Source organism: Lepus europaeus, chromosome 9 (assembly GCF_033115175.1).
Source record: "Lepus europaeus isolate LE1 chromosome 9, mLepTim1.pri, whole genome shotgun sequence".
Lineage (NCBI taxonomy): Eukaryota > Metazoa > Chordata > Mammalia > Lagomorpha > Leporidae > Lepus > Lepus europaeus.
The window spans coordinates 4,881,876-4,953,964 of record NC_084835.1 but is presented as its reverse complement, the minus strand read 5'-3'; positions in this window follow the sequence as shown (position 1 = coordinate 4,953,964).

The window sequence follows — 72,089 nt, the reverse complement described above, 5'->3', positions numbered from 1 at the left end:
CTCTGTGCCACGCTTCCTTCATCCATGTACCCATCTTGCACAAAACAATCAAGCTCCTGACCTCGAACTTGGCTGGTGGCTTGCTTTGACCAGAGGCACCTGGGCAGAATGGCCACGCTGAGGGATCTGATAATGACTGCTGCTCAGTCATGATTGTGAGAAGTACATACAATTAATTACTGCACTGCTCCCAGCAGGAGAGGGCGCACAGCCACACCAGCTGATGATGGATGTGCAGGAAGAAGAGAGCTATCAAGATTTGCTGAAGCCCAGCCCGCCTGGAGACACATGAAATGGTAACAAGCTGTTGCTTTAATTAACTGATTATTGAGGAGGTTTTTTTACATAGGATTAAAATTACAAACTCTAACCAACAGAAAGCTCGTGAAATGCACAGAAATTTACAAAGCAATCATATCCATCTACGACGGTGCCTGTACCCGGCCTTTTAATGATAGGCAGATAAAGCTTCACCATTTGAAGATGCTGGGGATGAGAGCTTTATGTCAGATGAGACAGGCATGGGAGAAAAGCATGGGAAACCAAGGATGCAAACTTTGCAAACACAAGGAGCACTCTGGGAGTGACAAGAACCAGCATCAATTTCTAGACCACAGCTACTGCTGTGGCTTCTGTGTTCAAGTCTGAAACAAAGCTGAACAGAAAACCGGGAAGGACCTGGATAACTTGTCTTCCTCCTTCCTCCCAACTTCATGACCTAGAACCATGGCTTTCTCATTCAGTGTCATTTCAAAACGCACACTTCTCAGATTAACTTGTGGACTCACAATAATGATTCTCTCCTACATTGTATATTATGGTGTTAAAATACCAATTACTAATTATATGGTAGCAATATTATATTAACATGGTGACAAAAATAATTTGACAAATAAAAAAGCCATCTGCACATTAATGTTTATTGCAGCTCAATTTATTGAATATTTTAAAGACTTGAAGTTGGATAGAATTTGGCAGGCAACAGATAAAAGCTCACAGGATTCTCCATTGAGGTAAATACAACAGCAATGAAAACTGGTGGAGATGAATACTACCTATATTTAAATTTATTTATTTATCTTGTAAAGAGAGAGAGGGGAGAGGGGTGAGGGGAAAGGGGAAAGGGGAGAGGGGAGAGGGGAGAGGGGAGAGGGGAGAGAGGAGAGAGGAGAGGGGAGAGGGGAGAGAGGAGAGGGGAGAGAGGAGAGGGGAGAGAGGAGAGAGAGAATATACAACAGATAAAATGACTGAGTTCCCCCTCAGCTGGTTTTTATCCCCCACCCAAGAGCTTCAGGCCAAACCAAGGAGTCTGAAACTTCAATGTGACACACGGGGCATCTTGATCAATGATTTAACTGCTAGACCGAATACCCGTCCCACATAAGCATTTTGCAAAAGTAATTCTCAACTAACACTTTATCAGATTTCATTGTCATCAGCCTAATTTTGTTGATAAAACACTTACATGAGGCAACTTTAAATACAGAGAATTTGAATCAAAGCATTAATAGACCATTGTTATCAGCACGATGTAACACCTTCAATGAAAATGCTTATCCTCCTGGATACACACCATGCACTAAAAGTCAGTCAGAAAACTTAAAAGGTGTTGTCCATTCTTCAGGGATACATCAGATTTTGGAGAGAATATGTTAACTTATCTATAATGAAGCATAAATAAAATTTCAAGATATTTCAACTGTCACTTTGGTCACTAGCACCAATTTTCTTCTTTTCCTATGCTTCTTGCAAGTAGGTACTGAATATTTGATACAATTGTGTGAATATTTTAGATACTCATAAACCCAGCCATAAAACACAGAGGAAAAGTGGGTTCTAGCTTATAAAATACTACTTCAAAAAAATTGTAGAAAATGCACATTAAGCAAAAACCATGCATGGATTTCGAAATTTTGTTGTACCACAACAAATTATCACTCAGTTCAATTTTTATACAAACTTTTTGAAAGACCCTTGTATTTTAACTGCGAATTTTACTCAGATACTTATGCAACGACACACAGTCATAAGGAATTATACAGAGAGGTAACACAGGAATACAGAGTGCACATCCAACTTCATGTGTTGCCTTCCTGGTGCTGAGTAGAAGGCAGCCATATGCTGAGAGCTTAAAGCAACAAGGATGTATCCCCTCAAACTCTGGAAGCCAGAAATACAAAATGGGTTTCACTGAGATGTGAGCAAGGCAGGACTATGAGTCCTCCAGAGGATCTAGATCTAGATTTTTCTGGCTTCTGGAGGGGGCTGACACCCCTGGCTTGTGTCCCACGGACAGTGAGTGCAACACTCCACCCACACATCTCCAACACCTATGTCTCCCTCTTTTCTTATAAACACCCCTGTGGTGACGTGTTACATTGAGCCCACCTGGATAATGAACGTAGAATACTCTCCCCATCAACAGATTCCTACCTCAATCACACAGGCAAATCCCTTTGTTATGTAAAGGAACATATACACAGGGATTAGGACAAAGATGCTTTGCAAGACTTTTTATGCTCAATACAGGAATTCTGAAGGACAACACTTTGCAAGACTGTAGGAGAATATCAAAACCAGGTTATTAACTTTGATACAATCCACCAGTCTTATTGTCATTTCTTCAGTTTTAATTTCTTGTGTGTGTACTGAATCCTCTAAGATTTTAGCACACGCACAGGTGTGTCCAGCCAGCATCAAAGTCAAGATACTGACAGCTTTGCCACCAAGAAGATCCATCATGTCACTCATCGACAGTCACACCACCCTGCTTCCCGAACTCCCATTTCAAACCCTTGAGAACCAATAATTTCTTACATATTTTAAATTTTTGTCATTTCAAAAATGTAATATATAAAGAGCATCAGGTACTAAAGAACTTTATAACCTCTTGGGACCAGCTGTGTCCACTCATCTGTTTCATAGAGTATTATCCAAGTTTTTTATTCTTCTTTGCTTTTGACTGCTGAGTAGTCTACACAATGTGTGAGTCTGTAGCCACTCCCTGTTGAAGGACACCTGGGCTGTTTTCAGTCCGGGGTTGTTAGACATTAAATTGCTATGAATATCTGTACACAGGACTTTATATCTCTGGGATAAATGCCAAGACTACAATTGTTAGATTTCATGCTTACACGCTCAGCTTTATAAGAAACTGACAATCTCTTTTCTAAAATGGCTGTGCCAACTTACATTTGTGCCAGCAACACATGATTGATCCAGCTTTCCTGGGCACTTGCCAACATTTTGATAGTCATCATTTTTTATTTCAGCCACGGTGTTAGGTACATAATGATTTCTCACTGTGGTTTTAATTTGCACTCAGTTGATGACCAATGACAGTGGCATCATTTTGTGTTCTTCCAGCGATCTGCACACCCTCTGCAGTGATGTCTTCTTTTTTATTAGGATTGACAGACAGATCTCCCATCCACTGGTGCACTTCCCAAAAGCCCACAATCACCAGTCTGGGTGGGGGAAAGCACAGCGTTGAAAATGAACCCAGGTCTCCCCGTGAGCAGCAGAAACTCCGTTACTTGAGTCATCATCAGTGCTTCCTCCCAGGCTATGCAGTGGCAGGAAGCTGGAATCAGGAGCAAGAGGCAGGAACCAAACTCAGGTACTCAAATGTGGGGTTCAGGCATCTCAAGCACACATCTGAATACCAGTCCCTGGTTTCGATTTTTATTCAAGTGTGTATCCACGGGGTTTTGAGGGTTCTTCACCTATTGTACACTAGTCCTTGGTCAAATGTGTGCTTGCAAATATTTATTCCTGTCTATGCTTATTTTTTTCATTCTCATCATATGAACTTTTTTTCCTTAAGTTTTATTTATCTATTTTGAAAGTCAGAGCTACAAACACAGAGGGAGAGATAGAAAGAAAGAAAGAAAGAAAGAAAGAAAGAAAGAAAGAAAGAAAGAAAGAAAGAGAGAGAGAGAGAGAATGAATAAATCATCCATCTACTGGTTTACTCTCTAGATGGCTACAATGGCCAGCACTGGGCCATGCTAAAGCCAGGAACCAGGAGCGTCATTTGGGCTTCCCACATGGGTGGCAGAGGTACAAACACTTAGGATATCTTCTACTGCATTTCCCGGGCCATCAGCAGGGAGCTGGATTGGAAGTTGAGCAGCCAGAACATGAACCAATTCCTAGACACTGTGCCAGGATTGAGGACAGTGTCTTTACCCACTGACCACAACAGCAGCTGACCACAACACCCACTGACCACAACACCTGCCCCCAAACAGACTTTCATCAAACAGAAGCTTTTTATTTTAGTGAGCCCCACTACATGAAAATTCTCTTTATTATTGTGCTTTATATTGTCATGTCTAAAATCTCCTTGCCAGCACTTAGTTTCTCAATATTTTATAAAATGTTTTGTGTTTCACCTTGAACAATATAATTCCCTTTTCATTAACCTTTGTACAAAGTATGACACTTAGTTCAAGGTGCACTACTTTGTCTATGGATGCGTGACTATCCCAAATTCATTTGTTTAAAGGGTGTCCATCCTCTACTGATTCACACCAGATGGGCAGACACTTCTGGGACTATTCCTATGTCTTCAGTTCCACTGACCTCTGCATCAGACCTTCTGCCAGTATGGTACCATCCTGAATACTACAGTTGTGCAGTCAGCCAAATACAAAACAGAATGATCCTTCTCACTTCATTATCCATGGTTAAGATGCTTTTAGCTATTCTAGAACATGTTTATCAGTAAGAGTGTTGACATATTTGGGGATACTGGTCATGTTTACAATGTTGAGTCTTCCTATCCATAAACATGGTATGCCTCTCCATTTATTTAGGTTTCTGTTATTTCTTTCATCAACATTTCATAATATTCAGCATACAGAGTTGTAAATGTTTTGTTAAGTTACATTACAGCGTATCCTTACTCTTGGAGTGTTTATACATGATACTATGTTTTTAATTGCAGTCTCTATATGTTCATGGTTAATATACAGAAATGTAATTAATTTTATGGACTGATTTCATAGCCTTAAAACTTGATTAACTCATTTAACTCTAGGAGACTTTTGTAGATTATTTCTAGACAATCATGTAATCTACAAAAAAAGGGAGAAACAGTTGTTTCTCCCTACTTGCTGTGCCTCACTGCAGTGGCTAGAAACCGCAGTACTGCATTGAAGAAGAAAGGTGAGACTGAATTTACTGGCCCAATGTTAGAGGAATAGCATCTAGTCTGTCACCACGAAGTGTGAGGTGAGCTGGCAGTGTTACAGAGTTGTTGTCAATGGGGGCCATTCCTTTTCATCCTAACCTGCTGAGCATCCTTCACAAGTAAATTTCATCAAATACTCTTGGTACATCAACAAAGAGGACTATGTTTTCATTCTTTACCTTGTTATATGGTATACTATACTGACTGCTTTATTTTTTTTTTTAATTAGGAGTGGAAGTTATAATATAAATATCAGAGTCAAGAGTTAATAAAGGAACTTCCTGTTGTCTCAAGGACACATGATCCCCATAACACGGGACAGAGATGCCATCTTCAATACATCACTCTCAGTCCAGACAAATCACACTTTTTTAGTTCAGTCTACTTGTGGATTTCTATAAAAATGGAAGCATCAAGTGTTTGAGAAGGTACCTTATTGAGGGAAACCCTGGAGCAGGGAAGTGGAAATTAAGAAACCATCAGGGTCAGCCTGGTGGTGTAGCAGCTAAACCGCCCCCTGCAATGCCAGCATCCCATATGAACACTGGTTCCTGTCCCAGCTATTCCACTTAGGATCCAGCTCCCTGATTATGTTCCTGGGAAAGCAGAAGATGGCCCAACTGTTTGGGCCCCTGCACAAATGTGAGAGACCTGGATGAAGCTCCTGGCTCCTGGCTTTGCCCTGGCCCAGCCTTGGATATTGAGGCCATCTGGGATATGAAGCAGCAGATGGAAGATTTCTCTCTGTGTGTAGCTCTGATTCTCAAACAAATAATTTTTTTTTTAAAAAAGAGACTCTCTAATTTTAACGAATCATATTTTCTTATCTTCGCATAAACACAAAACACAGAAGTGTTTCAGATTGTTTAAACAGCAAATATGGTTTAGGGCTCTACATACATATTTGGAACTATTTTTATTTATATGAAATCAAACTAAGAACACTTTTCTACAGCAGCAACTGCCTACCAGCAAGACCCAAGCAAACACAAATGAAGCAATGGATTTTTTTCCAAGAAGTACAGGCTGAAAAGTCCATCAATGTGACCAGTGTTGCTGTACAGCAGGTTAGAGGGTTAGGTCAACATCTGGGATATGGGCATCCCATAAGAACACCAGTTGGAGTTCTGTCTGGCCCAGTTCCAATTCAGTTCCTTGCAAATGTGCCAAAGAAAGAAAAAGATGGCCCTAGTACTTAGGCTCCTGCCATCCACATGGAAGGCTCAGGTGGAGTTTTAGGCTCCTGCCTTTGACCTAGCCCAGCCTTGGCCACTGTGGCTATTTGGGGAGTGAACCAGCAAACAGAAGATTTCTCTCTCCCTAATTCTTCTCTCTCCTCCCTCCCCCATTCCTATCCCCCTGCCCCCACTCTCTACTCTGCTTTTCAATCCAAAAATAAAAAGTCCATGAACAGTGGACTCCATACAGAATGCATTTCTTTACTTCAGAAAATTCCAGTTGATTGAGCAATGGAGATGTATAACATCATGGTTTATTCAGGGGGAGAGGGATGGTACCTGTGTGCATTTACTGCTTTGTCCCTGCTGGCACAGCACACTCCTCCTTGCCCTGCCTGGTATCTACAATATTAGGCTTCTGTAAGCAAGTGCAGGGTGACAATACCCTCTTTGAATGAGACTTTATTCAGGGCTTCAAATTCTGTTATGGTCTCATTAAAAGTCATTTTAGCCAATGAACAGGTAAGCACAGGGTTATTAAGAATTTCATAATAACACAGAAAAGTGAGAGTCAGCCCCAGGCAGAGTGGGCGTGGATTTCATCTCTTTCTTGTTTGTATCAAATGACTCTTGATCTCTTCCCTAGGAAGTGTCTGTCATTGGTTCCCAGACATCACCACATGCATGTTTAACAAGGCACCCACAGCCACCTGCCTTCAGCTTCAGCCTGGCCTTAGCTCCCTGGAGTTGCATTGGCTGCTAAATAGTTATTCAGTGATAGGAATTACAATGTTCAACTCCCATAACGTGACATGTGAGTCCCTTGTACCCTAGAATTTCAGCAGGTGTCTGTCACAGACCTTTGCCCGATGCCGCTAGCTCTCTACACATCCACGGATTCTGAATGGTGAGCCCGCCTTGCACTCCTAGAGCAAATCTAGGGCACACAACTCCTTTTGCACCTCATACACCCAGATGGCTAATATTTTGCTATGGATTTTTGCTTCCAATTTTATAACCCACGGATTCTAGTTCTCCTTTGTTTCTGTTCTCATTCCTCATTTCTTTCAGTATCAGGATAATAACAACTTTATAAAACGAGTTAGATATGTACCCTTCTATTTTTCTATAGTATTTCATAGGCCAAGTGTTACTTCTGCATTAAATCCTTTGGCTTAAGATTAAATCCTAGGCTTGAAGAATCCTTCTTCAGTAGAACTCTAGTTACAAATTCGTTCTCTTTATTGATCACAGGATGACTGAAACAATCTACTTCACCTTATTTGAGTTTGGGAAATTTTGGATTTTTTCAATCTTTCATCCATTTCTTATGATGCATCCAATTTTTAATGCAAAGTAGTTGGTAGAATCCGTTATTACCTTTGGAATTGCTGCAGGATCTGTAGTGATATCTTCTTCCTAACTCTTGATCTTAACAATTCACTGTATCTCTCTTTTCCATTACATCAATCTTAAAACTGGTTTGTAACTCTTACTGATTTTTCTGGGGATGAATTTCTTATTGCATTGATTCTCTCTATTGTGTTAATTGTAAATTTTTAAAAATTGCTTTATAATTATTTCTTACTTGCTTTTTTGATTTTGCTATTCATTTATTAATTTCTTTAAGTACAGGCTTATAAATCAGATTTCAGATACTACTCATTTCTAATATAAGCATTTACTCCTAAGATATTACTCTCAAGTATTTTAGGCATGGAAAGCCAAGACACTCTGGAAACAAAACAAAACAAAACAGAACAAAAAAAAAAAAAAACACAAAACCACACCTAAATGAAAGATCTCTGAGAGTGAGATCCCAGTAGAAAGAACGGGCCATCAAAGAAGGAGGTACCTTTCTCTGAAGGGAGGAGAGAACTTCCACTTTGACTATGACCTTGTCTAAATAAGATCGAAGTCAGCGAACTCAAAAGGCTTCCATAGCCTTGGAAACTCATGACAAGAGCCTAGGGAGATTACTGATGCCATAAACAATAGTGTCAAATTGTTAAGTCAACAACAGGAGTCACTGTGTACTTACTCCTCATGTGAGATCTCTGTCCTTAATATGTTGTCCAATGTGAATTAATGCTATAACTAGTACTCAAACAGTATTTTACACTTATGTTCTGTGTGGGTGCAAACTGATGAAATCGTTACTTAATATAAACTAAATCGATCTTCTGTATATAAAGAGAATTGAAAATGAATCTTGATGTGAATGGAATGGGAGAGGGAGCCGGAGATGGGAGGGAGGTTATGGGGGGGAAGCCATTGTAATCCATAAGCTGTACTTTGGAAATTTATATTTACTAAATAAAAGTTTTTTAAAAAAGACATTACTCTCATTACTGCTTGAGCTGCATTCTGTGTATTTTGAAATGTCTTATTTTCAGTTAATTTTTAAAATTTAATTTTATTTATTTGAAAGAGTTGGAGGGGAGGGAGGATCCATGCACTGGTTCACTCTCCATATGGCCAGGGCTGGACCAAGCTAAAGCCAGGAGCCTCTTCCAGGTCTCCCATGTGAATGCAGGGGCCTAAGCACTTAAGTCATCTTCCACCGTTTTCCCCTGTGCATCAGCAGGGCACTGGATCAGAAGTAGAGCAGCCGGGTCTTGAACAGCGTCCACATGGGATGCCAGCATCACAGGCACTTTTACCTACTATGTTACCATGCCGACCCCATGTGTTTATGTTTCAAAACTTTTATCTAAACTTTCTCTTTGGTTATAAATTATTTAAATAAAATTGATATCTCTTTAGAGATTTTCCTATTCTCTTTTTGTTACTCATTTCCAGTTTCATATTATTATGTCAGAGAGCACACTGTGACCTTGTTCCTTTTTTTGAAAGCAGATTTATTTATTTATTTGAAATTCAGAGTTACAGAGAGAAAGAGATTGAGATCTTCTATACACTGGTTCATTTCCCAGATGGCCACAATCTCCAAAATTTGGCCCAGCCAAAGCCAGGAGCCAGGAGCTTCATCCTGTTCTCCCGTGTGGGTATCAGGAGCCAAACACTTGGCCAAACTCTGCTGCTTTTGCTAGACTATCAGCAGGGAGCTGGAACAGAAGTGGAGCAGCTGGGACAAGAACCGATGCCCATTTGAGATACCAACATCACAGGCAGTGGCCTTACCCTCTATGCCACAACCTCGGCCCCACTTTCCTCAGGCGTGTTGTTATGGAGCCCTGTATGTCCTACACTGACAACTGTTTCACTTGGCATTTGAAAAAAAAGCAGGCACTGTTCTGTTCTCTTAAGGGGATTGATTATTTACATATGAATTACGCTCTGCGTTTAATCATTCCTGCTAGATGAGCATGTTGTTCAGGTCTTCAATATCACTGTTCAATCTTCTATCCGAAGTTCTGTCAGTTTCCAACCTCCGAGAGGGGATGATAAAGCAATTATGTAACTAGGACTTGGGTTGTCGCTCCTTCCAGCTCTACTGGCTTCTGCTTCATGCAACATGAGGTTCCATTGTTGGGCACCCACACATTCCAGAGTGTTACACAGACAATGCAATGTCTCTCTTTGTCTCCAGAAATCTAGAAATCTGCTTTGCTATGAAATACATGATCATATCTGATATTAATATAGACATGTCTGCTTTTCTTTCTTTCTTCTTCTGTCGTGAGCAGCGGATGCTGAGCCAGCACTGATGTCCCCACAGGCCCCAGATCCTCTGTTCCTCCCTCTTCCGCTCCTCCCCTACCTGGCTGCTGCTTCATTCACGCATTTTCGATTTTTCAAACTAAACAAACCGTATTGATTTCTTCTCTTCTTTCCTTACTCTAACCTCTGTCATCTCTACCCTACTATTGAGCCCACATATGAGGGTTTTAGGGGATTTTAGCTTCCTTTGATCATTTCCATGTGGTTCTTTTATTATGCAATCCTAGGGTTTTGATAATGTTTATGATTTTCTTTCATTTGTTTCTTGCAAGGCTGTAACAGATTACTGGGGATTTTCCCATCAGAAACCTCAGCAGAGAATCGCAGGGCCGCTCATCTCAGCGATGATGGCCGTCACGAGCGTCCTCATTCAAGCTGGAGTTTCCAGGCGTGGTGGAGTAATGGCTGACTCTCTGCTGGGTCCTGGACAAGCTGCCTCTCCATCTGGGAGACCTGGGGTCCTGTTTCTCCTGCTCCCTTTAGAAGGGCAGCCTCCCTGTTTATACACAACGCCCTGGCTCTGGCCTACTCTGCGGGCTGGGCTTTCTCTGCAGTTCGGTTTTCTGACCTGGTGGTGCTGTTTCGGTCTGAGGACTCTGGGCTCCCACGGGTCCCCGCTGGGGCATCCTGAGCAGGAACAGGCTGCTCACTGCGCTCTGTCTCCAAGCCCCATCCAGAGATCCTGGATCTCTGTCGGGGAAGAGCTGTGTCCTGGGCACCAGAGCGAGGGCTCCCTGGGGGGGCTCTGGCTCTGGGGGAGGAGACAGCGTGCACAGACTGTTTGCTGCTCCACTGGGGCCAGGAAACACTGCCTCCACGTTCCCTTCCTCTGTAGGATGCAGGCCCTCAGAGCCCCTCAACAGTGCACTTCCTGCAGCCCGGGGTCCCTGCCAGGCCCTGTTATGATCACCTCTTGGAGCCTTCTCTGGCCGCCTCGCCCTGCTCTGAGAGTTTCTGCCTTCCCCCACCCCATTCATACACACAACCAAAACCCCTAAGGAGTTGGCATTAAGGGGTGGGACCTCCTGCTGGGTGAGCCTTTGGGAATGGGAAATGGGATTGGCACCCAATAAAGGGGCCCAGGAGAGCTGGCTCAGCCCTCCATCCTGAAGTTCACAAAGAAAGAGACAGCTGTCTGTGGCCAAGTTCACAGGAACAGACAGCAGCGACACAGAACCCACCAGGGGATCTCTGACCTGGGGGAGCCATGAGAAACAACGCCCCCATTCAGTGGGATTCTGATGGCAGCTCAAATGGACAATGCACGTCTGATGTGAGTTCCCAGGTTTACAGGGAACTGTTTTCCCTAGGGAATAACAGACCGCAGCAGGTACATACCACCTCGTTCATCCCTGAATTTCATGGTAAGTTTGTCAAAAATCTTTTCCCAGTCTGACAACTGTTCTCTGTTTAAAACCAAGTGACGGCCGGCACCACGGCTCAACAGGCTAATCCTCCGCCTTGCGGCGCCGGCACACCGGGTTCTAGTCCCGGTCGGAGCACCAATCCTGTCCCGGTTGCCCCTCTTCCAGGCCAGCTCTCTGCTGTGGCCAGGGAGTGCAGTGGAGGATGGCCCAAGTGCTTGGGCCCTGCACCCCATGGGAGACCAGGAGAAGCACCTGGCTCCTGCCATCGGATCAGTGCGGTGCGCCGGCCGCAGCTGTTTGAGCCATTGGAGGGTGAACCAACGGCAAAAGGAAGACCTTTCTCTCTGTCTCTCTCTCACTGTCCACTCTGCCTGTCAAAAAAAAAATAAAAATAAAATAAAATAAAATAAAATAAAATAAAACCAAGTGACAGTAGCAGTGATGTGTGGCTGGGTAGGGAATGCAATGCAGAGAGCATGTGTTTATCACACTCATTTCCGTCATATTTCAGGTTTGTCTAAAAGGCATACATTAATTAAATCCCAAATGTAGAACCTTAAAATTCTTGGGAAAAAAAGGCAGTTTAAGTTTATCACTGGGCAACTCTGTAGGCATTTTATTTCCCTAGGCACATAATGCAATAAGTTCAGACTAAAGGAAACAGCACATAAACCTATGTAACAAGTCACTGGGATTCACACTACGACTGACTCTCACATCCCAGCAGCAAGGCTCACATCGAAACAGCCTCTCACATTTCAGTTGAAATTGCAACCTGAAACTTGGAGGGAAGTTCATTTATTTATTTTTTTTCCGGGTTTATTTACTTATTGAAAGGCAGAGTGAGAGAGGGAAGGAGAGAGAGAAAGAAACAAAGAGGAAGAGGGGGAGGGGAGGAGGGGGAGGAGGAGGGGGAGAGGGAGGGGGGAGAGGGGGAGGAGGGGGAGGGGGAGGGAGAGGGAGAATCTTTCACCCAATGGTTCTCTTCCAAAATGGTCACAAAGGCCAGGGTTGAATCGAGACAAAACCAAGACCCTGGAACTCCATCTGGGTCTCCCTCGTGGGTGATGGGGTCCCAAGCACGTGTGCCAGCTCCTGGTGCTTTTCCATGAGATTCTCAGGGAGCTACATTGGAAATGGAGCAGTTGATACTTGAATCAGCACTCATTTGGGATGCCTGCCCCACAGGCAGCAGCGTAACCAGTGGTGCCACGAGGCCAGCCCCAAAAAGATGTTTAAGAAACATAAAATTATATGTGTGGGGGGGGTGGGGTGGGGGGGTGTCTTTAAACGGAGACAAGATGCCCCCTAGCAAACAGGACCGCCTTGCCTCTGCAGCAGCTGATCTTAGCTGGAGAACACTGTGGCCTTGTTGCCTGCACAGCAGCCATGAGTTGGGGGTGGTCTGGAGGAGGTGTGACAGCACCTCTGGAACTCAACACTTCAGAGGTGGTATGTGCAGCCCCAACAAGCTCACAACACTACCAACAAGCAAAGGACGAAGGCAGAGCCCGAGATTCCCGGGATGCGTGAATCTCTGTGCCAGGCTGAATGAGAAGTCTGACACCCAGGACCCCTGTGCGTGGGACCCGATCTTACACAGCACAGGGGACTTTGCAGATGGGATTAAGACTGTGAGACAGGATTCTCTGGCTTGTCTGACTGGACCTGTCAACAGGGAAGGAGATGGCTGGCGCCGCGGCTCATGAGGCTAATCCTCCACCTGCGGCGCCGGCACCCCGGGTTCTAGTCCCGGTCAGGGTGCCAGTTCTGTCCCGGTTGCCCCTCTTCCAGTCCAGCTCTCTGCTGCGGTCCGGGAGGGCAGTGGAGGATGGCCCAGGTCCTTGGGCCCTGTACCCCATGGGAGACCAGGAGGAAGCACCTGGCTCCTGCCTTCGGATCGGCACAGCGCCGGCCGTAGTGGCCATTTGGGGGGTGAACCTACGGAAGGAAGACCTTTCTCTCTGTCTCTCTCTCACTGTCTAACTCTGCCTGTCAAAAAAAAAAAAGAGGCAAGGGGAGGGTCAGAGAGCAGATGTGAGCCCACAGGAAGAGCCTGGCCAGAGGAGGAAGGGGCTGCAGGCTGAGGGATGCTGCCACTCGTAGGAAGCAGACACTGCCCCTGGGAGCCCTAGGAAAGACTGCAGCCCACTGAGGAGCATGGTGGTCTAATGTCTGGCCTCCAGAACCTAAGAAAAAAAGCCTCCTAAGTGCAGCCACTGCATGGAGGTCATGTTGACAGCAACTGTAAGAACCTAATGAAGCCTCCGAGAAGATTTTCTTGAATTCTGTTCCCTTGCACAGTTTCATCAAACCCTCCTTTCCATCGCCTCCCATTAGCCGCCTGCTCTTTCGTCTAAATGACAAAGAAGAGAAAGGAAAACTGTTTCCTGGAGTTAGTTTTGGTTAGTAAAACCAGACTTCAAAAACTGTCTGAAGGCACAAAGAGAAGTTCAGATGAAAGGGATTTTGGGGGCCGGTGCTGTGGTGGATAAAGCTGCCGCCTGCAATGCCAGCATCCCATATGTGCACCGGTTCCAGTCCCGGCTGCTCCACGTCCGATCCAGCTCTCTGGTTTGGCCTAGGAAAGCAGTAGGAGATGGCCCAAGTGTTTGGACCCCTATACCCACGTGGGAGACTCAGAGGAACTCCTGGTTCTTGGAGAGTGAACCAGTGGATGGAAGACCTTTCTCTCTCTCTGCGCCTCTCCTCTCTCTGTGTAACTCTTTCAAATAAATAAATAAATCTTAAAAAAATAGGAGTTTTGGGGTGTGCACACGAGCACAAGCAAAAATGTTTCTACTAATCACTGCCCACTCCCCCAGAAAACCAATATGCACATACTCATATTATAAAATAAATATAAATCATTGTATATAAGTAAAATAGTATATAGACATATTATAAAATGACAGTTATGAAGGCAAGGCTGTCAGTGGGGCTGTGATCACATAGATAATAAGTATAAACACATAAATAAAATATCCTCCATGTCCAGATGAAGCCTTCCAAGATACTGGATCCTACTGGTGGGAATTGGAAGCAGACATGAGGATTTGCACCTGTTCCCTGCTGGATTCCTACCACTCAGAGCAGTGAGGATCTGCCACATAATGGAGAATCATGGGAAGATGAAGCAGAACAGGAACAGAGACCACTCCTCTCTGTCCTCAGTATCAGAGTGAGATGTGTTCTCAGCTCACACTCAGCAGCTAAACCTGGCCCTTCATATCTTCATATCGGATTAATGCAAGCTGATTCTTTGTGTAGACAGTAATTGAAAAACCTAACTCAGAATTTACTCAAAACCATCTAGCTTCAAGGGGCTTCTGAGTCGTTCAGTGTAGCTTTGTCTTTTTCGTGACAATATTTTTTGGTTGCAGCGATGAGAAAATAAGGCCAAGATCATGTTAATGAAAGCACAATGATAATGAAACACGATGTTAATGAAAACGCAGGTATGTGGTACAGTGGTTAACACACCACTTCAGACACCCACTCCAGTATCAGAGAGCTGGTTCACATCCCAGCTGCTCCACTTCTGATCCCACTTCCTGCTAAAGCTCCTGAGAAGCAGACGATGGCCCAAGTTCTTAGGCTCCTGCCACCCCATGTGGGAGACCCAGAAGGAGCTCCAAGGTCTTGACTTTGGCCTGGCCCAGCCCTGGCTGTTGCAGCCATTTTAGGAGTGAACCAGCAGATGAAAGACCTCTGTCTCTGTTGTCTCTCTCTGTGAATATCTCTCCCCACCACCATCTTTCATATAGGTAAAAAAAAAAAAAAAAAAAAACACAAACATGATGACTACTTACTCCCATAGCTGTCAAAACAGTGGCTCCAATGTTTTTGGGGAGGGAGATGAAAAATTCAATAGGAACAAATCATGAAAAATTGATACATACCAAATGCCACTACTTTTAAACCTTCAGGGCATCTGAATGTGATGAACGTCTGTGGTGGAACTTGGGCTCCCAGGTGGAAGCAGCCCCGGGAACATCGCCCCCCCCTCGTGGTTTGCAAATGTGAGGGGTGGAATGTTACACGGTGAAGAAGGGAAGGGCTCCCCACCGTGTTCACCCTCATCCCCCCGCCACCCCCACACCCCTGGCTCACTCCACACAGACTCACAGCCCTGGGCTGGCACTGCTGCTGAAGCGAGCCCTTGTTCCTAGACAGGATTCTGGAATACCAGAGTTAAGGAGGAAGAGGTACAGCGAGGTGAGAAGAAATTCAACAAGGAAGTACAATCTGCGCTGGGCTGGAGCGTACTGGACGGCATTTTCTTCTGTGTCTTTTACACTGACACAGGAGAGAACTGCAAGAGAGAAAGAGACACCCAAGCAGAGAGAGAAAGCGAGTAAGAGAGCAAAGAAAGAAAACTGGAAAAGCAAATGGAAGAATTGATTGCACACAATCATGACTATAGTACAATAGCAAACATGCTGTAACTATGCTTTGTAAAATAACTGTTTAGTTATTATCTGAATTATATTTTTAAACACGCATTATATAGTAAGGATATAAACTCATTTATCTACTGCTTTGAGAATCAATCAAAACGTTGTATGTTCTGAAATAAGTTTCCAACTCAGATGACAGGTTTCAAATAAATATTTCATAGGATACAACTGTGAATTCAATATTGCAAGACATTGTAGGCCCAGTATTTCCTCATTTTTCACAAACACTGTCATTATCATGTCCTCTTTCTGTCTCCTTCTAAGGGCTTTCTGGGAGAGTGGGATCAAAGGTGAGAATTCCACAAGCCATTCAAGGCTTCTCCATGTTTCTCACTTGCCCCTCCCCTTCTTTCCAGCTTCTCCTCTGTCACTGCTTCTCTCCCCAGGAAGAGATGAAGCCCTGTCCTCCAGGAACCAGGACGCACAGGCCTTCTGCTCCCAGGAGGAAGGCTGTACACAGAGCGAGAGCCACCAGGACACAGCTGACAACACACAGGAAGTGAGTGCAGGGATTCGGAAGCACAGTTCCTTACTGGCTTGGTACCTGCCCCGCCCAGGCTGTGAGCTCTCCAGCTACGGGGAAAGAAGCACAAGGAGGCAGAGGAGGGGGAGGAGGAAGAGAAGTGACTCCAGAGGACGAATTCACAAAGCATAAATGCACAACTAGATACTGTGGAGTCGCAGGAAATGTCAGCGTCCAAGCCCGTGATGGCTGGTCTCCCTAACAGACACTTGACACGTGGTCAGCTGTACTGGGAGCTACCGATCACCTGCCTATAACTTGTCAAGGAAATGTTTTTAGTGACAACAGCTGAACTACTCTGGAATGTAGCTGACTTGGGATAAGTCACCAGGACACTTGAAAATGGCCAACAGCACGTTTCTCCTCCCAGGACTCCCCCAAGATTAGGAGAGAGAGAGATTTCAATACAAGCTGGCAGGTAACAATGAGCACTGGCCCCATCCACCTAGGAAGGGAGAATTAAGTGCTAAGATCACAGCTCACCTGGGCGCTAGCCCACAGCACCTGCACATCCTGGCCCCTGATTGGCAGCGCATCCCTCCCGCCTCTTTCCTGCCTTTCAACGGTTGATAAAGGATCCCAGAAAACAGAGAGCAATGCTGTGGGGAGTGACAAGGACCCCAAGATGGTGAGGATCCTGAGTCATTTTTCAGACTGCCCAATAAAGCACAGAACACTCATCCCAGCAGACACGTTTATTTTCAGTGTTGATTGTTATGACTGGAACACACGCAGGAGAGAACATGTGAACTTTGCTCATCAGACCCAGAGATGAGAAATCCAGGAAGTCAAAGATGCCCCTGGAACACGTCACTGCTCGGTCCTGCGGCGCTACTGCCGCACGGTGCTCTGTCCAGGTCCCTTCCTGCTCGTTACTGATGTTATAGCGAGAGATAAAAGCAGGATGCCCACATCAAGAGCGTCAGGATCACGATGGATGTTGTTTACAGCAAGAGGGTTTGCAGAGATGTGACAACTCCATGAACACAAATAGGGGGAAAGCAAAGGCTGGAGGATGAGAGTAAGTGATTTGGTTCAAGGAGTAGGACCATTAGTATCAACAGTCCTGGTCAGAAATATGGTAGGATGCCCCATGCTATGCACGAGTAAGTCCTTCAACTTCAGCGTTTCCATCTATCTGGTGCTAAGAGCCTTTAAAACCATCTACGGGGCTGACGTTGTGGCATAAAGGGTAAAGCCATCACTTGCAACACCAGTATCACATATGGGCACTGGTTCAAGTCCCAGCTGCTCCACTTCCAACCCAGGTCCCTATTAACACATATGGGACAGCAGAAGAGGATGGCCCAAGTGCTTGGACCCCTGCACCCAGGCAGGAGATGTAGATGAAGCTCCTGGCTTCAGCCTGGCTCAGCCCTGGCCATTACAGCCATGAAGGGAGTGAACCAGAAGATGGACGCTTTCTCTAACTCTTTGAAAAAACTAAAAATAAATAAAATAAAACCTTCCTCCTAGGTCTCGACAGCAGCTGCACTCATCAGAGATGAGCTAGCCAGGAGTCTCCCCTTAATCTGTAACAACAAAGTGTTATGAAGGCACTTGTCATTCACTTACCGAAGTCCAACGGATGCCGCTGTTCGGACGTATGCTTTTATCAAAATTTGTTTTTTAATCTATAGGTCTTGGCTTTTACTTGGTTTGTAAATGTTATATATATATGAAGGGTCCCCACTTCTCTTCCTGTCCTCATCATCTGTTCGTACTACGGACATATACATTGAATACTACCCTGCCTACTGTTAGGGCACAAAGTCTGGGCTGGGGACAGCCTGTACTGGCATCTCCCAAGGGGCTGTTAACTGCTGATTCTCAGGCTTTTCCCAGCCCCTGCACTGTAGCCAAGTGTGCTAGGTGATGCCCATTGCACAGTACCTACAAGGAGCACACACTCAAACCCGCCGAACTGAACTCTTGCCTTTTCATAAAAATCTCAGAATGGAATAATCATTTGTTTCACATCCCAGAGAACAGATCCAGATCAAAGCACACCAGCCCTCCTAGCTGGGAGGGGCCCTGTGGCTCTCCAGCTGAGACCTCTCATTTTAAATGGAGGAGAATAGTATGGCCAGGGCAGTGATATGCCTACAAAGCCAGATGCAGAACTCAATCTGGTGTTTGGAGTCAGGACGGCTCTTTAATAACACATTAGTGAAATTTTACATTGCTATTGGACTTTCCTCTCTGGTCACAGAAACAATGAACACAGGTTCCCTGGCTGCCCTTGGCCTTCGGACTCTGGCTCCGGCGTGTGTGCTGATTTATGGTGGCAGGCAGCCACAGACCGCCCATTGTAGACCAAGGCCATCTGGGCTGCTGTCGGGGTGGTTCTGCTAATTTACCAGCTTTTGCCTCTGGCTCCTCAATTAAGGGGCCAGGGATGATTCATCCTCGCAGAGACTTTGACAGTCTCGACGGAACGGCCTCTGAGCTGTGCGAAGCGTGGCTGTGAGGGAGAGCAGCGCCGTTCTCTGAATGCTCTTCTTCTATATCTGGAGCTGCAGCTAAAATTAGCAGCTGCCACTGGTCTGGCCAAACATGACCCAGCAGCTTTGCACAGACACGGCCAGAACTGCTTTGCGAATTATCAACCCTCAGCGCTTGGCTCTCCATGCAAATTACAGAATGAGGGGATTTCAAGATGTTCTTGGCACATGGAAATGAAAGATACATTTATTTGGGTGCAAAAAAATGTAGAAATCCATGTATACAAGGGGTGTTCAAAAAGTAGAAAATGCACTGCATGAAAAAAATGCCTATTTTTGCCTCAAAGCAAATTCTTCTTTTAATCCCACTTGCAAATAACCACTTCAAGTACCCTAGAATAGGGCAGAAAGGGTGATGGACGTGGGCTTGGAAGTTCCAGGTCTAAGCCAAGTTCTGCCACTGATTTCTGGGGAGCCAGTCTTCTGACTCCAGTTGACTTCAATCATTTCAGTATTTGTGCATTCCCCAAGGTCATTTTCACCTGGTCTCGGCCTCAGAGTAATGATCACCTTCCCACTTGCCCAGCATTAGTAATTTCCCTCTCTTCTTTTTTTTTTTTAATTAAAAAAAATTTTTTTTGACAGGCAGAGTGGACAGTGAGAGAGAGACACACACACACAGAGAAAGGTCTTCCTTTTGCCGTTGGTTCACTTCCCAATGGCCGCTGTGGCCGGCGCACCGCGCTGATCCGAAGGCAGGAGCCAGGTGCTTCTCCTGGTCTCCCATGGGGTGCAGGGCCCAAGCACTTGGGCCATCCTCCACTGCACTCCCGGGCCACAGTAAAGAGCTGGCCTGGAAGAGGAGCAACCAGGACAGAATCCAGCATCCCAACCAGGACTAGAACCCAGGGTGCTGGTGTCACAGGCGGAGGATTAGCCAATTGAGTTGCGGTGCCAGCCTTCCCTCCCTTCTAACACATCTAGTTTTCCACTTTGGTGCCCACATGGCCCCAGGAAAGGGGACGGCACTCTTAGCTGTTTGAGAAGAACAGGCAACCCAGCTGGAATCCACTGGCATGCGTACAACTGAGGCAGCCCAGGGAGAACCTCAGCGCTCAACAGGAGCCATGGCATGCAAGATGCTCTCTCCCTCGCCACTGGGCTGGCATGTCTTGTCTTGTGGACGGGCTGGCGGCCTCAGAGATGCCAGGCTGAGAAAGATACCGCATCTGAGGGCGATCAAGCCACACCCCTCTGCAACTTCATTGCTGTACTTTTCAGGTATCGAAGCCCATTCTTTCTTGCTCAGACTAGCTTGAGTCTGTTTTCTCCATCTCAGGAAACTCAATCTTGTGAATTAATAACAACACCTGTGGTCTCAAGCAAAACCTTCTCTAAGCAGCCATGTTGTCACCTGGTGCCCCATAGCATTGATAATATGGGGTACTCCAGAAAAGAGTTCTCTGAATATGGACATAAAATGGATGTCAGTGTTTTGTCAACAGTGAGGTGCTACACAAGTCCAAAACAGGATTTTTGGTAAGCCGACTCCATAAGGAAGCAAACAGACCCATAGGACTGAATCTATCTGAAATCAAGACACCAATGGATCCTGGGTCATAGGCCGAAAGCATTGTATGTGCAATTTTCACATACTTTCAGAGACATCATACATAAACTGAACATGACATTTATGAGTGCTCCCAGATTAATTTCCAATGTGTGGTCTATCAGCCCATCACATACCAATGGCATTGAAAGCATCTCAAAGACCAGAATTCTTACACTGAAGATACCCCATTTGGAAGCCTCCATGTCTAGCTCCATAAAAAGTTAGTCGAAGCCAGGAGAAAACTGAAGCCATGATTAGGAACATTTAACTGAGTTCACACACACCTGTGCCTTCTTTCCAAACTGCCTGACATCTCTCTTTGAACTGTTTTATAAAAATAGGGATAAAAATAAAGACATACCTAAGACTGGTTTTTTCTCACTGGAAACAAAAAAATCTTTGGTTTGGCTCCACAAGGTCAAATGCACTGATACAAAGGCCAGTACTTGAATATAAAAATGTAATTACACAGGGGGAAGCAGGAATATTTGCTGGGCAGTGGGGACTCAGGATGAAGTAGAAAACACCAAGGTGGTAGAAGCCAAGGTCTTATTTGTAGGTATTTTTTTAATCATTTAAAGATGTCAAAGGATTAAAATTCAGAAAGTGTTAGGAACTCAAAAAACTTGACAACAAAACAACCAATCCTGTTAAGCAATGGAAAAGTGACCTGAATAGACAATTCTCAAAAGAAGAAATACAAATGGCCAACAAATATACGCTCAATATCACCTACCATGAGGGAAATGCAAATCAGAACTACAATGAAATCCCACCCAACTCCTGTCAGAATGCCTATTATCAAAAACAAAGGAGCAAACGTTGGCAAGAATATGGAGAAACGTGAACTGTTATACACAGTTGGTGGGAATGTAAATTAGCAAAGCCACTGTGGAAAATAGTATGGGGATTGCTTAGAAAGCTAGAAATAGAACAGCCATGTGAACCAGCAATTCCAATACTGACTATATACCCCAAAGTTGTGAAATCATTCCATCAAAGAGACACCTGCTCCACCAAGTTTATCGCAGCACTGATGACAAAAGCCCGTATATAGAATCAACCACGGTGTCCTCCACCAGCAGATGGAATGATAAAAAATATGTGAAAGTTATACACACAGACACAATGGACTATTATTCACCAATAAGAGAGAATGAAATTCTGTCAGTTGCAGGAGAACATAAGGAATTGGAGGGTATCATGTTAAGTGAAGTAAGACAGACACAGAGATACCAATACTGTATATTCTCCCTGCTATGTGAGAGCTACACAAAACTCTCAAGCTGAACACAGAAAGTTGATTACTAGAGCCTGGAAAGGGTGAGAGCGATAGAGGAGTTTGGATAAAAAAAAAAAAAAGCAGAAGAAGTTGTGTGTGGTTTATTAATTATGATAAGTACATTACGCTCACATGAGATGTTAATAAGAGGCCAAGCTGGGTGTGGTTTACGGACTGTGATAAATATTTCATACTGATAGGTTAACAGTAGGGGAAATTGGCTGTCAAGCATACTGGGACTCTGTACTGCTACATAATTTTTGTTTTATGAACATAAAACTGCGAAATGAAAAGCAAAACAAATAAATAAAAGGAGCTTCACAGACTTCTACAGCCCAGAATCCACATCACGTGAGACCAAGGCAGGCGGCAGAACCACAGCGCCTAGCACGGTTGTGTGCAGAGATGTTCCCACTCTCCCCGCCTCAGTCACTGCAATTCCTGCCTTTGGAAAACACCCCGCATGGAAGCGCAGCCCCGAATCCACGACCTGGCCTTTTACAAAGAGCTTGGCAGAGCCACCGAGACCTTGCCTGGATTTCAGCTTGGCTCCTTCTCGCCGGGTGCTGGGGACATCTTTCTTCACTGATTTCTAATGTATTTCCCCACTCTGACTCCCGCCCTCACTCCTGACCACCTCACTCCCCCACTCTGTCCCTTGGCCGTGCACCCCAGCCCTGTCAGGATGTGCCTGCATGTTCTCCCCTCCAGCACTCTGCCTGGAGCAATTGTACCTCCCCCTCCTCCACCCATCTACTTTACCATCACAGTAACCCGGAGGGTACCCTGGGCACAGTGGTTAAAGCTGCAACCTGACCTCACACCACTCCCACATGCTGTTCCGAATTCCCTGTTCTTCCTCCTCAGCCGGCCCACCTTGGACATCCGTCTTGGTACTGACAAACAGGTGTGCCCTGGCTTATGGCAGGCTTACATCCTAATAACCCCCACTGCATGCTGAAAATGTACAGAATACTCCAATCTCATGTACATCTAAGCTCAGCAGCACTCATCACTACAGTGTCGGGGTTCCCCTATAGACCCTGATGGGGTGTGGGGCTGCCCTTGCTGCTACTGCCTGGCATTATGAAGAATGTGGACTGGGGAGGCACTGTAGCGCAATGGGTTAAAACCCCAGCCTGCAGTGTTGGCATCCCATATGGGTGCCAGCTAGAGTCCCAGCTGTTCCCCTTCCAACCCAGCTCTCTGCTATGGCCTGGGAAAAGCACTAGAAGATAGCCCAGGTCCTTGGGCCCCTGCACGAACGTGGGAGACCCAGAAGAAGCTCCTGGCTTCTGATCGGCTCAGCTCTGGCCAATGCAGCCATTTGGGGAGTGAACCAATGGATGAGAGATCTTTCAAATAAATATAATAAATCATAAAAAAAGAACATGCAGTGAAAATTGGTAGCTGAGGGAAAGACCAAAATTCACATTTCCAAGTCTATTTTCTACTAAATGGGTATTATTTTTGCACAATTGTAAAATCCAAAAACCATAAGAATATCATCACTTGGGGACTGTGTGTGTAGATGCTGTGTTTATCACACGTCCCCTGTCAGATTATAAACCCTAGAATGGTAGGAGAGTTCCATCTGCCTGGTTCTCTAATTATTCCCAACAACTAGAAGACTGACTGGCACACAATAGAAGCCAAATGCGTATGATTTACATAAGAAGTATAAATATATTAAATATGTTCCTTTCTAGGAGTTTTGCCTTAAATAGAGATAATGGACAAAATATTTTGTCACCAAAGCTTCTATATATCAAAATAATTTTTATTGATCTAATAAGATGACCAATAGATAAATTCCTCTACTTCTTCCTACAAGCACTTGGCAAGAGATCTCCTAGGTTCTTATTAATGGCATTTTAGAAACTGGAGTCTTCCTTCTCTGCCGTATTTAGTGTCTGCTCAACAAGCAATCCTCCGTGAGGAGCTGAAGATCATGCATGATATCTTGCAGACACACTAAGCATGCTGGGAAAGGAATATAAACGCAAGTCTCAAGAGAAAGTTCTACTGAAATCCTGGAACACCAGTTGGAGATGGATGCAAGAGCTATTCACTAGCAATGCTCAAACTCCCCTAGCACACGTTACCCCTGAGCCACAAAGAGGACAGATGAGCAACCAAGACGAAGATAATGGCCATGAGAGCCCGACCATGAGCTGTTGAGCGTAGGGTTTTTCATCTGAAGTAATTTTGTTTCTGCAGAGCTGAGGGTGCTTATCACTTCTGGAAGAAGTACTAATGCAATGCTGACCTCATTAGCTCAGTTGGTGCTAACCTTTGAATGATAACAAGTTGAAACGTCCTGTGTGCTCTGTGAGCCTGACTCCCAGGTGGGATGGCTGAGATCCCTGGGCATGGTCACAGGTTGCACTTGCCAGTGAGGTCAAGAAGCCCTGGAAGGGGACGTTGGCACAACGTAAGTGTTTCCTTATTTCTTTGCAACATAGTCTGGATCACAGGAATGACTCACACGCCTGAATAACTATGAGTTCTGATATTGATGATGCAATTCCTGGAGAACTGTAGAGCCACGGGTAAAATAAATGCTATTTGTAAAACATCTCCCAATTAAGGATTATTTTAGCAATGGGGTCAATCTTAGTGATGTTTAGAAAAACAGAGAGGGGGATGGACACAAATCACTGCCAGGAAGAGAGGGGAGCAGGTGCTCAGCCCAGCAATAAGGACGCTTGTGTCTGGCCCTGGAGTGCTTGAATTCCAGCACAGGCTCCGGCTTCCAGCCCCCGCTTCCGGTTAATGCAGACCTTGGAAAGCAGCAAAAGATAGTTCAAGTAACAGGGTCCCTGCTACCCAGGCGCCAGACCTGGACTGCATTCACAGTTCCCGGCTCCAGCCCTAGAGAAGCTCCTGCTGTGTGGTCACTGAGGAAGTAAACCATAAATGGGAACCCTCCCTGTCTGTCATCTGCCTCTCTCTGTCTCTGTGTCTCTCGGAGAAATTTTGAAAAATCATAAAAATAACTCTAAAAAAAACAGAGAGGAGGATGCCATGCACGAGTCTGAGCCCAAAACCAGGCAGAGGGAAGCAAGTGCCCGGTACGAAGGGAGAAGTGCATCGTTACAGGAATCCCTAAATCAAACGACTTTTATTTTAAACTTTGACCATGTTGTTGGTTTTTTTTGTTGTTGTTGTTTGCACCTTAGTTTTTCCCTTTACTGCTTCTGAGTCATAATTGAGCTTTTCCCTCCACACTATAGCAAATTTCACTCATTTTTCCTAATACTACAATGGTTTTATATTTTCCAAAAACAATCACTAGTAATAATTACTTTCTTTGAAGATAATGGTGTTTACTGTGTGATGAGAACTGCACCTGGACTGATCAACTTAGTTCCCTTGACTATACTGAGAGGCAGCTTCTGTGTGTGCTTTGTGTGCCTTTGTAAACCAAAGGGGAATTAAGCTTTGGAGAAATGAAGTGTCGAGTGTCTTCGCAAGGTAGGGCAGCTGATGAGCCAGGAGTTCAGCCCACCTTCTTCTTTTTTTTAAGATTTATTTATTTCTTTGAAAGTCAGAGTTACACAGAGAGAGGAGAGGCAGAGAGAGATAGGTCTTCCATCTGATGGTTTACTCCCTAATTGGTGGCAATGGCCAGAGCTGTGCCAATCCGAAGATAGGAGCCAGGAGCTTCTTCCAGGTCTCCTATGCAGGTACAGAGGCCTATGGACTTGGGCCATCTTCTACTGCTTTCCCAGGCCATAGCAGAGAGCTGGATCAGAAGTGGAGCAGCCTGGACTTGAACCGGCATCCATATGGGATGCCGGCGCTTCAGACCAGGGTGTTAACCTGCCGTGCCACAGTGCGGGCCCCATCAGCCCACCTTCAAACTGGGGTCCCTCAGTGCCATGGGACACTGGTTTTCTGGAGTCACAGTCAAAAGAATCAACAGCTGGGCAACGTGGTGGGGGATGAGAAGCAGCGATGGGTTGTATAATTCTATGGAGAAGAGAGGCACAAGAAAATCCCCCAAATCCAGAAGAACATTTTGTTCTTGGGTTTTGGATACTTCCTCCCACCAATACTGTGCCTTATAAAAGTGACTATTTTTCATTAAGTAGGATAATTTTCTCAGTGATTGGGATTTGTCACTTCGACCCTTATCTTCGACTAATGCCGTCTCTCTCCATACTCTGGGTCAGTACTAGCTAGGTTTACTGTCAAGAGGAAAAGGAGATTATCCACCCCAAAACCTTGGAAATGATTCAAGACTGTGTGAAGGTACAGCTCCAACTGCAGGCTCATACACCATGCTTCAGTTGTGATAAATCATACCTCATGCAATAACAAAGGAGGTAGAGGAAGTTCATCAGAAGCTATTAGGCAAGGATTACAGCTGTCTCTCTCCTCCGTCACACCATTAAGCACCTAATTATCATTAGCTCTTTGTCAGTTTTAGCAATTTTCTTTCCATCTAAACACCAGTTCATTCTCTGACCCAACTAATGCAATGCTGACCCCATTAGTTCGGTTGGTGTTAACCTTTAAATGATAACAAGTTGAAACGTCCCATGAGCTCTGTGAGCCTGACTCCCAGGTGGGATGGCTGAGATCCCTGGGCACGGTCACAGGCTGACTTGCCAGTGAGGTCAAGAAGCCCTGGAAGGGGACGTTGGCACAAAGACATGGAGATGAGCAAATGGACAAGGAGCCCCATTCAGGAATAAAACACGCAGAAGAGCTAAGTGCTCTCCACTGTATTGGGAAAAGCCTTTGGGCCTTGACAGGGTGGCCGTGGGAACACAGAGGGAAGAGATTTGAAGGCTGACAGACTTAGCAAATAGCCCAGAGGATTCCCACCTTCATCCGTATATCTGATAAGCAGACAATATTATTTTAGTGCATACACTAAACTGTTACTCTTATCTGAAATTCCTATTTCACTGGGTGTTTTAACTTTCTAAGGCAGACCTAGTCCTGGGCCATGTTGGTTTTGCGATCCTGGCAGCTATACCTTCACTTACCTGTGTATATGTGGAATAAGCTTTCTATCTTACCTATAATCCCTCAATCCCAACATCTGGCAGACTTTCTAGGGGATAATGAACACCTACCCTTTCTTTAATGGTATCCCACAGTTGGGGTTGTTGCCCACCAAATGGTATTAATGGGAAAACAGGCCACTGGATCATTTCCAATGAGCTCTGAAAAGATCCTGGCATTTCACAGCAGAATGGGATCAGAGCATAGTTTAATGCAACTCCCTCCCCATCAGAACTGCAGACCTCATGCAGAGAGGGACTTGTCAAAGGTTCCTCAGCACATGGCGCTGACTCAGTGACAACCCCGTGCCCAGTCACTCACGCTCAGCGTTTCATCATTTAATCACTTCATCCTCACCGAGGCCCTGAGAGGTAGTGATGCTCTCACAGTTTCACAGATGAAAAGTGTATTCTGCTCGAGTAATCAGGGCAGAAAGCAGCTGTCCTGTCACTGGAGATGAACATTATCTGAATCCTGAACTCCTTCACTCTTAGTCTTTATCTCTGCCCCTCCCTCTCTCTCTCTCTCTCTCTCTCTCTCTCTCTCTCTCTCTCACTCACTCACACACACACACACACACATACCTTGCCAACCTCTTCATGAGCATCAACAGTTCAATGTATAATGTACCTGGGAAAAAGGCCAATTAAGAATGGCAGACTTCTTTTTTTTTTAAACTTTTATTTAATGAATATAAATTTCCAAAGTACAGCTTATGGATTCCAATGGCTTCCCCCACCCATAACTTCTGTCCCATCCGCAACCCTCCCATTTCCCGCTCCCTCTACCCTTCCATTCACATCAAGATTCATTTTCAATTATTGTTATATACAGAAGATCAATTTAGTATATATTAAGTAAAGATTTCAACGGTTTGCACCCACACAGAAACACAAAGTGTAAAGTACTGTTTGAGTACTAGTTATAGCATTAATTCACACTGAACAACACATTAAGGACAGAGATTCCACATGAGGAGTAAGTGCACAGTAACTCCGGTTGTTGACTTAACAAATTGACACTCTTGTTTATGGCATCAGTAGACACCCTAGGCTCTTGTCATGAGTTGCCAAGGCTATGGAAGCCTTTTGAGTTCACTGAGTCCGATCATATTTAGACAAGGTCATAGTCAAAGTGGAAGTTCTCTCCTCCCTTCAGAGAAAGGTACCTCCTTCTTTGATGACCAGTTCCTTCCACTGGGATCTCACTCATGGAGATCTTTCATTTAGGTCATTTTTTTGCCAGAGTGTCTTGGCTTTCCATGCCTGAAATACTCTCATGGGCTTTTCAGCCAGATCTGAATGCCTTAAGGGCTGATTCTGAGGCCAGAGTGCAGTTCAGGACATCCGAAGAATGGCAGACTTCTTAACACACATGTAGTGCCACATGGGAATAGCTGATTCGAGATGGGCTAGGAGGGTGATCCCCACCTAGGCAGAGCATTGTTGCAGAACCAGGAGGTGATGTCAGGGTGAGCTTGTAAGCTCCTGACAGGGACGCATCTGTTCTGTGATGCTTGATGCTTTTTCTAGCCTCTTTTTTTACATCATTAGCAAAGCATTGAAACTTATAATAGTGCCTACACTATTCAATATGCCTAATTTTCAAGTGGTTTTAGGTTCAAAACAAAACTTGGCAGAATAAAGAGTGTCCATGTCTTCTGTCATCCCCCATATATGCACCCCCTCCACTAACACTATCTGAATCACAGGATACATTTGTTATGACTGTTGAGCCTGCACTAACAGGAGGTTATCATTCAGAGACTACACTTTACATTAGGTAGTGTTTGAAGGTACATCAACAAGACTACACAAAACTTAACTAAATAGAAAGTTCATTTTATGTGCAAAAAATTTTGAAATCTATGCAGAGAGATATCTTCTAAAAGTGAATGGGAAATGCATAGTATTAAAAAATTATGCCTGGATGTTAAATATTTTTGGATCAAAATAAACTTATCTTTCAATTCCATTTTACATCAATTTTTAAAAGTATCCTTGTATGTTCTATGGGTTTTGACAAATGAATAATGAGATGTATTGACTATTATATGCACTCTGTGCATTGAAGTCTTTCTGAGTTAGCAGTCGCAAATATAATTGGAATTTGTCTTACAAGACAGAGCATCTTGCCTTGCTGTCAGAAATCGTGGCCCATAATACAGTTAATGAAGTGTTTGGGTAGGAATTAATAAAATTTTGTCAAAGCAATCATTACTAGCCAAGAGCTGTAGCTTTGACAACCTCTACTAAATTTCTAAATATATTAAAATTTGCTTCAGGAAATGTATACGATGTTTCCATATTGAGCAAATATATTTATACACATAAATAATGAATTTTCATGAGAGTCCAGAGTGAAATCTAAATTGTTTCTGGGCTAAATATTAATTAGTGTTTTATTACATACTATCTTGTTCTCAACAGACCTATGAACATTTAATACAGTGGCAAAAAAGATTGAATTTTATGTTTACTACAAATGGGAAGGAATGACCTTTTCACTATGATTTCTTCTCAAAAACAAAATTGTTCAACTAAAGAGGTTAATTTGGAGCAAAGTGACTTCCATTACCTCAAAATCTCTTGTGCTAGATTCCATAAGCTGTAAATGCCAACCATCTCTCATTGGTCAAGTTACTCTGAAAATACTGGAAGCTGGAAGAACAAGTGGTGGTTCCCAGAAGCTTGGGAAGATGAGCAGAAGACACGATATGGGAGAGAATAGTAAATGAACACAAAACTGTACGTAGTTGGATAGGAAAAATAAGTTCTGGTGTCTAACTACTACAATTGACAGTATTTGCTACAGATTGAACAGGTCTTGTCATCCCAAAACTCATGTAGATGCTCAGACTCTGGTGTTGAGGATTTAATGGTTGATGAGTTAAGGGTGAAGTCTTGATATAATTATGGCATGTGAGGAGATTCTGGCTGGAGATCTTGAGGATGTAGGCTGTGTGCCCTCCAAGAGTGGTTCTCACGATAGAGTTGACCAAGTTCAAGTTCTGTCCAGCTGTTCTCTCTGCTTCCTGGCTCACCATGTGACTGTTCTTCCACACCCACCACGAGCAGGCTCCACCAGATACTAAGTGTGGAGCCACCAGATCCTGACTGTAACCTAACCGAAAGCTGAAACAAACCTTTTCTTTGCCATAAAGCTCCTCTCAGGTGTGTTAGTTAAGGGAACAACACATGGACTAACACAGTGTTTAGAAGACTGAACTATGAATGATTTCACCATAATGAAATGAGCAATGTCGTAGAAGACTAGAAGATGGGTGTGCTAAATACTCTGATTTGATCACAGCACATTATATATTCAAACATGTGTGGAAGTATCACAACATACTATATATGTTTGCGTGTTATGTGTCATTTAAAACAAAATAAAAAAAGAAATTGGTTCAGCTTACTTTGAATATAGGAAAATATATGTCTTTCTAGGCACAAGATTTAAAAATCAGCTTTGAATTTCATCAGAATTATTGCAAGGAATTGTAACTCCTCCGGATTCATTCTTCGTTTATGCTAACACAAGACATTTTTTTATTGACTTAATAACTGACTTGCTGGAGATCTGGGACACTTAAGAACTTTCAATGAACTTGGCCAGGTGATGAAGTATATAACTACCTCTGCTGGCTCTGGAAACTGTGAACAAACTAAAGTGGTATCACTTATCACTGTAGGATGCAAGTATCAAGAGAATTAGAAATGCTTCCTATCAATGCGGTTATTATGCAAGACCTATCCAATCCACTGAAAACTGACACATGATATCACCAAACCATATCTCAAATCTTATGACTGTCTCCATCATCACGTCTACCATCTTTGTTCAAATCTGTCATGCCCCCCCTGGATCTAATCATTGATTTAGTCCTTGATCCCAAGTCCCACTGGTCCACCTCCCATCCCGAAACTGTTCCCTCCTATGGCTGGCTGCCAGAATGAGCCTTCTAAGATATGATAGGAATCTGCCATCAAGTGCTCCCCATGAGCCCTACAGTGAAGTCAAAATTCACTCTGTGCTCCCCCAGGAAGACCCTAAGTGATGGGGTTCCTGTTTGATAGTCATGATTTTTTTTTTAAGATTTATTTATTTATAAGGCAGAGAGCCAGAAGAAGAGGCATAGTGAGAGAATTTCTACCCCCTTGTTAACTCCCCAGGTGACCATAATGGCCAGAGTTGCACTGATTCGAAGACAGGAGCTTCCTCTGGATCTCCCATGCAGATGCATGGGCCAAAGGATTTGGGCCATCTTCCACACTTTCTCAGATCATAGAAGAGAGCTGGATCAGAAGTGGAGCAGCCAGGACTCTAACCGGTGCCATACTTGATGCCAGCAGTGTAGGCAGTGGCTTTACCTGCTACGCCACAGCACCAGCCTTTAGCCACAATTATTAAAATCAGTTCCACATTCGATAAACTCTATGAACTCCAGCCTCACACAAGCATTCCCTATGATCTTAACTCCTCAAGACCATCACAGTCTCAGGGTGTACCACTCAGCCTGCTTCTTCTTTTCCTCTATGATCTGCTTACCTACCTCTCATCCTTGAAGTCTTGTCCTTAATACCCCTTCCCAGGGGATCCTCTGCTGACTGCCCTGATAAGAATACTGGAAAACCATGGGAAACCCTCCTAGCAGCCTCACATTTTTCTTCACAGCTCTTTAAGACAATGCTATTCAAGCAGTTGTTATTGCATTTATACGCGTTTGTTCTTCCACTAAAGCTCCCTGAAACCACAAGTGTCTTGCTCATTGCTGACCTCCCTACAATCTTGGATGAAAATAAAAATAACTTGGGGAGACTGAAATATCTCCAGTGCCCAAGGCAGGCTCCAGATCAATATAGTTCAAAACACTGGAGGAAGTACTGAACACCAATATTTTTTTAAGTTCCCTGGAATTTTTTTATTAAAGACGTCAGGGTGATTAGAATGAAATTCAAAGTAAGGAACACCCAAGTTCACCCAATACATGTCATAAAATAGGTGAGTTAAGTAGCATTTATCATATTAAAGGAAGATTAGATCAGAAATATTGAGGGGACCCGTGCTGTGGTGTAGGTGGTGAAGCTGCCGCCTGCAGTGCTGGCATCCCATATGGGTGGCAATTTGAGTCCTGGCTGCTCCTCTTCCAATCCAGCTCTCTGCTATGGCCTGAGAAAGCAGTAGAAGATGGTTCAAGTCCTTGGGCCCCTGCACCCACCTGGGAGACCTGGAAGGAGCTACTGGCTCCTGGTTTTGGATTGGCACAGCCCTGGCCATTGTGGCCATCTGGGGAGTGAACTGGTGGATGGAAGACTTCTCTCTCTCTCTCTCTCTCTCTCTCTGCCTATCCTCTCTCTGTGTAACTCTGACTTTCAAATAAATAAATCTTAAAAAAAGAAATATTGAGATAATGACAAGAAGCTTACAGAGAAGCAAAATAAATACAATGGAAAATTTTGAATAACATTGTTATGCATAGGTTAATTTTGGTCTAAGAGGGAGAGTTTTTTTTTTTTTAAGAAATCATCATCGTTGTTCCTATGTTCTACAAAAATGCAATCTAAGCATAGCTATACCTGAGAAGTAAGCAAAGCATAACCACAACAGACAAGATAAGAAACTTTTTTTGGCAGAAAGAATCATCTCCTAATCGCAAAAACAATGTTTGTTTGGACATGGGAGCAACAACAAGCAGAGAGAAATCAGAGAAACGGGGCCCCTGCACCCACACAGCTTTCCTAATGGGACTGAGATATGAGGCCATCGCGGTCTCCACGACTTACCCATTAGTTCTAGGGAAATCTTGCTCAGAGAGATAAGACTGTAACCCACCAGATACATTCCCTGTTGGCTGCAATAAATCATCCACAACTGGTTTAGTTCTACAAATACATCCAAACAAAGAGCTGCTCGGTTGGGCAAAGAGTTCTCTGAGGTCAGATTATTCATCAGGAAAACCAATCATTTGTCAAAAATCACTTTAAAATCCTCACCTGGCTATGTCCACCAACTGTGAATTATTTCCTGCGAATCTGTCCTATCTCAGGTAGTTTCTCACCTTGAAACACCTCCCTTGATCTACCCAAGTCCAGACATCAAACCCCTCTGCTGACCTCGCCACTTAGAAGCCCTTCTTTCAGAATGAGAAACTGTTCTGAAAAGCTCTTTGACACTGATCAGATTTTAAAAAACTATTTTCTGGGTATCAGCCAGCCTTGCTGATAAGAATGCTGCCTTTTCTCTCCATTTCAGCAAAAACACAGAAAAAATACCAAGCAAAGGAAGATTATCACAGCTTAGAATGCAGCTCTAAGCCAGGAATCTAGTGCAGCTGCCTGATAGTCCACAGGCAGGGATTCGTGGCAAGTAGAACTTGCCTCAATGAAGCCAAGAGGTAGAGCTCACTCTCCTAGGGTCACGCTGGCCAGAGCTGGGCTGATCTGAGGCCAGGAGCCTGGAGTTTCTTCCAGGTCTCTCAAGTGGATTCAGGGGCCCAAACACTTGGGCCATCTCCTGTAGCTTTCCCAGGTGCATTAAGAGGGGGCCGGATCAGACGTGGTTCAGCCTGGACTGGAACGGGTGCCCACATGGGATGCCAGCACTGCAAAGGGCAGCTTAATCTACTATGCTACAGCGCCAGCTCCTGATAACGTGTTTTAACAAGGTTCTGTGAAGCCAGAAAGGAAAAGCTCCTGTGTGGTAGCCCTCAAGAATTAACTTGTAAAAACCCTGCAATTTCATCTGTGTCAACTCTCCATCTCTGCTGGGAGCTCACGGCCTAAAACGCCTGGAGAGAGATGATCTTGGAGTTGTGATTATTGTCCCTGGTCTAACTTATTTGCAGATGTCAAAGTCTAACAAGACGAGACTGTTTCTCCTCCACAGTTCCTATCCTTGTCTCCCATCCCTCACTCCTTCTACCCAAAAAGACAACAATAGCTCTTAACCAATAATTACTCCAACTGAAATGTCTTTTCACCATGAGAAAGTCTATCCCTGAAATTCTCTCTCTCTCTCTCTATATATATATATATATACACATATATATATATGAATTTTGATTACTAAATGTAGCTTATTTTAGGTTTCATGTACCTATAAGAATAATTTTAGAGTGTCTCCTGCAGAAACATTATAAAATTATGAAACTCTTCACTAAGTAAAATCAAGCTCACATGAAATGAAGGGGTTTGTGCCCTTCGAGCAACTTCACAGATCATGTTCTGTTTACTCAAGTGGGCGGAGCAGAGCATGCGATTTTGCCAGGTTCACTCATCAAAACAAAGCTACCCTCTCCAGTCCAGAGTCACAGCGCCATCCTGTCACCAGCTGCCCCACAAGGCCTCTGCACCTATCTCAAATCCTACCTCAAATCTAGTCACAGCATACAACAAGGAGGAAGGGAGAAAAGACCAGTGTTAAAAAGAGTGATCCTGATGAAGAAGAGATTCGACTTCCTGGGTTTGCAACACCAATGGCTGCAGAAATAGTCGTGGGGCAATAGAGCGCATTCTCATGACGGAAGCCAGATGACAAAGGGAATGCAGTTTCTCAGTCTTCCACCTGGAGGTTGAAGGAGAGGCTCTGCAGCCGCTGAAGGGAACAGGACTGAGCTATCCACCAAACTGAGATGATCTGATCTGGTGGCTGCTGCACCAGCGGCACCTGCTGCTTGTCACCAAGCCTACAAGAAGAGCCCTTCGGCCATGGTCCACATTCTGGGGTCACCAAGGGAAACCAAATACAGTCAAGCACCGGAGGTGACAAGGTTTTACTGACATAGAGAAGGGACAGAGCCAAGCCCGCATCAGTAGTGGACATCCATCCCCAGGGCCAGCAGTGCAATAAGGCAACTGGCCTGTGCTCCCTCTGTCCGCTCCTTGGAAGGGCACACACAGTAACAGGGCTGGTCAGCTGACATGTGATGCACACACGCAAGCAAAACAAAGGGGTACGGACTGAGTCTGAAACAGGGAAAGACCCAGCCACACAAATGACATCGCCGCACGGCTGGGAGAATGCTCCGGCTGCTGGGGAGCAAAGATTCGAGGCCCAAGGCCTGCCCTGACAGGGCCAGAGGGAGGTCAAAGCTGCAAGCATGAGACCGCTATTCCCAAAAGCAGCATCCAATCCATGCGCTGGCTGGTGGAGTCTTCACTGCCTGAGTGCCCTGCAGACAGCGACTCCGGTGAGGGCGGCTCGGACTTCACCTCGGTGACCACCTTGGTGAGGAACACGCAGGCCCCGTGCACAAAGACCTGAAGGAGGACAGGAACTCACTAGAACACAATGACATGGTCCTGTCTCTATAGACTCTTTTATCGTTTCCTTTTATTTATGGAAAATGATTCTAGTTTTTTCACTCATAGAGATGCAAAACTTACACTTTAAACAGATGTACTTGCATACAATGTGAGTTGAATTCAAAGCACTAATGAGAGCATAGGAGACGATGGCTATGTCAAAACGAAAAAGCAGTATTTCAACGGTGAAGTTTGGGAAATGCTGAATTAGACAATAAAGGAAGTAGCCGGTTTCATTTATTTCATAGCTCCAAGTGGACTGCATTATGTTACTAGTTAAGAAGACTGAAATACTCCTATTGTTTCTAGCCCTTAAACAATTGCAAGGTAAATCCATACATAAAACGATTCAGTTAGCAGCAAAACAAATATGAAAACTGTTCAAAAACTAACTTCAAGTATATACTCAAAATACACAAAATATTTATATTCTGAGGAGGTACGATGTTTCCTGTATCTGGCCCCATTTTAGCCATTCTTAAAAATGACCATACGTGCTCACAACAAAATGAAGACTTAGTACAGAAATAAAACTTAATACAAATATACCCTCTCTACATAAAGCACATCAATTACAATTGATCAACTGATAAGATAATACCACAAGGAAGTTAAAATAAGATAACTAAACAAAAGGCACTGTATAGGTTCTGCACCTGTAAGAGTTCTCTAGACAGAGGGAGCAATGGCGTATGTGTGAGTGCACGTGTGTTTATGCATGTAAACACACACACATGAGTGTGTATGTTCACAAATGTACTCAGAGACTGATCTTGAGACTCTGGCTAGCACAATTCTGGACTGTGACAAATCAAATCCACAGGGTAGGCCAGTCAGCTGGAAACTTGAAGTTGCTCCTCCAGTCTCTAGTATGAGATTTATAAACCCGGGGAGAATGCCTACGGACAGAGCTCCTTTTGCTCTGGGAGCCTCAGATTTTTACTCCTAAGGCCTTGGGACTGATAGAGTGAGGCCTACCCACGTTACCAAGGGTATATAAAACACCTTCATGGCCACATCTGGACTAGGGTCTGACCCAACTACTGGGCCCCACAGCCCAGCCCACCGCTGGATAACATGTCAGCATCACCCACTCTAATGACAGTTCTTTGTGAGACTGAGCCTGTAAGCAGGGCTTGGAACACAGACGCTAGACAGCGTCGGGTCTCAGTCCCCCAGCCTCCCTCTCTCAGCTGAAAGATTCCTTGCTCTGCTTTTAATATTGAAATTAACTCACTGAGTTGAGAGAGCAGTGCAGTCGGCCACCCCGCAAGGTCCCTAACCATGGACCCATGAGGTCGGCTATCACCCCCATGGATGAGAGCCCGGTGTTCCATCTCCTCTTCAGGGGTTTCTATGCATGGAACTCTAGACCCAGAGCCAAAAGTCACTACCGCCTGCGTAGAGCGCCCAGACTGACCAGAGCGCACTTGGCCAACACTAAGATTGCCCAGAGAACTCGGCACCGCCAACTGATCAAAGGGAGGCCACCAGCACCGCCATTCGACCAGGGACCTGGACACTCGCTCAGGATTCACCTCTCAACCCTGGTCTGCACCGTAAGAACCTTCACCCCTAACTATCTGGGAATCCAGTGACAGCGACCGGGCCCCTTGCTCTGTGCTTGGCCATAGACACCTCACCTGTCTCACCACACTGCTGTTGGTGACTGGCTGGCTGCACGTCAAGTGAGCAGGTCCGGTTTTAGGGGGCTCTGTAGCAATTCCTCCAACCAGTTTTGGGGGTGTTATATAACATTGTGAAAGGGGAAGCTTTTAGAGCTGGACTAAAATACTGGCTTCAGACTTTTCTCTCCGATATGCCAGTCTGTGTAACCTTGAAGCAATTTCCACTCTCAGAACCCTCTTTCCTCATCTGAAAAGGAGGATATCTTCGTATCTGTTTTGCACAGTGGATGAACAGAGTACATGCTCAAATTCTCACACAGCATGAAACCCCGTGTGTAACACTTGGCACATGCTCAACAATGGTAGCGGTTTTAGGAACTCATATGCAGGTTATTCCTTTCAATTTAACAAGTGCTGTTCTGACATCTGTGCCATCATAATTACTCTAGGTCCTGGAATAATGTGCTCTGGGATTTCTCAGAATTTCTATCCTACGCAAACCACTGGTCATAAAGAGAGTACTAGTGTCGTTCCCGTCAGGAAAAGCTCATTGTGACCACCTCTGGAACATACCTGCCCACTGTAACACGCGATCTCAAGTCATCTGAGAAATTGTTAAATTGTGATATGACTCGACGTTATAGCATACATTCTCCAGTTACATATTCTATTTTGCACACATTGTGTACATCTAATCTACTTCACTAAACATTCAAGTTTGAGAATGTACATTATGTATATTTCATCAAATTGGGAAAGACTTCATAATCATTTTGAACTGATTTTTAAGTCTTTAAAATATTTATCCACATAGTATGGACCCATCACATTTTTAAAAACTAATGTTTGAAAAACACTCAATAATCACATGCATATAAAATTCACACAAGATGCAAAAATCACAGAAGACCCAAATCCCACTAATTGGAAATTATTAAAATCTGATAATACCACTTCTAAGGCAAATGAAAAAAAAAAATAAACATGTTTAAGTACTGCCAATCCTCACAGATGAGAGACTGGTTGCACAGGTGGTAGTAGTTAGAGAGAAACAGAGATGGTCAAACAGATTCAAACAATGCCATTCTGCAGTTGTATTGAAAGTCACAGAGTGGATTCAATTTTACGTCAATGTAGCAAATGAAGACGCTGAAGAGAGGATCAAGCAATTGCTGAATTTTAAATTTACTTCTCAACAAGGGAAATTTTCTGGGAGGAAATCTCTAAATTAAAAAAAAAATAAAAAGTATGACAATTCAGCGAGAGTTGGTGTCTCCTCATTTTTACTAATGCTAAGTGATTCCTCACTGGACCACATCTGTTCACGAGTGAGACACAAAGCTTCTTTGTGCAAAAAAGGCCAAGTGCTGAGAGGCCAACAGAGCAAGCTGACCTGCATCTCAGGTGTATGTCATGTCCCTGGCATGGGAGGAGGGGTGGGAGGAGCACCCACAGGATGGAAGGGGGAGGTGGATCAGCCCAAGCTCTACAGAGTTTTGCTGAAGTGAATTCTTTATACTTCAGCTGACCTGTGGAGCCAAAGCTTGGAGAACTGAACAGCGTGATTCAGTTGGAAGGACAAGTGTAGAATTTCAAGTTAAAATATGTGTATCTAAATCAGAGAAAGAGAGAAAGACCTCTCATCCTCTGGTTCACCCCCCTACATGTCTCCCAACAGCCAGGCCTAGGCCAGACTGAAGCTGGGAGCCCGGAACACAATCAGCTCTCCCTCGTGGGAGCTGGGGACTGCTTGAGTTGCCTCCTAGGGTTTGCATTAGCAGGAACTTAGGATTGAAAGTAGAACCAGGTCTCAAAGCCATGGGAGTCCCAACCAATGTTTTTATGAGTGGGCCATAAGTCTACCCCACAGTTTAAGACTTTTTTTTGTCTAGTTTCTGTTATTTTATACACATGTGGCCTTGAGAAAATCAGCCTGACTTGTTAAGTGAGAGGACTGAGCTATCTAACAAACCTTAAAGCAATGTGCGGAATATAAAAAATATTAAGTGACTATTTTACCTGACAGCGAGGGATGATCTGAGCAACTATTTTTGTAACTCAATCCATAAAATATCTTAAGGAAAAGTTGTGTTATATCTGAGACTAAAAGAAATCATTCTCAATGGATTGCAAATGATGAATTAGGTAGCATCATGAATAATTCCAACTCTACACAGAGTTTCATTTCTGTCTCCACAGTGGGAATCAAGGAGTCTCTGTTACAGCAGGCAGGCAAAACCTTGAGATCCTATGACCACAAAGTAACTACGTCTTAGCCTTGCTTAATAAAAGGAAGCCATGATTTGGACATTATGGGGAACATTTACAGAAAAACTCCCGCTGGCCATGTTGGCATTTTGCAAATATATTGGCAAATGTCAGCAATTTGCGTGTTAGAAATACCTCCTTGGGTCTAGAATTTCAAATAGTTTCATTACGAAATTCTACTCTCTGCATTCCACAAAGGTTTGGCATAAATGGTTTCGATATGACTCACGGTGGAAAAGGACCTGCATCTAGGAGGCGCTTCTATTTTCTGAACTGAGAAGCTGTGGAGGTTTAAACCTCCTCAGGTGGATACATATCAGTGGGGAGTCTCCAGACGCCCTCTCCCCTGGGGAGCCTCTGCAGGATCACACCTCCGCTCCCCATTCCACCTGCCTACAGGTCCTCTGGGGTTCACAGTCAGCTGGAGGAAAGGAGGACCAAGCAACAGCCACGGGTATGCAAGAGAAGAAAAAGGCAAGGGTTGTGAGTTTCCCCAAAGTGCAGACAAAGGAAATAGAGCTGCAGAGAAATTAAAAACTTCCACAGAGGCAAAAGACAAATAGTTCCTGGGCTTGAATTAGCACTCAAGCCTTTTGACTTTTAATTACTCTCATATCTGAAATGTACACAGGATACATTTCATTAATCCAGAAAGAGATTTCACGATCACTGAATTAATTTTTAGCCTTCAAAATACTTATGTATGCAGTGGGAACCCATTATAGTTTGTCAAAAAATAATTGCATTTTTTGGCAGAATTGCTAAAATTAAAAAGTCACAACTGCAACAATACGTAAAACTGCTCTTCTCACTTTGCAGCTCTGATACCATCATAAGAAAAGAGGCTCAGAAAGTGTTCATGGCCAACTCCCCCGTTAAATAACTAAGAAAATGACCAACCACATCTACTTTAGCACTGTTAGGAATTTATGGAATCAGAACTTTATTTCCTATCTTATGTCCTTCCTTAGGAATATAAACACATGCAGCTCATGACATTAGAGTGCGCTCCTGTGCCAGCTGGGTCTCTGGTGCCTAACAGAGCTTCTTGCAAAGTTGCTGTCCACACAAATGCACAGTAATAGTGACAAAGCACTGGGGATGTGGCATCGGAGTGTCCCATCTGAGGATGAATTAAAACCTTTGCTGAAAATGTTGTCCACAGAGATCTTTACCTGGCTGCCTTCTCTACCTCTCTCCCTCCCGCTCTCCCTCACCCCCATCTTATTTTTCACTCTCCTTTGTCACCTCTACCTCTGTCCTATTGGCTGCTTGCCCACAAGCCCAAATTGCTCCGAATCTGGAGCAGAGGGAGAGTGATACTTCATCTGTGAGCAGCAGTCAAACTCATGTGAAAGAACCAGTAACAGGCAGAAGAACCCACTACCGGCAGAGCTAGATTGGAGACTGGACCCTAGAGCAACAGCCACAACCTGGCTACTTTGTCTTTAATCCCCTGTGTGAGGAATCTTATTCAGGATTGCAGATCTGAAGACATTGACTGCCTCAGTTTGCAGAAGAACCGATGAGATTTTGTGATGTAGTGGGATTGAAAAGCCCAATGAAGCAACCCATTGATTTAAACTAAGTAAGGTGAACAGATTTTCAAGTGCAGAATTGGGCACCTGAGGCAAACAGAGATGAGACAGCGGCAGCTGGAGAAGGCAATGCAGAAAAATGCCTGTGCCCAAACAGCCAGCCGGGACCCGGGGAAGGGAGAGTCTCTAGGGAGGGGAAGGCTGAGATGGGACTCAGGGTGAGGCAGCAGCGAGCACTCCCAAAACAACACATTTGGAAGATCAACTCAGACCCATCTGACAAGAAGATGAAGTGCATACTGTCTTAACGATTCTCCCCTGAGTAACCTCTTTAATTGTTCATTTACATTTATGTTCTACTACTTTAACAGATACATTTTATGTCTAACAGGGACTCGGTATGTGGGTGATGGATGAGATCTAGCACCCCGTAGCCAGAATGCTCCTCCTTATCAGTGTTTGTGGTGCTGAGGGAAGCTAGAACCACACCGCTCTGGGGGCGGGAGTGCCGGGAGGAGGATCGGGAGTGACAGGGGTGGGGTCTGAGTCCATTTTCTGTCACTACAACAGAACACGTGTGATGGGGTAATTCATAGAGCAAAGAGGTTCATTCTGGTTCATGGTTCTGGATGCTGGGAAGTTCAGGGGCAAAGCACCAGCAACCACTGTGCTTACAATGAGGGCTCATGCTGCTTCGTAGTACGGCATGAGGTCCCCACGGGGAGACAAACGCCAGGACAGCCTTGCTCTATGATACTGCTCTTGTGGGACCTAACCCAGTCCTCGGAGCCATGCACTGATCGCTCTCTACAGCCTCATCCCCCCAGAGAGAGCACAAGGCATCTCCACCCTGACACGCTGGAACCTCATTGCAACATGAGTCTCAGCCAAACTGTACTCAAACCAGGGCGCAGAGTGACTGAAGACGGAAGCAGCTTAGAGGGATCCAGGGGGAAATATCAAGGCCACAGGGTGATTTGGGGCAGGTGCAGATCTGGGGGGATTTGGGTGGATTCCAAGAGAAAAAAGGCAAAGTCCAGAATGGCAGTCAGGCGTGGCTTGAAACCTGGCTAAATCATTCGTTCAAAGTGACGCCACCTGATCTGTAATATCCAACATAGCTCGTGACAATCGAAGGCACCGACTTGGTGGCAATTCTTGGCACTGTGTTTCCTTCTGAGGAGAATGAATGCTGGATTAAAACCAGGTTATGGTGAGACGCAATGAATTCAGTCCAAAGTTCTTTCAAGACCACAAAGTCAAAGTGTTCCACTGATCCTTGGGTAGGTAAGAACAAATGCCTTGCGTGCTGCTCTCTGACAGTGAGGAACCAACAGGCACGGAGAGAGCGCCAAGGACGCGGCTGGTGAGAGGCTCAAGACAGCCTGGGCACAACACTGACGCACCGTGGCATCCTAACGCTGACAAGAGCAGTAATTTGCCCTCCCAGTTTTGTTTACATCCAACATATGATCAGTTATTTCTCTCCATGCTGCAGATTTTCATTCTTAAAAAGCCACAAATCAGTGTTTGCCCTGACAAATAAAATTGAGCAGTTTTGACTAAATGCAGAGGACTGAAGCCTTGTTTCCAGCTGTGTGTGGGGGGTGGGGGGGGGCGGGGAGGGCTGTATTTGAAGTTGCCTAAATTTACCGTATTTGGGGAATATAAACATTTGTGTATTGGTACCCATATTATCCCAGTGTTTTGCTTACCTTACTATGAAACAAAGAAAGCCCTCATCTGCAAGTTACAGGAATACTAAATAGGAACAGATTATTTTAAAATAATGCATACACCAGAGAAAAAGCATTAAGAGACATCTGGGCCAGCGCTGCGGCTCACTAGGCTAATCTTCTGCCTGCAGCGCAGGCACCCCGGGTTCTAGTCCCAGTCGGGGCACCGGATTCTGTCCCGGTTGCTCCTCTTCCAGTCCAGCTCTCTGCTGTAGCCCAGGAAGGCAGTGGGGGATGGTCCAGGTCCTTGGGCGCTGCACCCACATGGGAGACCAGGAGGAAGCACCTGGCTCCTGGCTTCGGATCGGCGCAGCGTGCCGGCCACAACGCACTGGCCATAGAGGCCACTTGGGGGGTGAACCAATGGAAAAGGAAGACCTTTCTCTCTGTTTCTCTCTCTCACTGTCTAACTTTGCCTGTCAAAAAATAAAATAAAATAAATAAAATAAAATAGATATCTGAGAATTCTGGAGGCTTCTCCAGGGCCAAGGCCATGGTTGTGGAGAAACAGAGATTCTTAGCCCCAGTTCTCTCATATACTTTTCCTGGTGCTCTTGGGAAAGTTGTGGGCTTCTTAGATGTCCAAGAAGCATGGTGCCGGGATCAAACAAGACAACAGCTAAACCCGTTCTGTGTGCTTTTATGTTGTCGTTGTTGGAATTATTTGGACAGTGTCAAAACATGGAGATAAACCAGGCTGCGAATGAATTTTGATTGACTTCTCTATTTTTCTGAGCAGGCTATATCCTGTGATCCAGAACAATTTCCATATGTTCTCGCTCACTGTAGAATAAGACCAGGTACATCTGCCCCAAATCAAAGCATGTGACTGATCGATGTACAATTCAAATATTTCCCAAGTCAAAATCCTCTGGACTGGAACATTTACACAGAGTATAAGTCAGCGACCAGTGCTGACCTCTAAAACCAAGGCTGGGTGGCCACTGTGTGTAGCTCAGTGGATTATGCTGTCATTTACCATGCCTGCATCTTGCGTCAGAGTGCCTGGAATGATCCCAGCAGCTCCACTTTCAATTCAGCTGCCCACTAATATGTCACACAAGGCAGCACAGGATAGCTCGAGCATTCTGTCCTCTGCCATCCACATGGGAGATCTTGGTGCAGTTCCTGACCCCTGGGTTAAGCCTGGCCCAGCTCTGGCAGTTGCAGGCCTTTGGGAAATTAGACATCAGTTGGAAGACCTCTCTTTCTCTCTCTCTATCTCTCTATCTCTGTGTGTGTGTGTGTGTGTGCGTGCCATTCTACCTTCTAAGAAGAAGGAAATAAATAAAAAGTGGTTAAAAAATGAAGATTAACACAATATTTTATTCACCGTTTTTACTATTGCTAGCAAATGCCTGATGCAGAGTATAACAAATATTTGAAGTTTGATGGCATAAATGCAGGCCTAAGTAAATGAATATTTGGGCCAGGGGCACGTGGCAGTTATGGCACACAGAAGCAGTGAATGCCTAAGGCAATCAAAATGAGTCATTAGGTCCTTAACGGCTTCATGAACTGCCTGCCTCTGGTCACCTCCCACTCAATTGCAGAGGCCAATATAAAAATAACTTCCACCACCAAGCAAGCCATACCCCAGGGAGAAAGCAATCGCCTCGGAATGATGACGTCTACTGCCTGGCCAGAGCACCTGCCCCAGCACCAGGCCCATGGCCTCACTGCCTCTCCCACTGTCCCTTGGGCTCCTGGGGCAAGAGCTGCACATGTGAGACCACCCAGACACACAGACAGTCTGAAAAAAAAAAAAGTAAGTTTACATTTCACTGTAATGCCTTTTTTAATAAAGATGTAATTTGTTCCTTGGGAAAACAAAAATGAAAACTCATCAATCAAGGAACGAGCTCAGTAGAGTTGGCCAAAAAGGAGTAAAACAGTCAGTTTGGCTGAAAGGCAGTTTCTCTCCCTATCTATCAGATCAATTGATCTATCTACCTACCTACCTATAGTGCTGTCACACCTCCCTACCCCTGGTAAATCTTGTTTTTTTTTTTTTTTAAAGATTCATTTATTTATTTGAAAGTCAGAGTTATACAGAGAGAGGAGAGGCAGAAAGAGAGAGAGAGAGAAAGAGAGGGAGGTCTTCCATCCTATGACTCACTCCCCAAATGGCCACAACAGAGCTGCACCAACCAGAAGCCAGGAGCCAGGAAACTCCTTCAGGTCTACCACGCGGTTGCAGGGGCCCAAGGACTTGGGCCATCTTGTACTGCTTTCCCAGGCCACAGCAGAGAGCTGGATTGGAAGAGGAGCAGCCAGGACTAGAACCAGTGCCCATATGGATGCTGAAGTTTCAGGACAGGGTGTTAACCCATGTAAGACCCCCGACAGGTGTCTCACACTTTTACCGACCCCAGAAACACGATTCCAATCCAATCGCTGCAAGTGCATGAGGAAGTTTATTACATCTGCGCAGATGGGCCATCTCTGTGCAAGAAGAGAGGCACTGATCATCAACCGCACAGCGTATTTAAGATTGAAAACCACAACATTAGCATATCTCCATAGCATGACACAGAGGATCACAAGATAAACCGCAGCATGACAAACCATCATAAGATCCAGGGTGAGGGTACAAAAGACCTTAAGCAAGCATAAACACGGGGTCATCATGACCAAAAACTTAACATAGCTCCTAAAATAATAATCATATGCTCAATTATCTCATAAAAGCATTAGCACAATCATCACATGCTACAAATTTAACTAAAGTTCAACTAGCACATGAAGGCATTTTGCAAGCCCAGCTATTTTGTACAAAAGCAGAACAATATGCAGTTAGCCAAGCGACTCCATTTTAAACCCAGGCTGCCTAATTTCTTTCTTTAAACCTGTCTAATTTCCTTCATTCCCCCCTTTTCTTTTCGTCAAATTTTAATCTTAAAATTTAAGGGATTACTTCTTTAAATTTTGTCCCACATTGGTAACAATTCCTTTGTTTCATAGGGGAGTCTGATCAGAAAACAGGTGCAAGGAGGGCCACCATATCCCAGAAGGGGCCACGCGGGCCACACAACCTCAGCGGTACCAGATATTACCTCCCACGTGATCTTTATTGGGATATGTGGGCTGCCCATCACCGGGGTAAAACAATACAGCCAATCTTATAAGCACAGAAGCAAGTCTGCAGGGTAGGGGAAGTAGGCCCCGCAGAATACAAAGTTACAAAAAGGCATCAAAATTCAAAAACAAAAAATACAACAGAGACAAAAAAACAGAAAACACATTCCTAAAGAAGTCATACAAATTTGGATTAATACCTGGTGCCTGTTCAGCTGAATTGACCCAAATACTTTCTGTGACTTTCACACACCCTCTTCGACTTACTTTAAACATTTTACCAATTCCATTTCAGTCTAGAGTAAACTAGCCATCCGGATAAAGTCATTCTGACAAACCATGTCCTTTCCTTATGTAAAAAGCTCTCTCTCTTTTAAACCCTTTTCACCAACAATACTCTTTTTTTTTATGTCCTTTATTTTTAAACTTTGGCACTGCTGGGTCAGGACCAAGGTATGGGTGATAAACACTTCTACTTTTAATAAACTAAAGAAGCCTATTTATTATACAGGGTAATAATTAAAAGTAATATTCTTTTTTTAGCAATGACAATTTCACACAGATCTGTTTGGTAACTTTCAAAAAATCTTTTAACCAGAATTATGTATAAAGCAGAGCCTCTTCCACTTCTTGCTGGATGGAAAAGGTGACGTTCTGCAGCACTCTGGACGTCTTGCTCAATCCCTGTCCAGGCTGCGGCGTCTTCAGGATATACAGCAAATAGTCCTAAGCCAGCATATGCACATAGGCAAACTCGCAGTCACTCATCTTCCGCTGCTCGGAGAGCAGAGCCAAGGACTGCTTCTTCAGGAAGCCTTTAAAGAAAGCCCTAAAAGGCAGACATTTAAGCAAAGCCTGGCAAAATAGGGAAGTTGCAAAAGTGTAGCAGCATATAAAAAATATGTAGCATTATAAAAATGTGTAGCAGCAATTTGACCCAGTCTCCAGTGCCAGCCTCCACCATTAATTATACGTTTTACCTAACTATGTCCCCAGTACCCTGGCCACCGCTACCACCATCTGACTTACCCTATAAACACAATGTAACTTTCTATTTCCAACACCTGTGCCACCGTCTGACTTACCCTGGAGACGAAAGCCGGCCCGGTGTCTGACCCCAGTACCTTTGATAGTCCAAATCAGGGAAACATTGGCGCAATTCTTCTTCCTGGTCGATAAAGCCTCCGTCCATTTTGAGTTCCCCGTAGGTAGTGGCGAGAGCGTACCTGCTGTTCTTGTGCATTGCCACCCGCTCCTTTTTCTTAGCTGCACGGAGTGCATGGTCCATAGCGATCAGCCCTGCCTGCCGAGCAGAGTCCTCGGGGGGTTGAAGATGGAAACCCAGACGTGTCCCAATGAGGGAGGGGCCGAGGGGCCGCTGTCGCCCAGTCTCACCACTCCGCTGCTGTCGTCTTTCCTCTCGCTGGCTTGCAGAGGCCGTTTTCGGTCAGTTCAGTCTCGTGTGGCAGTCGTACACCACTTGACTCTCGTTGTTAGTCGGACCTTAGGCAGACTTGTCCTTTTGGGCACTTCTCTGTGCTTTTGCCAGTCTCCGGGGGTCCCTGCTTACCCTGATTCTCCCTTACTCTGCTTCCTGTTAACTGTGGTGGTCAGGATCCTAGTTAGTTCCTCTTTCTTAGCCCATTTTAAACTTCCCCTTTTTTAACTAAAAAAACTTTAACCCCTTCAGCTAAACTCCTCAGGGGAGTCTGGCAGTAGAGACTGAATCTTTTACAAAATTCCATTTAAGTGTAGTAAAATTAATGTTAATAAAACAGGCCCTGCAAGTCCTGTCAGGGCTTGTCTTCCCAGTTATATGGAGGAGGAGGACGGCCAGTTAGAACGGGCCGGGGGTCCTCCCTCCTCTGCTTCATTCTAACTGTTACATTTTTGTAGGTTTGTACAATCTTAACTATTTATTTCCCTTTTGGCTAGACCTCCCGTTTGATCCACATTTGAACTAGCAATACATTTGAACTAGCAACGCCTGGTTGTTTAGCGTTCGCTGGACGGAGACTTCATCGGTCCCTTTTAAAGGATCTGGCTTCTGAGCCAGAGACTGGAGCAGCTAGAAAGAAACATGTTTATAGCTGAAGTTTAGCATCATTTTACATCTTGGCACCACTTTTAATTTAAACAGCCGATCAGGATGAGAGATCTCTTTTTGACATCTCCAGGGGCCCTCTGGGGGTGTCAAAAGTTCGGATAATTTAGAACTTGGATTTTTAGAAAGTCTGTTAAAGGTGCCAAGAGAACTTAGAGTATCTGGTCAAAATAGAATTCCTTAACATCCTGAAATAGTAGCCATTTATTAGTCAGGGTGATTTTTACACTTTTAAACCAGATTTGATCATAATACTTAACAATGCTTTTTACTAATTTGAACTTAACAGAGACAGTAAAGTACACAATAGATCACCTTGGTAGAACATGAATTTTATACCTGTTGTTGAATAAACCAAAAATAAAAACCTTAAACATAAGGGTTTACATAATTTAGAACTACCTAACAGAGTCAAAAAGAGCTTATAGGACCTAACTCTAGAAATGGCAGAGTAACTGATTCAGCAGACACTGTTAAAATAGACATTACAATTTTTGCAAAAACAGATTTTAAAACTTAAACCATTTTTAGGTATTTTGTTGTAACAGAAGATCAGACTTTAACTTTTAGGTCAATGCAATTTTGGCATTAGCACTTAACTTAAAGAAAACTCTGTAAACAATTTCAAAGTTGCAAACCTTTTAAAACTTTTTATGACTTGCTTACATTTTCTGAAACTTTATACCTGTAGTTACTTTTACCTAGTCTTGAATTGTTATGTATAAACAATCTATGAAAATACATGTTAACAAACTCAAACAGTTTCTCCTATCAAATTTAAGATGTGAAAAGTACAATACATTTTTTTTTTTTTTTTTTTACATTTTGCTTAGCATTGATGCCTAGATGGCTTAAGACACTGAGTTCTGAATTAAAAGTCAAAATTACATTTCCATGCTTTTAAGTAACATAAGAATAACTCCTCCTGAACAGCAAACATGGGCACAACTTTGAAAAGACAGCATAGGTCTGACACCATTTATAACATTTTAATATATTTTACATAATCTAAATTGACTCAAGCAGCGGTTACTTTAACAAATTTTAGAGTCTCATCCTTTGAGAGTTCCAGGGATCCGACTGGAAGCCCAAAGTTGGAAGACTCAGTTTAGAATTTAAGCTGTCAGAGTCAAGCAGTTTGGCCAACAATTAGTACACTTCTAATCAATTGGGTAATCACTCAAACACTAAAAACAGATAAACAACATAAACAACTTCGCGTTGCAGTTTTCCCAATCAAGACTCATAAAGTAAGACTCAAAGGTGTAATTAATTCCTGTCCCATATTGAAGGGGAAAGGCAAATAAGGGAAGTATATTAAAACACAGAAAACAACCACAAGACTCACAAATCACAAGACTTCACAAAGACACTGCGCACAACACTGGAACGAGACCTGCGCGCCCTAATGAGACAAGACCTGCGCGCAACAAAACTGAAACCAAAACGGGAGTGGCTGCTGCCACCAGCTCTTCTCCCGGGGAAAAAACCCTACTGAATCCTAACCAGAGCTTCCGATGAGAGCGAAGCGGCTGCCACCCGCCACGCTCCCCTGGTAAGCTTAATAATGGGAGCGAAGCGGCTGCCACCCGCCAGGCCCCCCCCAGAATACCGCCAATGGAGCGTCCTCCAAGGGCCTGAGCCAGGGGTCTTGACACGTCTGTCCTTCCTACTACTGGCTCAATACAGATACAGGTCCTGCAGGCACAATTTCAGTAAAACATAAACCTCCGGTACGTCAAGCGCCCCGGGAAAAAAATAAAAAATCAACAAAATCAACAGAACACAAAAAAAAAAAACACTTAAAACAGCAAAAACTTACCTCCGATTGGAAAATGGAGCGTGGGTCTGGGGTCTCGAATCTCGGTGGGACCTCCAAGAATGTAAGACCCCCGACAGGTGTCTCACACTTTTACCGACCCCAGAAACACGATTCCAATCCAATCGCTGCAAGTGCATGAGGAAGTTTATTACATCTGCGCAGATGGGCCATCTCTGTGCAAGAAGAGAGGCACTGATCATCAACCGCACAGCGTATTTAAGATTGAAAACCACAACATTAGCATATCTCCATAGCATGACACAGAGGATCACAAGATAAACCGCAGCATGACAAACCATCATAAGATCCAGGGTGAGGGTACAAAAGACCTTAAGCAAGCATAAACACGGGGTCATCATGACCAAAAACTTAACATAGCTCCTAAAATAATAATCATATGCTCAATTATCTCATAAAAGCATTAGCACAATCATCACATGCTACAAATTTAACTAAAGTTCAACTAGCACATGAAGGCATTTTGCAAGCCCAGCTATTTTGTACAAAAGCAGAACAATATGCAGTTAGCCAAGCGACTCCATTTTAAACCCAGGCTGCCTAATTTCTTTCTTTAAACCTGTCTAATTTCCTTCACCCACTGCACCACAGCGCTGGCCCCCCCAGTAATTCTTAATGCAAACTTTTCCATTTACTCAACATGTAGAGCCCAGTTTGTATTTTCCCTCTGTAACTCTTAATGTGTAACTGATGTTATCTGAGCGATCTGCTTCAGTGGATCTACTTACCATAGCCAGGAAGACCTCTTTACCCAGGGCCTGGGGCCCAGCTTTGGAGCAGGTAGGAGTCCCCCAGGGAGACTATAACTTCATCTAGGTCTTCAGTGAGGCCACTGTTTCCATCTGGTCCAGCTCCTTGTTCCCACACCCACTTAGAACTGCACCTGGCCCAGTGCGAATCTCAACAACCAGACTGTGGAATGCACAAATATTTAATAGCAAAATCGTGGGTTGTCTCATTTGATATCCTGTTTGTTGTTTTTTAAAGTTCTGAATGGTACCTCTACATAACCACTGAAAATTAATATGGAAACTTAGTCACCTATTAAATTGTTAAGCACATCCCCAGCCAAAAACCCCTAGCAAGCTGCTGAGTAGTCCCATCCAAACTGAGAAAATGGACATTCAGTCTTCAGTGCTGTTGAGTCTAAACTCAGTGTGTGCGTTGACTGAGCTGATTTGAAGCAGCCTGTGTTGAACAGGACATTAAAGCACATTTCTTAATGCTTCTGGTGTGTAGCACAGCTTTTTTCTTTTTTCACTGTACCCATACAAACATAAACAGGCAGGAATCTCTCCCGGATGTGAGCCCTGTCTGCTGGCTAACCCTCTCCATGGACAGCGCTTCCCGCCAGCCCTGATCCTGGAATTACATCAGATCAGCTCTGACCTACCCCAAAGTCAGGACCTCAGCCACAGAGCTACTGCAGAGCTCACAGGACGCTCCAGGGGGAAATTTCAAACAACTCAACATTCTCAGTAGAAAATACTCAAGACCCGGTGACTTACCCTGTTACTGTTAAACAGTGCACACAGCCGCAAAGTTAATACGTGACAAAACTAACCCCAATGGTGAATTTATATTTCTGAATACATGAATTTTCCAAACACACCAAAGGTGTTCTAGGGAAAAACTATCCACACTTGTGTATTTACCACACTGTTTCCATTTGCGTTAAGTACGCCAAAATGTTTTTCTTTTAAGAACTAATTGGATCTTTAGGGCAGAGCTGAAAGTTTCCAGTGTTTGAATTTGATGAGTGGTGAGGGTTAGGACAGCTCCAGCCAGGAACATGGGTGTTCAACACAGGCTCCTTGGCAGACAAGAGTGGTCATCTGAACAGAGTCCCTGCAGCAGCCTCTCCCGGAAGCATCCCTTGTGAGTACACAGCTAACCTGGATCACTGCCAAGTCACATCACCTGTATGTTTAGCTTCTAACACGCTAAATGCAAACATCTGGAGAGACAATGGCAGGAGGAGAAAGACAGAAACATAAGTGCCTGCCCGCTCTTTCATGATGCGAATGTAACCAGGTGAGGTACTGGCAGGAGCACCTGAATTAGCTCTGCCGGCAACGGGTGTCAGTCTCTGGGCATCGCTCTTGAACGTGAGCATCTTTGGGGTGTGCAGAGCCCGATTCTAAAGCTCCCAGGTACCTACTTTTCATGCATGTATTTTACTGTTGTGATATTGTACATCCAAGTCCATTTATGCTGCACTTCATGTGGATTTCTAAGGGCAGTTTTACTATGCAGAGTGTTCACCCTAAATGCTGTTTAAATCCTAATATCTGAGTCAGACTCAGCTCCACTGTAATGAGTGTCATTGACGGACCATCAAAACGCAAGTTTACTTTTCGAATTGTCCACAGAAAGTAGTTCTCATTACTGTCCAGCATGGCTCCATAGCAGAGCTATAGATTCTGGGGAACGCAGAGGTAGGTGTTGCTGTGCAATGTCACAGGGGGTTCCCACACAGGCCTAGATGGTGTGAGCCAGTTTCTTAAGGAGGCCTCTTGGATACAACAGAGAGAATGGGGGTAGGAGCTACAGGAGGAACACAGCTGGTGAACAGGGTACACTAGTTGCAGTCAACCTACTGATGAGGAGGAGTGTACTCTAAGATGCAGATGGAAATACAGGATGATAAACACATAAAGCAGTGACGTTGTCCGTTATGATGGTTATGCACTGTACCCAATTGTATAGGACGAACATCACAGGGGAGGCATTCACACCAGCAACACCACAAATGTGGGACTAATGCAGTGGTATACGATGTTACAACAGCTTACAAAAGAGCATTTTTCAGTTCCATCTGGGTCTTATGAGACCCTCATCCTATATGAGATCACAGCTGACCAAAATGCCGTCACGTTCTGCACGCTGTAATCACACAACAGCCATGGTAGACCATGAGCTGTGGGATGGAGGGTGACGTCTGAGGTTCTACCAACAGTTATGGGCACCTGATAGACTTAAGCACAAAAGCACAAAGAATTCTGGGAACAGAGGCTCATGAGAAACATCTGGACAACTGCTTAACCTTTCCTGGAAGAAGATAAGATCTGTTGATGAACCAGAAAGAGCCCCTTTCAGAATGAATGTTTGTGTCTCAAAGTTAAGAGGTCTCCTGTGCAGGGACAAGAACACACCTCATCAGTGGATCCCATCAGAAACAATGTGGGCTGAGCAAAGCTATTCCAGTACTGACTGCATTTGCCAATTCCCTGGGTAACTAACACACTTCTGGTAACATTTTTAATTATTAGCTTATTATGAGACATTACTTAAGAATGCACTCTAATCTAGTTGGGTGAGTATAATGTTGGCCAACCTACATCCCACGTGAAAATGATCAACAGATTCCTTTTCTAATGAGAAGTACAAGAACAATTTTATTTTCAAATATTTACACCACATCCATTACTTAAACAAGGTAACCAAATACAGAACTCATTCTTTTTCACCTCCTTTTCCTTTAACGTTTTCTTTCCTTTTTCTCTTTTTCCAAAGGCACAGAAATATAAAAAAGAGAGAGAGATTTTCCATCTACTTGTTCACTCTCCAATTAGCTACAATAGCCAGACCAAATTTAGTAACCAGAAACTCAATCTTGATCTACCACATGCATGGTTGGCAGAGGGCCAAGTGCTAGGGATATCATCTGCATTTTCCCCAGGTTCACCAGCAGGAAGCTGGATGGGAAGCAAAGCAGCTGTGACTTGAATCAGCATTTCGATATGGGATGCCACTGTAGCTTAACCAGCATACCACATGCTGGCCACCAGAGCTCAATCTTTGAAACTTAAGAGGGGTCAGTGTTACGTGGTAGCAGGTTAAGTTGCCACCTGTGATGTTGGCATCCCATAGAGTGCCAATTTGAGTTCCAGTTACTTCTCTTCTGATCCAGCTCTTTGCTCATGCACTTAGGAATACAGGGGAAGATAGCCCAAGTACTTGGGCCTCTGCCACCCATGTTGGATACCTACACAGATTCCTGTTTCTTGCCTTCAGCCTGGCCCAACCTAGCTGCTGTGGCTCTTTGCGGAGTGAACCAGCAAACAGAAGATCTCTCTCACTCTCTGTCTTCCTCTCCCTCTCTCCCTGTAACTCTGCCTTTCAAGAAAACATGAAAGAAATGTCTTCATAGACTCCATCCCCAGATGCTGGCTCTTGTAACCATCTCAGAGACCATCAAGCCCCATGGCGTGGACTGGAAATGTAGAGGTGCTAACAGTTGCAGGTCACCTTGCTAAGATATGGAACTGGCCATGAACACAGCATTCCTAAATCTCAACTCAGCATCTGCACCTATCACAGCCAATGTCAATAATCAAATCAAGAACTGTTCACACAGTATTTTCTAGCTAAACAAATGGTATCTCAGGATACCAGGTCCCTACATCTTTATAGCTAGGATCTCAAATTGAATGACACAAGAAAAAACTAGCGTGTGATTTTCTATGCCACCCTTCTATGACATCTTAAGGATAAAAAGGAACAGTGGCCATAATTCAAGTCTACTCATTGTACTCTCCCAGGCTGGTCACTACTTCAGACAGTGTATGGGATGCTCAGGTCTCAACAACATGGAAGCAAGATGCTTAATCCTTTCTGGAGATTACCAATACAATAATGAAAAAATAATGACAGGAATGATAGCAATTGCAAAACACATATTAAGTTACTGCTGGTATTGAAGTTCTATCTAAATACATACAAGGTACACCATCATTCAAACCTTATAATAACCCCATAAGGGAGGCATTATTTACTTATGGTTAATGTAAGGACCAGAGAAGTTAACAGACCTTGTGCAGAGTGTATGTGACCTCCAAAATTCCTCTTTGAATCTACACTTTGGGCTTTCCTTGTTTAGGCAGTCATGGGAAAAGGAGGGGAAGTGCTTCCCAATCCTTCCTGGACTTAAGATTTTGCTTCACTAGAGAGGCAGTGTGCTAACTGGTTTGCTGGTCACCCGAAAGAGTTAACGATTCTCCCCAAGTGGAAATTCCCCGGAAGGGAATAATTCACACTCAGGGGAAATGCGGCCCAATATGTTAACATGGTGAGCAAATGAGTTCCAGCTATTGAGGTGTCGAGCCTGACGTATTACTTAGCATCCTCTCTGCACCCTGCGGATAGCAGCATCTGTATAATGTAGTCAAAATAAATAAGGCTTTGAGAGTACAGGATGGATAATCGCACATCCATTTGTACATAGACCTAGGCTTGTCTACTGTACATGACTGTCACAGCTTGAGTTCTCAGGGAAAAGGAGGCGTTTCCCCAGAGCATCTGTCTCCACTGCCATTGTTATTGTTTCAAACACAGCTGTTCCCCCTGAGATGCTAGAAATGCCACCCCAGTTGACAGGATCCTTCCACTGGGGGTCGGTAGACAGGCAGGTAAGATAAAGGTCCAACTAGAGTATGAAGGGTGATGCGGAGGCGTCCAGGCTCCCGAAAGATGCTATTTTAACACACAACGCACTGCTGCAGGTAACGAGTGGTCAATGCACACTGAGGCAATGCAGACAGGTGCAGAGCCTCGGGGAAGGTGCAGCTGAAGCCAGCTGCTCCTGGGAACCACAGCCAGGAAATGACTCCAATTCAGAAGTGCTTCATGCTCAGGGCCATTTACACGGACATAGACATTCCCCTAGAGCCCCCAAATGGGGAAGCTGTTGAATCAGCAGTGTGTCTGTAAGAAGAATCACTACTCTGTGCTCGCCAGGACAGCACGCGCAAAAAGTCAACAGAGCAAAAGTGCAGGTTCTATATCCTACCTCGTGTTTACGTTGTCACACTTTGCATTTTCATTCTCTGCCTCCTCCCCTCTTATCCTGTTCGCAATCACTGATTGGAGGACGTATTAGTAGGAAATGTAGCAGAAGAGTTAGCATGACGTTACGTGAGCCAAGTGGTCATTGTTACTGCACTTAAAAGATGGGAAAAGTGAGGGTGGAAGAAGTGCAGCCGCATTGCCGAGTATGGAGAGCAGGCGAAGCCTCCACGGGAGAAGCTGTGCTGCCTGCGACCTCCCCACTGCCTCGAGCATTCTGCTACCTCCCTGGGCCTTGGCCACCTGATTTCTTCAAACGCTAGCATAAATGGGTTCAGCACAATGTTGCATGGGTTGTATGTTCTTACCATAGGGATGGTTGCCTATCAAGATAATAGCGAGGCTAGTGCCGTGGCTCACTTGCCTAATCCTTGCCTGCAGCACTGGTACCCCGGGTTCTAGTCCTGGTTGGGGTGCTGGGTTCTGTCCCGGTTGTTCCTCTTCCAAGCCAGCTCTCTGCTGTGGCCTGGGAAGGCAGTGGAGGATGGTCTGGGTGCTCGGGCGCCTGCACCCGCGTGGGAAACCAGGAGTAAGCACCTGGCTCCTGGCTTCAGATCGGCACAGCATGCCAAATGTAGTGGCCATTTGAGGGCTGAACCAACGGAAGGAAGACCTTTTTCTCTGTCTCTCTCCCTCCCTGTCTAACTCTGCTTGTCAAAAAAAAAAAAAGATAGGAGAACTGCAATTTCAGAAATCTCAATGTCATGACAATGTCATGTCAATACCAACATGTCAAGACCAACATGTCAGTAGACATGTAAGGTCTTTAATGTGGATGCATATGAAAGTGAGTTGAAATGAGTTTTTTTCAGCTACTGAGCAGAAGACCTAAAAATAGTTTCCTTCAGTCATTCATTAACTCATTTATCAAACATTTACTGCACATCTTTGATGTCTCAGAACAGGTGTTTATCACTAGGGATACAAAAATCAGTAACACAGGCCCTATCAGGACATTCAAACATCTGTCACTCAAGCACCCTGAAGCCATGTACACAGGCTGTGGCAATGTAATGACACAGCGATGCCCACATATGAAAGACACGTCAAGACAATCACACCTGTGCAGCCTGCATGGCACTCCTGAAGAAGGAAATGCTTTTGTCAAATTATATAGTGTAAGTAGATTGATCTGGATGAAGAGGAGTAAGAAAGAACATCTTGAATTCAAAACCAAGCGTGGCGAGACATGAGCTCTACTGCAGAAGCAGACAAACTTGATCCATCGTTCAAGTGTTCCTGCCTGGGCTACTGCAGGGAACTCACAGGACAACTGACACAAAGGCTTCTGCCCATCTCCACCTTGTATTGCCAGCAGCTGCCAGTGGCTATGCAACCAACAGCCTTGCATGGGACAAGCCATGGTCCACCAGATCAGTTAGTAAAAATTCACACTGGCCCTGAGTTAGGGTAGCAGTAGCATCAATGGGACAGAAAGGACAAACACAAAAACTGTTAGATTAATCCACATGATAAAAGATATAGATCTTCCCAATATGTGGGACTAGCACCAGTTTGTGGGAGAATGGATTTAAAAGATACATCTGTTTTGGTGCAAAAGGCTTTTGAAATCCATAGTTCTCTATAATATGCATTTTCTTGAACTTCTCAAAGACCTCTCATATGAGCACAATTGTAGCTTTTGCAAACCATTTCATGGAATTCATATAATTCCAAGATAATCCCAAGCATCTGTGGATCCTCAGGAGGGACTCTTAACCTCCTACACCAAGTCAGCATGATGGATACATAAGGAAATTAGTTGGAATTCATTTGTGCTTGAAATTATTAAGCCAGAATCTCTCTTAGACACTGTGTAGTTAAGAATGGACTACTCCTCAAATTAGCTCAGTGAAATTTTATTTCAGATAGGATTTCTTAGGCAATAAAACTTTTTTTTTCAAAATAGTAAGTAAAAATGTTGCAACTACCTCACATGGTATGGATTTCATTGAGAGAAGAAAACGTGGGAGGAGTTCATACATGGCAAAAGTAACAACTGAAGCTTAAAGATTCATCCTCTGAAGTACACTTACAAAAAGAAGTTGTCACATGGCATGTGACAAAAAACTGCTATTTGGAGAGCATAATGGATATGACTTCCCTGTGATCAATGCAACGGTCAGTGCTGTCCCAGAGAGCTTTTTGTCATAGTGGGAATTTCTGTATCTCCACCATCCAGTAGAGGGGTCAGCACCCACATGTGGCTCCCGACTGTAAGAAATAGGCATGGTGTGATGAAAGAACTGAGTTTTCCAGATGCTTTACCTGTAATTCATTTACATTTTAAGACTCATGCATACCTGGTTAGTGGAGACAGCACAGCTAGAAGAAGCAAAGTGAAACTAAACATTTAGCTTTAGATTCCAAGTTAATGAAGTTGTACCTGTTGGGAAAAAAATACAATTCCACTCTTCGGCCTCAGGGTCCCCAGTCTGAAATAGCTTGTTATTACTGAGGAGACCTCCAAGACTCACCGCTGATGCTGCATGGTTGTCAGTTCACAACGACACCGTCAGTGAGCTCTATTCTCCAATGGAACAATCGCTTTCTAGTTAAAGGGGCTTCTGTAAAGGTCTAAAGATTTGCTGTCATGAAAATATATGTTTCAGTACCATCATTCTTTCTCTCTTCTTTTTTCTCATTTAAGCCTAACCGGTTACAACTACTAGGAAGTTTTTTGCCTTGTCTTCAAACTGTGGGGAAGGCAATCACTGTGTCCCTGTTTAAGGCTAGGAAGCCAGAAATTTGCATGTTAATGGCCACTTTTCTCATCAGGCAGTTGGCTCTCACTCCCAAACCATTTTCCTGTTCCCCTTGGAATCGCCCAAGAGCTGCATCCCCCTATTTCTGCTAAACTAGACAATGCCAAGAATTCTGCTAGAATACAGAGTTCAAGTTTTCTACGCACCTTCCATGATGTTCACTATTTCATTTTGACTCACTACCATGACCTACGTCACACAGTCAGCAGTTGGTGGACTACATGCCTGTATCTTTTACTATCTTCTTCAACAAACAGGAGACACTTCAGGGTATCTTGTTTACTATACGTATAAATAGTTTGCTAATATATTCTGGTTAAAACAAATGAAATAAATCACAAATATCGCTATGATACAACTTCAGAGAACTGATAGAGGAAGCACAAATACTTATTTAAACTCATCTGTGACATACACAAGCTACAGCTTGTTCATCCCTGAAGCCCATGGCACTGTTAACTGCTCTGCATTTATACTGTACAAGAACATGGCTGTGGAAATAAACCCAGAACAAAAAGCCAGAAAACAAAGTGGTACAAACTGGAGACTTAGAAACGATGAAGCTTTCTATGTTTCTGTGTGCACTCTCACAGATAGAAGGAGTCTGTCAGTTTCTTCATCATCATCATCACCATCATCATCATTATTATCTACTTATGGAGTACAGAGTGATGTCAGCAATGTATTTACATGCGAAGATCTGATCTGATTGGTTAGTATCTACAACTCTTCTGTTTAAAATGTGTTCTTGGTTACAATAGCTAGGCAAAAGCATGGGGTACGGTGTGATGTTGTAATAACTGTAGAACATGTTTAATAATCAGAGTAGAGAATATTTCCACCTCTGTCCTTACTTTTATGGTGCTTTCAGGCTCATCACTTCTGTTGTTCACACACACACAAGAGGTCCTCATTAACCATAGCCCCCTGCACTGCACTTCCTCCAACCTCTCTCCTACCCAACCCCGTCTCTAGGAATAAACAGTTGATATTCAGAATGACTTCTTTTAGCTTCCACATAGAATATACAATGTTTGTCTGGCTTATTATAATTAATATAAACTCCTCCAGTTCAATCAATTTCGCTGTAAATGCAAGAATTTAATTTTGTAGGAGTCATATCCATTGCACACACACACACACACACCATTTTCTTTATCCACTCATCTGTTGATGAACACGTTGGATGGTTCTATTATCTTTTTCTTGGCTATTGTGAACTGTGCTGTGAGGAACTTGTGGTTTATCTGTTTGATACGCTGATTTCATTTCTTCAGCAGTAGGTACCCCACAGGGAGATTTCTGGCTTATACGGCAGTTACATTTCTTGTTTTTTAAGTAATCTCCATACTGGCTGGAGGAATTTCCACAGTGGCTGTTTGCAAACAGTGTGTAAGACTTCCTCCATGTCCTTGCCAGCATTTATGTTTATAACAGCCACTGAACCCTAGATGAGCTGCCATCTCACCATGGTTTTAATGTGAATTCCCTGACAGCTGATGATATTGAGCATTTTTCATGTATCTGTGGGCTGCTGGTTATTTCTTCCTTTTAGAAACATCTATTCAGATCCTTTGCTCATTTCGTCACTAGGTTCTTTGTCTTTTGTTGTTGGGATTTTCGAATTTATTTTATATTCTTTTTTTTTTATTTGAAAGGTAGAGTTAGACAGTGCGAAACAGAGACAGAGAGAAATATCTTCGTTCTGTTGGTTCACCCCTCAAATGGCCGCTATGGCTGGCGCTGTGCTGATCCGAAGCCAGGAGCCAGATGCTTCCTCCTGGTCTCCCATGCAGGTGCAGCGCCCAAGCACTTGGGCCATCCTCCACTGCCTCCCCGGGCCACAGCAGAGAGCTGGACTGGAAGAGGGGCAACCGGGACTAGAACCCAGCGTCCATATGGGATGCTGGTGCCACAGGCGGAGGAGGTGCCAGCCCGAATTTATTTTATATTCTGAATATTAACCTTTTGTCAAATGAGCAGTTCGTAATTATTCTCTTCCATTCTGTCAGTTGTCTCTTCATTTTGATAATTTCATTTGCTGTACAAAAGCTTCTAGTTTTCTTTTTGTTGCCAGTTTCAACTGTTTCAAGGTATTACCAAAAAAAAATTTGCCTACACTGATGTGTAGAAGGTTTTCCATTGTTTTCCTTCAACATAACAGAAGTAAGAAAGAAAACAAGAGAACACTATCTTGATGAACATCGATGCAAAAACTCTCAAGAAAACAGTAGGAAGCAGAATCCAAGAGCACATCCAAAAGTCAAATGCCATGGCCAAGTGGGATTTGTCCAGGAATGCAAGGATAGCTCAACATTCACAAATCAATAAAAGCTAGAAATCCCATCAGCAGACAAAGAACAAAACACGTAATTATTTTAAGAGAAGACAAAGCATTTGATAAGATTCAACACCTCTCCATCATAAAAAATTCTCGATGGATTATGTATAGAAGGAATACACCTTAAAATTATAAAAGCTACGTAATACAAGCCACAACCAACATCATTCATAAATGGGAAAACCTGAAAGCATTTCCCCTAAGAGTTGAGACAATACAAGGATGCCCACTTTCTCCATTGTCATTCAGTGTAGTATTAGAAATCTTAGCAAGAACAATTAGGTAATACAAAGACATGAACAGCATTGGAATTGCTTAATTGTTTAAAGGAGGAAGTGAAAACACCCACGTCTGCAGATGGCATTATTTTATAGACAGGAACGTCTAAATACACTGCAAAAAAACCGTAAGAACTGGTAAATGAACTCAGGAAAGCTGTAGGGTATGAGGCCTACATATGAAAAAGTAACATTTTAAAATACAAATAATCAACTTGCTGAAATAGCAGTCAAGAAATAAATTCCATTCACAATGGCTACAAAATATTCAGGAACAGATTTAACTAAAGAAGTCAAATATTTTTATGATAAAAATTATAACACAAACACACACACAAACAGAAGGATATTCCAAGTTCACTAATTAGAAGAATACAGTTAAAATGCCCATACCAATCAAAGGAATCTAGAGATTGTATGTAATCCTCACACTACCAATCACATTCTTTAAAGAAATAAAGAAAAACCCAAAAGTCACATAGAACCAAAAAAGCACAGAGTAGCCAAAGAAAATTCTAGAAAATAAATAAATAAGTAATTTGGGAGGCATCATAATACCAGACTTCAAAAACACTACAAAACAATAAAACAAAACAACACGATGTGGGTATAGGATCTGATATACAAATCAACAGAAGAGAATGGAGAATCCAAAAATTAATCAATATATATCTAATCAATCACTTTCTGACAAAGGTGCCTAGAGGGCACACTGGAGAAAGGACAGTCTCTTCAATACAGGGTCCTGACAAAACTGGATACACACATGTAGAAGAATGAAATTCCATTTCCTACCTCTCACCATAAACAAAAGTCAACTTAGAATGGATGAAAGGCGCAAATGTTAACACCTGCCCACTTTTTCTTTAAAAAAAAAAAAAAAAAAAACTAAACAGGAAATATTTTGGGCTTTTTGGGCCCTAAGATCTCCGTCACCTTCCCTTTTTCCTTTCCTTCCCTCCTCCTTTCTCCTTTTTTCTTAAAAACCTTCTAAAAATGTAAAAACCACTCTTAAGTCACAGGTTCTTAAAAGAAAAAAGGCTACAGTCGTGGTTTGCCTCCAAGACCAGTTTCCCCACTTCTGGACAGGGCAATTAACACCATTCCTGTGCTTAATTAAATTATTTGCTTGTTTCCCTGGGAGAAGTAAATGGGCCCATGTGTGTAAGATATTTTTCCATCTGAGATTATACATTACCCACAAAGCCACAGTTAGCTGGAGTCAATTTGGAAATAACGTTTTTTGCATAAAGTTGATCTACAGTTCAGATGGCCCCACAAATCTGGTTCCATATATCCCACGTTTAACCAGGAAAGATAATTAAAGAGTCAACAAAAGCTAATCAGAACAACTCTGACTCAGTTACTGATATACTGGCAGATGGCAGGTGCAGTCTGGAAGAAATGGGCTTACTCACAAAGTCAACCATTTGCTAACAACAGGAACCCATGTTACTTGGAATGTGGGGAAAAAGTCTACAGCGGGCGCTTGCAGAGTACAGCTCTTCCTTGCAAGCCCAAGGAGCCTCGCTGAACGGGAAGAATCGCATTCCGGGGCGTCTCATCACCACTGCCGGCTATGCAAAGTATCGCACTCCCAGTACAAACTTTGTTTTTCTATGCATTTATTTATTCTCCACATCACAGAAAGGACACTTCAGAGAGAGGCGATGTATCTGTTCACTGTTCTGTCTATGAAATCAGTGTTTGGCTCTCCAAATAACCTACGATTAAGAAAATTTTAAAAAGTGAGCACAATACTGCACCTTCTAAATACAAAATAATAATTCTCTTCCCTCTTTGTGGCTTACTGAGTGAGTCAGTCATTTACAAGGTCTTTGTTGATGCAGGTTAAAGGCTTAAGGAGAAAGCAGTTCAACGGCATGCACATTGTCTCAGTAACACCTGGCATAGCCAGAGCAGGGGTATGTCCAGTGCAGAATGGAGCCTCCTAGAGAATGTATGTGTCTGACAAACACTGGAAAATGACTCTAAAATAACCCCTTAATTTTGAAAGAAGAAAATGTCTAGGAAAAAAAATACAGTACCTACCGAATAATAATAATAATAAAAAAAGTGGCTAAACAGAAATCAATCTTCTATGTTCGTTTTAGATAGCTAAAATCGCTAAAGCAGTTAAGGTAGCATACAATTTTTCTTTTTGAAGAATTTTGTCCAGTTTGACAAGTAAATAAATGTTTAACTCTCTCCCTCTTTTTACTGCTGCAAAAACAAGAAGAAATGGAAAGTAACTGCAGCACGTTCACCACATATTAGTTTCTTTCTCTACATGAAACACACAATGAGAACACTTTATAGATGAATTGTGCCTTCAATTGAATAGAGAACTGTGCACTAGCTTTGATTTTCTGGAATTGGATAATTTGTCACAGTTTCTGCTCTTAGAAAAATGACAACCCAAAGGAAAACTAGTGAAGAGACTTCTTTTTTTCAAATCGTGATTTAAAAAACTGTATTTTTGATGCACAGAAGTATTTTAAATATATAATTTTAAAAATTACTGTTATAAGACTGTCATTATGAATGACCACAGGATTTTAGCTTTGAACACAAACTTTCACACTTCAAGCAATATTTTTATTAAAAAATATCATTTACAGATTGCTTAGTGGTCACTACGATCTTGTCTGATCACCTATTCCTTATTTATTATTACTATAAATAAATATGAACAGACTATTAAAATTTGACTTATATATAGCCTATACACACATATATATAATTTTAAATTCATTTTCTTCTAATATTATACATTACATAACATGCCAAGACAGTTAAAAGAAGATCTAAACAGTAATTGCTCCTATCACAAAAGTGGAAAGTAGAAGAGAATTATATTTGCAAACCTGAAAAGATAAAGGTGGTGAACTGAGGTCCATTTGTCCAATTATGGAATAAAATCACATAATCCCAGCCAATTGATTTTACTTTGTTATGTCAGGGCAAATATATTCTATCTTATTTCCACTCATCTTAAGTGCCAGGGCTAACATCCCTGTAACAAAAGACACATTAACAAGAGGAAAAGAGAAGCCCTTTTATTTCATAACATTTTATGTGACAGAGGAGCCTTCAGAATGAGAGCGCCAAAGAATGATACAAAAGTATACGTTTATACTAAGTCTGACAGAAGAGGCAGACAGCTGTGGAGCAAGGTGACTGGACAAACTGGGTATTATTTAATTATAAAGGGGATAATATTACACTAGCAAGGAGTATGATCCAATGACAATGGGTATGAACAGAAGATACTGGTATGAGCCAAGGGTAACAGGTCTGACCCTAAGGCAGCAAGTGTGACTCAAAGGTAATAGCTTCAATCCAATGGTAACAGGTCTGACCCAAAGGTAGCAAGTGTGAGGAACAAAGGGTACTGGGTACGATCCAAGGGTAATTGGTCTGATCCAAAGGTACCAAAAGTGATCCAAGGGTAATAGCTACTATCCAGTGGTCACAGGTACGATCCACTGCTAATGGATATAACTGAGGGGTAACAGGAATCTGCCAATAGCAACAACTATGAACAAAGTATAATAGGCAGAAACTCAATGGCAAGAGGTATGATCCAAGGTTAACAGGGGTGACCCAACACTAACTGGCATAATCCAAAAAATGGCAATAGTCGGCAGTCAATGGGAAAGGTGTGATTCAGTGGTAAAGAACATGATCAAAGCTTAACAGGTCTGAGTCCACCCATGCCAATGGGTGTGATTCAGTGGTAACGGTATGGTCCAGTGGTAATGGCCATGGGTACGACAGACCGTAACAGGAAGGACCCAACGGTACAGGTATGATCAGAGCGTAATGGGTGCCACCCAATGGTAATGGTACTGATCCAGTGTAGATCGACTGTGGGCTACATCAGAAAGGTGATGAATGGAATCTCGAGCCCAACAGTTAAAACACAGTATTTTTCCAAACAATAAAAAAGAACAAATTGTTTCAGATCGTTGATAACTAATTTTCTAAGATTCAACTTGACAAGTATGCCAAAAATCATACCCATATTTTTCTTCTTCAAATGGCTGTAGAGTTATATTGTGTTTTTGTCAAAGATGTACAGAAAGGAAACGTCTAAGATGCATGACTGTGTTTTCAGTATTAGGTGGGTTGGACAGGAGATTCTAGGGATCACTGGGACAAGAATGTTCAATTTACCTCCCCCATCCCCACCAAAATGAGTGAACTGTTGGCTTAAAAAATCTAAAAGCATAGTTTGATAAGCACAGGTCTATAGTTTGTGAAGTTACCCTGGGGGGGAGGGGGGGGGGAGGACACTATGCCTACAACATGAGAGGCTCTTCATATAGTTCACAGAAAAATGTGCATTAAGAAAAACAATACATGGATTTCAAAAAGTTTTGGGTTGAACACATGTATCTTTTAATTTGATTTTTTCTATGAACTTTCTGAAGTCCTCTCATGTCTTACCTTACTCCTATGTCTCCTAGGGTTGATATTTGGGAAATTTAAAGGAATGTGGCTTCTCTCAATCTACTTGACATGTCTAAAGGAATCCTTGATAATTATGACTTCGTGGATATCTTCATCCTATGCTAATTCAAAGTGATTACACCTGTACCAGTCCTGAAGGAAAGGCTGATATTCAACAATTCCTCCAGCACTCTTTGGGAAGAATGCATGGTCTGGTTTTCTCACGGCTAATATTAACCTATGACACTTTCATTGCTGTGAAATCAATTCTGGCCATTTTCATTAGATACTTTCTATACTTAGCAGACAAATTCAAAATGATTTTTTTTTAAAGATTTAGAAATCATCTTTGAGTTTATGGTATTTCTAAATATGAAACAAACCACGTATTCCCTAAGTAACACTCCTGGAAAAGGATTACTTTAAACAAAGTGTGAGTGCACATGAGCGGTCACTATCCTCATGCCTCTGCCAGAGTCAGACGAGCCAAGAATGAGCCTTTCCTCCCTGGACACATGAGAACCTAAGATACCCAGGGTCACAGACCACACTTCTGTTACCCTCCAACTTCTGACTGTAGCATCCAAGGATTCACCCTGCAACAGACCTTGGGCCAGTTTCCGCGAATGTTACCCATCTCAGAATTTTGACTGTGGAAGTTCCTTTTTATCTGAAAGGAGCAATAGGCATACAGATTTCCAGAGACACAGGACACAGTCTCCTCCCCTTTCTTCTTCACAATTCAGACCATCCCCAAATCTGAGACCAGTGCTGGGAACAACAGAGAAAAGGGAAAACAAAACAAAACGGGACAAAACAAAACACCTTATTGCTCCTTTGTTCCAAATCCTTGGAATACAAAATTGTCATTACAGTGCTTTAGTCACTTCTATCACTCCTCCACTTCTATCCCACTACTATCTATGGGATAAGAAAAAAACAGGATAGAAATTATTGAAACAGGATCATAGACTCTACATCACTTGGTTTAATCCTCAAACACGAGAACATGTCAATAATATAATCATGATGGAGTCATGCATGCAGTCTATTCCATGGACTGTCCCCTTCAATACTCTCAATCTGTTCTCATGACAGGCAGACAGAATGGACTCAATAGGGTTTTATTCCTTCAGGAAGCAGCATATGATTTCATGTCAGTGGACTTGCCCAGAATATAAATTTTACACATTACCTTCTGTCTGAAAGTACAAGAACATGGAATTATTGCCTAAATCATTTGACAAGCCTCCCTTTGATTGGAAATGATGCTTGTTTCATTTCAAAATGCTTCTTACACAGAACAAAGAGAAACATGCTCCTGAAAAATCCAAACACGGTAAGAGACTTGGCTTCTTTCTTATTCTGGGTTCTTATGAAACATTAGGCTCAATCACTTTCCTTTTGATTTTGAAACTGAACCATTTAAGACACACAGAGATCCCCCTTTAAGACAAGGACACATTTAGGCATCTGTTATAGTCATCCAAACAATGCAGATGTTGGAGTTAAAACAGAGAATATATGGCCATATAAAGATGCACATTAATTTCCTAGTGCTTTACTTGAAGGAAAAATAAAGTCAACACAAGGGAAGGTGTATCACAGGGAGGGGAGGTGGTCCACAGTTCCCGAAACTCAAGAGTTTCCCTTCCATCAAAGAGGAGACACTAAGGAGAAGCCCATGACCCCCAAATATCCTCCATCTGGGTCTCATCTGCAATCTTTTGGCACTGAACAGAATAGTTTGCTTTGAAATTGTTCAACAGATACCAAAAGTATTGCCTGATTCTAGAAAAAGCAGGTTCAACTCAAATTTTTCCAGGTTAGTTGCATTTAATAAGTTGTCCGTAACATAAGTGTTTGCATAATATTAAGGTCCATACAATACTAGTTATCCTAAGTCCAGCTAACAGGCCTGCTGATGTATGTAGTGTTCACAGGCACCACACATCCATTAGGTGAATTGTTATTAACCCTATGATTCTTTCCTTAATTTCCATTTTGCAACTGAAATTGTTTTCACGCATCATTCCTCTAAAACAGTTCAAAAACTCACTTACAAAACACCATCAAAGCATCTGTTGAAATTTGCTAGGCTTGGTACCAAAAAAGGAATAAATTGTACATTAATCTTTGTAATTAAATGTTCTTATTTAATGTTCATGAATATTTTAAACATTAATTATATAATCCAGTGATGTTCTACAATCAATTCATGTTATATGAGTAGGAGAAATGTTCACTCTGATATAGGCCTGGAAATATTAGATCATACCTTTCCTGAGTTATGATTCATGATTTTCTAAATATTTAAGCTGCACTGTTGCCAAAGATGCAATGTTGATGTTTTTCTTGTCACCGAAGCATCTTTTCTTCTTTCTTGGCAAGAAAACAAATGAACCACTCCAATCTGTGAGTCAGAAGCTAATAATTTTTTAAAGATAGTCTCAGCTTCAAGTAGTTTTCCTCTAGAAAATAATGACCCACAACCTCTCAGAAGTTTAGTCACACAGTATACACTTCCAAGAATAGAAGCCGTGAGTGGATTTGCTTGGAAACACTCACTGATGTCTTTCACTACTGACAAACTCATTCCGCTCTGAGTCAGGGTCTGAAATTTGAGTCACAGGCTTGTGGGAGCCCAAAGACTAGTGAGGAACACAGCTCAGAATCGCTCCCCTCCACCTCGAGTACATGCTATTCCTGGGGCTGACCATGATCTGTGTTATTTGACTTCAGAATTTTCAGTGACACTGACATAAATGACCTGAGCTGCTTCACTTATGGAATGTACGTGTGCCTAAGTACATTATACGCACAGAACTTCAGGATTCAAGAGACACGGCTGCACAGCAGGTCCCCTTGATGGGTCGGAGGGTCATCTACCCTCAGAGCAGCTGTGCAGGAAGAGGTCATTTCTGAGCACAGGTAAAATCAGGGCTCTTAAACAAACATGAAAGTGAACCGTGTTAAAGATTTTATTTCACTTGTAAGATGTGAGGGAATCAGGCAGATGCTCTAAATGATTCAAAGGAAAATCAAAAGAGCAAAAATGTACACGAGCAAAGGAATGCTGTGATGAGACAGGAGTGGGAAGAAGCGTTCGCTCCATGGGAGGGAGAAAATCAATTAAAACCACTGGTAGACAGGAAACAATTCATATATCTACTCTGTTACCTGCTTTCAAGGAATTTTGAGGCAGTTTCTAGATAACGAATAGGGCCTGAACTTAGTCACCAGGAGGGAAACACTAAGGGAGACTCAGAGTTTTCAATTTAGCATTTTTTCTGATCATGAATGCTTAATAAACAATTACAACCTGAGAAAGAGAATAGCTTCAAGAACAAGGGAGACTACAGTCAAGTGTGTGCAGGAAGCAACACCTCCAAGCGCTGTGTGAATGACAAAGGTAAGTTTTTTTCAAAATTTTTTCTTTTGACAGGCAGAGTGGATGGTGAGAGAGAGAGACAGAGAGAAAGGTCTTCCTTTTGCCTTTGGTTCACCCTCCAATGGTCGCCGCTGCCGGTGCGCTATGGCTGGCGCATCGCGCTGATCTGAAGCCAGGAGCCAGGTGCTTCTCCTGGTCTCCCATGCGGGTGCAGGGCCTAAGTACTTGGGCCATCCTCCACTGCACTCTCGGGCCACAGCAGAGAGCTGGCCTGGAAGAGGGGCAACCAGGACAGAATCCGGCACCCCAACCAGGACTAGAACCTGGTGTGCCGGTGCTACAGGCGGAGGATTAGCCTATTGAGCCGTGGCGTCAGCCCAAAGGTAAGTTTTGAAAACAGAACTGTACACTATAGCACTGTACAGAACTGTGCACTCAGCACTAGGTCTTTCTTCTCATCCCAGACTTTCTCACTTCACATAAGGACCAGAGCTACTCAAATCCCCACACAACTGCCTACTCTTCACTTCTAATCACCACCAATCCACCATCAAGCCCTGGCCATCAAATCATTCATCCTAATTTATTCTATTTTCAATTTCTACAGTTCCAACTTTAGCTTGAATTGTCAGCTCTTTGTTGCAAGTGAGTTTGTGCTCTCATGCTCGCTCTCTCTCTCTCTCTCTTTCTCTCTCTCTCTCTCTATTGGATAAACCTCACAAGCTCCCAGCCTCCATTCTTATCTCCCTGTAACTCATTATCCACAAAGCATCCAATGTGATCCTTGAAAACTATTTCATCAAGTTCGTCCATGCTCATCCCCAACACACGTAAGGACTCAGAACAAAATCTAATCCCTTGCCACACACAGTAAAGGCCAATCTGCCAGTGTGCTCTCCTTAATTCTTCTCATTTGCCCCCCTCCATGTTCACCTTGTTCCACATCTACAGAGTCTCACTCATCCTCAGATACCCAAACCAGGCTCTTACTCCCTCCAGGTTTATCCTTTGCATAGCTCCCTGTTGTCCCAGACACTTCAATGCCTGACTTCTGCTTTCCACCCAAAGGCTTCTTCCTCAGGGACAATGTGCTACCCTTTGACTGTAATAGAACCCTTCAGGCACGACTATTTTTTTTTTTTCACTTTTGCTTTCTTTACAATAACTCATCGCTGGATAAAATTCAGAACTCTTCAATTTGTTATGTATCACCTACTATCACCTTTGTCCTACAACACAAATTACCTAAGACTAGGAATCATATGTTTCCTGTTCAAGGCTGCTGATGAGCACAGGGAAAATATTAAAATACTGTTGGCCTGCAGTCAATATTAACCGAATGAATGACTTAATAATGCATGTTTACCTTCAAAAAAGTAAACTACACTTCTCTGATGATGTGAAATCCATAGAAATTTCCAGATTTCATGACAGACTCAGACCTGCTGAGGGAAGCTCGCTTTGACAATGTTTGATGAAGTTTGCTTTTGACAAACTTAGAAAATCTGTTACTTTAGGGTGACCAGGCAAGAAAAAGTGGATTTGTTTTCTCAGATTTTCCATCGTTTCATTCAGGAAAGACGGACAGGGATTTACTTTACAGGGGTCAAATTAAAGTCTACACTAGCAAGTACTCTGGTATGAAATGAAGACAGAGAGTAGGTGCTGCAGATGCACAGCACTGGAACTGCCATGAGCATTTCAGGCTCAATCACATTCTCTCCTGGATGTGCAACAGAGAAGCTTCCATTTCTATCATGTGACATGGAGATAACTGCTAATGTTTCTGCCACCAAAACACAAGGCTACAATACACTTAGAGATCTTCATTCTCAATTAGACAACCCCTCACTCTATAAAACAGAATCACTCTTCTGCACAGCTGAACCGAGGAGTTTGGCTTTAGAGGGGGGAAAAAGGCTGAAACAAACATCAAGAAATGGATTCAGTCCCTTTCCCTGTGGAGGTTAAAACGGAGGGGAACTCCTCACTATGTTGTTCCGGGGCTTGAGTCCATCCTCTCTCTCCATCCCCAACTTCCCAATTCTATATGGGAAATCTGAATTCAACTTGGATCGTTAGCACAAGTGTCTCCATCTGAGTCACATGGAGTAGCACTTTAGTCCAAACCAATGACTTCCTATCAGCTTTTTTTTTTTTTTTTTTTGAGTGAATCCACCAATATCATTGTGAAAATGCACTTTGGAAAAGAAAACTGTGCCACCACGAGTCCTTGCTGTTATTAAACCACAGAGCTCGCCGTGTCCTCCCTGAATCAGCTTCTCTCTAAATTCCTCTCTCCCTGCTTTGTGAGACACAGGTTTGTGCCAAGAGTTTCCACCAGCAGAGCTAGCGTAATAAATGAATGGTGGGTCCAGCGCCATGGTGCACTAGGTTAATCCTCCGCCTGCAGTGCTGGCATCCCATACGGGCGCCGGTTCTAGTCCCGGTTGCTCCTCTTCCAGTCCAGCTCTCTGCTATGTCCTGGGAAAGCAGTAGAGGATGGCCCGGGTCCTTGGGCCCCTGCACGCACATGGGAGACCAAGAAGAAGCACCTGGCTCCTAGCTTTGGATCTGTGTAGCTCCAGCTGTGGTGGCCATTTGGGGAGTGAACCAACAGAAGGAAGACCTTTCTCTCTGTCTCTCTCTCTCTCTCACTATCTGTAACTCTGTCAAATAAATAAATAAAATCTTAAAAAAAAAAAAGAAGTGAATGGCATGGACGGATTCTGTTGTTCTGAGATCCAGATGTGAATGGAACATACACAGAATAGAAATCTGTGCCAGGAAAGATAGGCAACCCATCACCAGTAAGCAGGTAAAGCTACAGATACTGGGGGAATGCTCCAATGTCATCACATTGTGTCTGCACCAAAATTTCGTCTGATTTGCTATCATCAGTCACAAGCCCACTGGAAAGCTTGCCTCTCTGCCTCTTCCATCCTGGGTGACTGATGGCTCCCCCCAGCCCAACGGCAATCACTAAGCACGGGCTTCTTTAGCCAGCAGCAAACCCTCATAGCTAACTTACCTGATGATCCCTGCTAGAAATCTCTATTTTTGTTTCCAGCAATAGTAACAGCCAACTTTGTGTAGAAACACTTCCTGACGACTGAGTGAATGCCGGGCATCAAGCCCTGTGCGTCTACACTGGTTACAGGCACCGTCATGAGGGCTCCACAGATGTGAACTCACTGACTTCTGAACAAGACCCGTGAGGGACATAGGAGTCTCCCCTTCATACGTCTTTACTGCATTGGAGCCATGTCACAGGAGACAGATTAACAAGAGAAAAACCATCACAAGCTAACATCATGGAGAATCGTGGCCATGTAGGAGACACCCAGAGAAAGGCGTGGCTTGAAATCCAGTCCACCAGAGTCCAGCACAACAAAGAGGAGCGCTGGGAAGCCTGGTGCAGAAGTGCCCAGGATACACACGGTAAACCAGCGGCGGGTTTGTTCCACAGATTGAAGTCGTGCCTTCTCCACGGAGGGAGGTTCTCCCGCTTCAGAGTCACCCTCCTCTTCCCAGGGACAGAGGTGCTATCTCCCCAAACGGAGGTTCCCTGATAAATAAAAATCCCCTCCACCTCGGGGCACTCCCACCTTGCTGTCAGAATTCCATCTCATTCTGGCCTCCCACCAACATATTTTGGGATGCCACAAACTGGTCTGTTCCAGGACCAATGAGACTGCAGGATGTAACCATGTTCACAGAATGAGGAGGTGATGAGGCTGGGGAGAAA